Below are 72,089 nucleotides of genomic sequence, written 5' to 3'. Positions count from 1 at the left end.
CAATCCCCGATCCGGATTGTCCGACGATGATGCACTGTGCCGCGATCCACGTTGATCATGCACCTGATATCTTGCATGTGTCGCTGCCCGCACAGGTCCGCCGGAGTTCACATTCTTCTTCCCGGTGTATGTAAGTCTTGTAACACAATTTAAAAGTTAAATCCCGCGCTTAGTCCGAATCAGTCGGATCGTCCAACGGCCCGCCCCCGATTTGTGCCGCATTAAAGCCGATGCCAATGCACCAAAATCTGATGCGACACAAAACCCTTTTAAATGCGGTGCAAATCTGAAATCGTCGGAATACCTGACGAAAGTGCGTTCCGCGGACCCTTAGTAAATGAACCCCATTATGTTTTATTTTTCGATGACATGCTAATTTGTAATTTAAAAGTCATACACTGGGATTTTTTTTATGGGATTTTTTTTGTCTCTCACAGTTGAAGTGCACCTACAATAAAAATTACAGACCTCTCCATTCTTGTTAGCTGTGAAAACTTGCAAAATGTCCCTGGGGTCAAATAAATAATTTCCCCGCACTCTACAGTGGCTTCCCAACCTCGATATAGTCCAACCTCGACTAGCAGTTACCATGCTGAAGGTCTTGATGTTCAAACTCCTCTATTGACCCAAAAGCACAAGAAAGTTTGCCACTAGTATGCACACAACTATATGTATACACCATTGACTTTTGGACTTCTGTTATTTAAAGTTATGAGGAAAAAGTATGACTATTGGGGCTGGCTGATCAGAAAACCTTTTTTGACCAAATATGTAAGTAAAGTCTAGCAGTTTCTTGTAGACAGGCAATACACATCTACGTTTCATAACTGGGTTATGCTTAGAAAGTAGGAAAATGGATCTATGACCCAACCTACTACATAATCATCTTCTCAGCCATCTGTTTAAACATCTATTTTGTATTGTATTCTGTATTTTGCATTGCAGGGTATTATTTGAATTTCTTTAAAATTTTGAACTTCAGTGTATGAGAAGGACGAGTTGAACTACATCACTTACAGAGGAAAGCGACCAAAGGAATAAGGAAGCATACACAGGAATTCTTTACTATAAGATCAATCCTGACACTTTTCTCTGCCACAAAATAAATATGCCTCTCGGCTTCCACAAAATTTATGCACAACCCCCCAGTGCAAGCCTCCTCCTGCCATGGAATTAGAATCCGGTTGTGACGTCAGAGGCGGGGCGTGGAGAAAGCGGGGTGTGCGCTCTCTCCTAGTTCCCTGGCCGACAGCAGGAGGCGGCTTGCAGTGGGGGGAGCTTCTAGTTTGACTATTTTAAAGTCCATGGAAGCCGAGAGGCGCTCGTCCACCGTCAGTTTGAGCGCCTCTGTCACTTATACAAAGATATTATTTTGGCAATATAGAAGCAGAAATTCATGTAAAACAGTCCCCCCCCCCCCATTGCCTAGACACAACGAACAGTAATTTGGTGGTGGATGTCCTTTAAAGATCAGTGGAACAAGATCATCAGCTACAGGTTTAGTAGTAGGATTCTGTGAAAATAATATACAGACATTATAGAAGTCTAGTAAAGTAGTTGAAATCTACCAAATCAACAAAATATTTGTTTCCCTTTTTTGCCTGACTAGATAAAGCTATAAGCTTGTTTAAGCAAATCGAATGAAAATAGTAAAGTTTTCTTTCCTTAATTAAACAATATGCTTGAAATTATTGCCCGTAAAATACTCCACATGATTTTCCATTAAAGGCTTCAGATCCCATAATGATTAAAAATCTGGGTTCCCGTCTTTTATCTGCTCTTTTGCATAAGCATTAGTGTTATTTCCATTTTCATGTACCATGGTGTAAAACATTTTACTTTTGTCGATATCTGCATTTTATACCCTCCAAGATCATGTGTTGTTAAGGTCATTACTCTAAGATTAACCATTTCCAAGTACTTTTCTGCATTCACGTCTGATGTGGCGCGAGGACCAGCGTGCTTTGTAGTTGAAACCTTCGAAATATGTATTATGGCTCTAGATTTTCCGTCGGATAAATGAGCCTTTGAATTCTGTCTTTTTATAACATCATAAAGCTCCATTGTGAAAATAAAAGCACAGTGCTACATGTAAATCACTGCAACGAAAGGTAATTAGTGATGACAGCCAGAGAGTAGATCTCAATCAAGAGGTCTGCTCCATTTGTGAAGTCCGTTTCCTAAGCAATTCCCAATGTCATCCACGTTACTTTACAATGTTCTATGCGGAGCCATATCTGTATTCAGAGACAGTACAATAGGGGAATTAATAATTGCAGTGATTAGTCTATGATTGTTAGCAGAAGGTACAAGTTGCCATTTATATATATACTCAAACCCTGAGCTTGACAGCTGTAGAAAGTGATAGCATTTTAATTCTTTAATGCTTTCATCAGAGTCGTCTCAATGCTCTTTGAAGTGTTGGTTGATACCTGTTGTGATCTTCAAACAAATAAAAATCGGGTCAATTAAGATACTGTAGGGCAGTTATATAGTAATTACTTGTCGAATGAAAACCTGCCATGAACCAAGTATCTCTGTGCAGAGGAAAATTGCCTATTAGGCTGCTAGTGATATAAAAGGATAAGGTAAATATCATCTCATGTGACATTACTTCTACTGTTATAAAATAATACTCTATAAGGCTCTATGGGGGGATTTATTATATTTGATACTGCTTTTTAACATCTGTTTTTGCGACCCAGTTCTTAGAGTATGCATTCATGATGATGTCCAGGATGGATGCGTGAAAGAATCTCCAAGACAGAAGATGAATTACAGAAAGTCCTGTAGATGATATGTCCAAGCCCACAGCTTTATTTGTGTATTGATATTGAGAAGACAACTTTTTTTTGGGTGGATTGGTGGATTTTTGTGACTTTTTCCCCTGGCACGCCATGCTTGAGATTTCTACTTTTGCACTTGATCTTTGGAATTCAGATGTTTATCTAATAAAAGTTGCAATGGCTGCAAAAAAGCAACAACATATTACCTCACTGAATTCATTTTATGTTTTTAACTATAAAGCTATTTGAATCTACTTTACCTCTCCCATCAGTTGGACTTATCTGATGGGTCTGAAACCCTGATTCTCCCCATAATATTGGTACCTGTTCTATTTCTGTTACAGAACATCATGTCTGACGGAGAGAACTAGTATCCTCGAAATCTCACCATCAAATATACTCATTAAGCCTCAAAAAGGTATCGTCTGATTTCTTCAATCTTCTTCTGTTCTCCATGGCTAACACGGTACAAATCTACACTAATAGCTATTTCTGTTACATACTTACAAGACATAAATTTCCAAAGTTGAAACTCCCTTTTTATCTAAAGGGATCTAAAATTAAATAAAAATAATAATTATCTTTAAATAGTTCCATTGTATTCCTTAGCGCTTTACTAATTATGGGGGACATAAATAAAATGAAACAATACAAGTAAAACCTAGTCATTTGGAAACAATATGAGTGAGGGCCCTGTTCGCAAGAGCTTACAGTCTGAGGGTAAAGGAGTGACACAAGAGATTTAATAGGTAATAGAATAAAAATTATTTAATAAATAGACATGCTGCTGCTTGAACTAGTTATTTGCTGCCATCCTGTATATAGAGTTCAAGGTCAATGGAACTGCAGAGCAGCCTGGAGCTTGGTATTTGGTGTCTAGAGATAACAGAGGGAGGAGTGCACAGGTAAGTTAGTAAGGAGAGTTGAAATTTCATGCAGTTATTCAGACACAAGTGAATTGGACTGATAATTTGAGAAGCATGCAACAAGAGCGAACAAGTGATTGAATATATGGTGCAAAGAGGAGGTTGGACCCAGCACAACTCCAAGACTGCGGGCCTGTTGCCTCAGGGTTATGCTGATCCTGATCCCACCAGAGATGGAGAGGTCAGGGTTGGATTGATGGTGGAAAGACAAGAAGTTCCATCTTAGAATGATTAAGATTTAAGAAGATAGAGGACATCACTGGTGTTCTGTAGTAAAGAAGGGGTGCAGAAGAATGTAACTGGGTATCATCAGCATAAAGATGATACTGAAAACCAAATCTGCTCATGGTTTTTCCAATGGAGCAGTATAGAGAGAAAGAGGTAGAGAAGATAAGAGGTCCAGGAAAGGAGACACTAAATGTGCTGTGACAGAGGTAGGAAGAGAACTAAGACTGTACCACATCCTTCAGGCCAATAAAGAAAGAATAATGGATCAGACGAGAATAGAGCAGACATTCCAGGAGTTTGGAGATGAAAAGGAGATTAAAGACTGGTCAGTACTGAACAGCACAGGATGGGTCCAGGGAAGGTTTCTTCAGTTGTGGGGTTACAACAGCATGCTTGAAGGAAGAGGGATAGACACCATGTCACGGCCGTACCCACGTTCCTTGGTACGGATCACGGATACACCCGTGCCCTTCCCTGTGGTGTGGTTACCCCATGGCCCGCACACCGGCTCTTTAAGATTTAAAGTGTCTGCGTCGTCCTGATAGGCGCTGGCTAATCTGGCTCCACCTTATAATCGGGTGACTTTTAGCATTCCTCACCAGATCTTCAAACCATTCTCCCTGAGGTGAAAGCCTCCTGTTTATCCCCAGCGTTCCCATATGCTCCTAGTGTATCCTGTGTGTTACCAGTGTTCCTCCATGTTCCTGGCTTCCCAAGGTTCCTCCGTGTCTCCAGCGTTTCCAGTGTTCCTCTTTGATGTTGAGTTCCCTGTGGCGTTCCTGTATCCCTGTGGCATTCCTGTGGCATCCCTGTGGTCCTGTGGCTTCTGAGATCCTGTGGCTCCTGGGGTCTTGCCATCCTGAGGTCCTGCCATTCTGAGGTCCTGCCATTTTGGTGTCCCATTCCTGTGTCCACCTCCTGTGGTCCGTTCCTGTGTCCTGCTCCTGTGGTCAGTTCCTGTGTCCTGCTCCTGTGGTCCGTCCTTGTGGACCTGCCTCCTGTCATCGTGCCTGTACTCCATCCCGTGCCTGCATTCCTGTTCTGTGTCCCAGCTACGAAGTTCCAAGTTTGCTTCCAGCGCTGTATCCCTGTTGTTTCCCCAGGCTCGGACTGTTCCTACATTGCTACCTTGGCTGCCACCGTGGACCTTGTCGTACCTGTGGAACGACCTGGTGGCACCCCGGTGCAGCTAGACCATCCCGCTTTGCGGCGGGCTCTGGCGAAGACCAGGTGCCGCTTAGACTCTGGTCCTGGGTTGCGGCTAGCTCCCGCGGTGGTCCAGAGGGTCCACAGACTCTTCCCAAAAAGACTTTTCCCATACACTTGTCCCCACACATACCAGAAGAGAGAGGTTGAAGATTTTAGTGAAGTGAGAAGTATCTGCTGGGGAAAGAGACTGTACAAGGTATGAATGAGGTATACGGAATTGTTCATGTTTTTTTTTTTTTAAACCTATGCTTGACATACAAAATATTTGGATCGGGAAGAACAACATTATAGAAACCGGGATATACATGCAAAAAAAAAAAAAATAGACAGAAAAAAAAATCTACATAGTAAGAAATGGTTAAATGCTGTTTATTGAAATCAAAATGAAAAGGAAAATTATGTATAAATTCTCAATATTTAGAAGGCAAACTGTGATCGATCCTCTCCCCTCCGGGAGTGCACAGCACACAGCACTTTCGTCCACTCACTTGAAAAGGAATCAAGATAATGCCAGCATGAATCAAAATCTCATTGTGCCCAATTCATTGAAAAACTTTTACATAAAACAAAATATAAATAGACACCTAATATCCTAACTTCTGAAGCATTTCTTATTAACATGAAATCTTCTGCATTTCTAAAATTCTAATAGAAAAAATGTGAGTATTACTATATTATGAAGAGATACTTTTAATAACCAAAGTGATAAAACTGAGGAATTTACATATTTGAGGAACAGGAATTTGAGGATCTGTGAAATGATAAATATTGTTGCAAAACTTACAGAGCGAAAGAAATTTTTTAAAAATGCAATGCACATACATGTAAAAGATAATTTTTTATGCATATAAAATGAGCAAAGCATTTTCTAATTTATGAATGTTGCCATATAGTAGAAGTGTCCCTCACTGTATGGGGGTAGTATTCCTCACTGTTCCTCGCTGTATGGGCGGTAGTGTTACTCACTGTATGGCTGTATTCTTCACTGTATGGCCGTAGTGTCTCTCACTGTATGGCGGTAGTGTCTCTCACTGTATGGAGGTAGTGTCTCTCACTGTATGGAGGTAGTGTCCCTCACTGTATGGCGGTAGTGTCCCTCACTGTATGGCGGTAGTGTTCCTCACTGTATGGCTGTATTCTTCACTGTATGGAAGTAGTGTTCCTCACTGTATGGATGTATTCTTCACTGTATGGAAGTAGTGTTCCTCACTGTATGGCTGTAGTGTTCCTCACTGTATGGCTGTATTCTTCACTGTATGGAAGTAGTGTTCCTCACTGTATGGCTGTAGTGTTCCTCACTGTATGGCTGTATTCTTCACTGTATGGAAGTAGTGTTCCTCACTGTATGGCTGTAGTGTTCCTCACTGTATGGCTGTATTCTTCACTGTATGGAAGTAGTGTTCCTCACTGTATGGTTGTAGTGTTCCTCACTGTATGGCTGTATTCTTCACTGTATGGCGGTAGTGTCCCTCACTCTATGGCTGTAGTGTTCCTCACTGTATGGCTGTATTCTTCACTGTATAGGGGTAGTGTTCCTCACTGTATGGCTGTATTCTTTACTGTATGGGGGTAGTGTCCCTCATGGTATGGGGGTAGTGTCCCTCACTGTATGGGGGTAGTGTCCCTCACTGTATGGGGGTAGTGTCCCTCACTGTATGGTGGTAGTGTCCCTCACTGTATGGTGGTAGTGTTCCTCACTGTATGGCCATAGTGTTCCTCACTGTGTGGCATTAGTGTCCCTCACTGTATGGCCGTGGTGTTCCTCACTGTATGGTGGTAGTGTTCCTCACTGTATGGGGGTAGTGTCCCACACTGTATGGGAGTAGTATTACTCACTGTATGGGAGTAGTATTACTCACTGTATGGTGGTGGTGTTCCTCACTGTATGGGAGTAGTATTACTCACTGTATGGGAGTAGTATTACTCACTGTATGGTGGTAGTGTTCCTCACTGTATGGCTGTATTCTTTACTGTATGGGGGTAGTGTCCCTCACTGTATGGGGGTAGTGTCCCTCACTGTATGGGGGTAGTGTCCCTCACTGTATGGGGGTAGTGTCCATCACTGTATGGGGGTAGTGTCCCTCACTGTATGGGTGTAGTGTCCCTCACTGTATGGGGGTAGTGTTCCTCACTGTATGGCGGTAGTGTCCCTCACTGTATGGCCGTGGTGTTCCTCACTGTATGGGAGTAGTATTACTCACTGTATGGTGGTAGTGTTCCTCACTGTATGGGGGTAGTGTCCCTCACTGTATGGGAGTAGTATTACTCACTGTATGGGGGTAGTGTCCCTCACTGTATGGGGGTAGTGTTCCTCACTGTATGGGGGCAGTGTTCCTCACTGTATGGGGGCAGTGTTCCTCACTGTATGGCGGTAGTGTTCCTAACTGTATGGCGGTAGTGTTCTTCACTGTATGGGGGTAGTGTTCCTCACTGTATGGAGGTAGTGTTCCTCACTGTATGGGGGTAGTGTTCCTCACTGTATGGGGGTAGTGTTCCTCACTGCATGGCGGTAGTGTTCCTCACTGTATGGGGGTAGTGTCCCTCACTGTATGGGGGTAGTTTTCCTCACTGTATGGGGGTAGTATTCCTCACTGGATGGCTGTATTCCTCACTGTATAGGGGTAGTGTTCCTCACTGTATGGGGATAGTGTTCCCCACTGTATGGTGTTAGTGTTCCTCACTGTATGGCGGTAGTATTCCTCACTGTATGGCGGTAGTGTCCCTCACTGTATGGCGGTAGTGTCCCTCACTGTATGGGGGTAGTGTTCCTAACTGTATGACAGTAGTGTTCCTCACTGTGTGGCTGTAGTGTTCCTTACTGTATGGTGGAACTATTCCTCACTGTATGGCAGGGTTGTGGGTTGTGTTCCTCACTGTATGGCTGTATTCGTCACTGTATGCAGCAAAGACTTACCGGCTATAGAGAGGGCTCAGCTCGGCTCACATGCCGTGATTTGTTATGATTCGATCCGGTTCTAATCAAAAATTTGGCAGACCGGTTAGATCGAATTTACATAAATTTGCCCATCTCTAGTAAAGATGCTTCTCCCATATTTTCACTGTATGGCTGTAGTGTTCCTCACTGTATGGCTGTATTCTTCACTGTATAGGGGTAGTGTTCCTCACTGTATGGCTGTATTCTTTACTGTATGGGGGTAGTGTCCCTCATGGTATGGGGGTAGTGTCCCTCACTGTATGGGAGTAGTGTCCCTCACTGTATGGTGGTAGTGTCCCTCACTGTATGGTGGTAGTGTTCCTCACTGTATGGCCATAGTGTTCCTCACTGTGTGGCATTAGTGTCCCTCACTGTATGGCCGTGGTGTTCCTCACTGTATGGTGGTAGTGTTCCTCACTGTATGGGGGTAGTGTCCCTCACTGTATGGGAGTAGTATTACTCACTGTATGGGAGTAGTATTACTCACTGTATGGGGGTAGTGTCCCTCACTGTATGGGGGTAGTGTCCATCACTGTATGGGGGTAGTGTCCCTCACTGTATGGGTGTAGTGTCCCTCACTGTATGGGGGTAGTGTTCCTCACTGTATGGCGGTAGTGTTCCTCACTGTATGGCCATAGTGTTCCTCACTGTGTGGCATTAGTGTCCCTCACTGTATGGCCGTGGTGTTCCTCACTGTATGGGAGTAGTATTACTCACTGTATGGTGGTAGTGTTCCTCACTGTATGGGGGTAGTGTCCCTCACTGTATGGGAGTAGTATTACTCACTGTATGGTGGTAGTGTTCCTCACTGTATAGGGGTAGTGTTCCTCACTGTATGGGGATAGTGTTCCCCACTCTATGGTGTTAGTGTTCCTCACTGTATGGCGGTAGTATTCCTCACTGTATGGCGGTAGTGTCCCTCACTGTATCGGGGGTAGTGTCCCTCACTGTATGGCGGTAGTGTCCCTCACTGTATGGGGGTAGTGTTCCTAACTGTATGACAGTAGTGTTCCTCACTGTGTGGCTGTAGTGTTCCTTACTGTATTGTGGAACTATTCCTCACTGTATGGCAGGGTTGTGGGTTGTGTTCCTCACTGTATGGCTGTATTCGTCACTGTATGCAGCAAAGACTTACCGGCTATAGAGAGGGCTCAGCTCGGCTCACATGCCGTGATTTGTTATGATTCGATCCGGTTCTAATCAAAAATTTGGCAGACCGGTTAGATCGAATTTACATAAATTTGCCCATCTCTAGTAAAGATGCTTCTCCCATATTTTCACTGTATGGCTGTAGTGTTCCTCACTGTATGGCTGTATTCTTCACTGTATAGGGGTAGTGTTCCTCACTGTATGGCTGTATTCTTTACTGTATGGGGGTAGTGTCCCTCATGGTATGGGGGTAGTGTCCCTCACTGTATGGGAGTAGTGTCCCTCACTGTATGGTGGTAGTGTCCCTCACTGTATGGTGGTAGTGTTCCTCACTGTATGGCCATAGTGTTCCTCACTGTGTGGCATTAGTGTCCCTCACTGTATGGCCGTGGTGTTCCTCACTGTATGGTGGTAGTGTTCCTCACTGTATGGGGGTAGTGTCCCTCACTGTATGGGAGTAGTATTACTCACTGTATGGGAGTAGTATTACTCACTGTATGGGGGTAGTGTCCCTCACTGTATGGGGGTAGTGTCCATCACTGTATGGGGGTAGTGTCCCTCACTGTATGGGTGTAGTGTCCCTCACTGTATGGGGGTAGTGTTCCTCACTGTATGGCGGTAGTGTTCCTCACTGTATGGCCATAGTGTTCCTCACTGTGTGGCATTAGTGTCCCTCACTGTATGGCCGTGGTGTTCCTCACTGTATGGGAGTAGTATTACTCACTGTATGGTGGTAGTGTTCCTCACTGTATGGGGGTAGTGTCCCTCACTGTATGGGAGTAGTATTACTCACTGTATGGTGGTAGTGTTCCTCACTGTATGGGGGTAGTGTCCCTCACTGTATGGGAGTAGTATTACTCACTGTATGGGGGTAGTGTCCCTCACTGTATGGGGGTAGTGTTCCTCACTGTATGGGGGAAGTGTTCCTCACTGTATGGGGGCAGTGTTCCTCAGTGTATGGCGGTAGTGTTCCTAACTGTATGGCGGTAGTGTTCCTCACTGTATGGGGGTAGTGTTCCTCACTGTATGGAGGTAGTGTTCCTCACTGTATGGGGGTAGTGTTCCTCACTGTATGGGGGTAGTGTTCCTCACTGCATGGCGGTAGTGTTCCTCACTGTATGGGGGTAGTGTCCCTCACTGTATGGGGGTAGTTTTCCTCACTGTATGGGGGTAGTATTCCTCACTGGATGGCTGTATTCCTCACTGTATAGGGGTAGTGTTCCTCACTGTATGGGGATAGTGTTCCCCACTGTATGGTGTTAGTGTTCCTCACTGTATGGCGGTAGTGTCCCTCACTGTATCGGGGGTAGTGTCCCTCACTGTATGGCGGTAGTGTCCCTCACTGTATGGGGGTAGTGTTCCTAACTGTATGACAGTAGTGTTCCTCACTGTGTGGCTGTAGTGTTCCTTACTGTATGGTGGAACTATTCCTCACTGTATGGCAGGGTTGTGGGTTGTGTTCCTCACTGTATGGCTGTATTCGTCACTGTATGCAGCAAAGACTTACCGGCTATAGAGAGGGCTCAGCTCGGCTCACATGCCGTGATTTGTTATGATTCGATCCGGTTCTAATCAAAAATTTGGCAGACCGGTTAGATCGAATTTACATAAATTTGCCCATCTCTAGTAAAGATGCTTCTCCCATATTTTCTTTGCAGCCTTTGTAGTGTTAGATAACACTTTAGCTAGCTCCATTAATCTAATTGAGATGAGGCTAGAGGGAAGTGTGGGATTTTAGTAGTATAAGGCCCTCCCACTCCCTCGCCATATTTATCATACATTCATCTGAGATCAAAGAGAAGCAATCTGGAGCACCTCTAGTGGAGTTTATAAACTGGAAGTTCTGCATTAATCAGCGAGATCCATTTGGCCAACGCGGGGAGCTTAGGAGGCTTCCAATTCAGAAAAATATCTTTCCTACCATAGACGTTCTCCTGGATTTTTATATTGAATGGGTTGTCTACACAAAATAGGGTTTAACAATGTTAGTGATGGTGATGTGCCCACTCAAACCCCACTGATCATGATAATAGGGTCACTTTATCTCTAATTCTTGGGGCAGCAGGTCAATCATGCATCCTTTCACTTCATGCACTGTCTATGCAAGTACATTGACTAGCTACCTAAAGCACTCTAAATCATCCTCTGTTATAGAGTCTTAGGTGACCCAACACTGTTCTCACCTATTATTGGCACTCCCATAGACAATGAATGGAACCTCTGCAGGCATTCTCTACCTGCCCTCCATTAATAAGAGGGAACAGAAGTCACAATACAATTCTTTAGAAAGGGGATGACAAACTCTTTAATGGCCTATAGAATAATATGTGGTGATGTTATTCATTGGTTTCCATTCAGTAAAGTGAATTTATATGAGTTTTTGTAGTTACAGTTTAGGAAAATAGGACAAGCTGCATTATCACTTAAAATCACCTGTATGGAAGAGCAGCTACTCCTGTGTGATATAGTGGACACAGTGATGGGTTTATTTGTTTGTCTTCTGATTACCATTAGTTGTTCCTGGTGATGTAAAATAATGGCCAGTTCAGGACACTGATTTTTTACTGTGGTCAGTGACTGTTAATAGTTCCAGTGCAACTGTGATTGTCATTTTACACTTGCAAGTCATAGGTAGCCATACTTGGCCCCTGAATGAGAGACCATGATCACCCCAGAACAAAAATGTACATCCAGGAGATTGCGCTTGTACTGCCAATGTACCCGCACAGCCAATTATTCTGTTTTTTAAATTTCTGTTTCACCTCTTAGACTCCATGGCCAAAGGAACTATAGCATCTTTGCCTTTATTTACTGTTTAAAAAACCCAAATAGAAAATAGTACGTATCAACTCAGATGTCATATGCACAATGTGAATCCCCAGAGGACAGAAACCATAGGTGCAGGAACAAAAGATCACCCCAGAAGAAGACTGGTCAGAGAAATGGTGATTCTCATATCTAAATGGGGGTCATACATTATGTATACATCATTTTTCACTGTTTTAGCTTAAATAAAAGGAACAATAACAACACGACCCCCCTCCGCCCCATGGGAAAAATGTCACAGTTACTGCCATTAGGGCAACAACAAAAAGAAAAAAAGAATCAACACTATCGATACCACATTTTAGTTGATTGTAAAGCTACTTGTGCTTTTTGCAGACAGTTGTATTTCTAGTAGATTAGTCACACACATTAGTTTGTTTTTCCTGCACTTATTGAATAATCATCGCTTCTTACGATAATTTAGAGATGGAAGATCTGAACTTTACAAGAGGTGATGAATAAGTTCTTTGTTCAGAGCATCTGATTACATGAAAATGTGTTCTCCATTTCTGCCTTGAGAGCAGGGTCAGCCTGAAAGCTCACTTACTTGTTCATATCTTGTTTTACAAAAACTCATAAACAAAAGGGCAAATAAACAGAAGTATCCAGATCCCATTAAACCTCATGATATTGTCAACAGATATTCCAAAGTTATTCTGCAAATCAAAACTTGACTTGATCATTTTGTAAAAATAAATGATTGCTGAAAGGTTTTCCCAAAAAATTGTTCCCCCTTTCACTAAATATAACTTATTATTTAGTGGCGATAGAAATAGCAGTACCGAGAAAGATGGAACTTGAAGGCCTAGGTGGCGCTGGGGTCTGAAATTTGAAATAAAAAAATACCTACCCTGGTGCTACATTTTACAGCATTTCTTCTATTCTGGTACCATTTTACCTGGAAGTCCAATACATGGACATCACCACCAATAATGAGCTGTTTTTTTTGCATATGTCCATTGATGCCATTAAACAGTCATGGGAAACTCACCACTTCTGACTTCTGGGGGCAAATTCTGCACCAGTAAGTTATGACTGGGACAGGTACTCTAAAATTCTGTACCATATGGAGAAGAATAAAATATGCCGTTTCTGCCTGTTTCTGATCAGTACTGTAGTTACTGACTAATCTTCTACTTGGTGACTACTTTCAGTAACAGTAGTGTCTATTAACTAACTAACTAACAATGTCTATGAGTTAAAGCTTTCTTCCAAAACTGGTGTTAGAGTGAGGATTGGTGATAGGAGGAACCAAAGCTTAACCCTTACGCCAGAACCCTGAGATGCACCTTTCTACTTTATATATGGAAGCTAAAGAATACAATTAGCTTTATTTGTACAGTATATATGTTCACTGCACATTATCTCTTCTGTCTAGTATGTGAGATGTAATTCTTAGTTTAGTCTTATGCCCTGCATATGGACAGTGCAATATACGCCTTATGTGCCATTTGTTGGCTGTAATTAATTATTTAAACATCCCCATAGATGCCAAAGGCGCCCGGCCATGACACAGTGCCACGCACATGTGCTACTGTACCATACCGTGCATGGGAAAATAATGAGCATGCGCTTTTTCCATGTTTACAAACAAGCGCCATGCCTTGCTCCACCTGTCCACCTTGATGCTGTAATCGTGCCCATGCTATGGCCGGGCAAGCATATGGCAGTGTGAAAGTAGCCTTACAATGTGAATTTTCTGCTTAATACATAACGATACCCATAGGCAACATTTTAGTAAATAATTAGACCTTTCTCAAGCATGAAGTGAGTTGAATGTGTTTAGCTCTATCCCAATAATTGACCGTTCCTGTAGGTGCTAATGACCGTAAGCCTCTACGCAAATTCCCCTGTGTGTTTAGTAAGTCCCTGAGTATCTGTACAAGTGTAAGTGACGACATGGCTATTCTTGGAAGTGATTTCCTGGCCACTGAGTTCTTGACACCATAGCATGTGGGTCTTAAATTCTTTTACTAAAATAGTTGCTTGGTTGTTCTATAATAATTTGTTGTTGTTATATAAATATAAAGTAAGAAGAATGTAAATTATAGTTGTTTTGACTTTAAGATTACAAAAAGATACATCCATTTTATTTATATAAAATCCAGTGGTGTAGGAAGTAATGGTGATGATAAAAGTAACTGTCAAATTTACTATAGTGGATAATGGAAGGAAAAATCGGGAAATGCTGAATAATAACAGAAAAGTATGAAGTGAAAATACATAAACAATCTGGGATGAAAGAGGAAATTTACATTCATATGTAACAGAACTTTTCAGTTTTTCTCTGTGAATTCAGTGTTCAGAAGCTGTCTGGTGTTATCGACCTCTCTACCAATTGCTCAGTCTGAAAGGATCCAGAGCAGAGACAGAAAGCCGAGTGACCCTTTATGACTCTGGACTACGAAATGCCTTTAGAGTGGGAATCTGCTTTCCTCAGATTAACATTTTCCAGGTAAAAGCATTCTGAAGTCAAAGAGTGATTGGGCATTGTGTACAATGTAAACTTCAATTAAACAGTTTAACAAAGAAGCAATATAATGGCACTAGTCTATAATCACGCGGGCAGTTGTTTGAGCCAAATTCTCAAGTAGCTTTAAGGAGAATGAAAAATAAAGGACAGATTTACACTTATCCCTCTAGATAGAGCTACTTCTGCCTTTGGCTAACCTCAAACTGCATATGCTTATTTATATAAATATATGTATGTACACAATGGAGATAAAAATGAGAGAACTTCCTAAATGCCATATATACCTATATACACAATGCAGATCAAAATGAGAATTTCCTAAATGCCAAGGTCTAATCTTATTTCAATATAACCTGAGTAAACTAGCAATATTTTAATCTTATTTCATACATTTGATGTATTCTAAAGCATGGAAATAAGATGTAAATGAAATAATTGTTAAAGAACACTAATTAAAATTACAGAACACTTTCAAATACCTGAAAGTCACTGTTGTTAATCTGGTACCTGCTGCTAATTTCTTTAACCCCTTAATGACCTCCGCATAAGGTTTTTACAGTGGCAATTAAGGGGACATCTTCTGACACGCTGCTTTTCTACGTTGGCGCGTAGATTGTGGGACATCGGGTCCTGTGTCATTACAGCCCAGATCCGGCACTAACACCTGGGATCAGATCCTGGGTGTTTAACCCCTTACACATCACAGGCAAGCATCCCTCTGTCCAATCCTTCCTTTTGCAGCCCTGGGGTCCGGCGTGTGCTGGCTCCTCCTCATGCCGGGTTCTGTCTCCTGGAAGGACCCAGCTGTAACTAACAAAGGATGCTCATCATGCTCAGTTACCTACATTATATTACACAGGTATTTTTCAGTGTATTAGGGCTTGAACAAGTGACTGGACAAATGCTTGTTCATGCCCAAGTCTGGAAAAATTTTAACATTTTTAAAAAGTAAAAATCATTTTATAACAATGATCAAATAAATAAATAAAATAAAAGTCCCCTTTTATCAGCCCAGTTACATAAAAAAAACAAATAAAGTTTATAAAAACACAAAAACACGCAAAAACCTATTTGGCACACCATGTCCCTATTAATCTGTACAATAAATCTAAATCAATATTGAAAAAAAAATTATCATGAAAAACTTCCTGTAATATATGATTTTTCATCAAACACACTAAAAAGCTATCAAAAAAAATTATGCGCCCTAAAATGATACGAGTTGTTCATACCAAAAAAATTGTGATTTCATCCAATATTGCTTTTGCTCAATAAAATAAAACTATATGTAATATAAATGAGGTATCACCGTACTTGTCATGAACCAGAAAATAAAGATAAAATATTATTTTTATGTTATGAGGAGTGGGCAAAAAAAGTGCTGAAATTCCAAATGATTCTGTTTGTGTCCCCCTTGATATAGTTAATAAAATTTTGTGAATTAGCCAAATTATTTAACTATACTGTGTATCTCCCCTCCCAAATAATAAGCACTCATATATTCACATTACCAAAAAAAAATAAACATTTTATAGCCCGTACAATGTTACAGTACAAATCTGCTCTGAATGGTGCTGCTTTCATGCTATGCCTGGCCGTGTGCCCATACAGCAGGTTACCACCACATATGGGGTGTTGGTACACTCGGGAGAAATTGGGCATCAAACTGTGCAGAGCGTTTCATTATTTAATTAATTGCAAAGTGTCATTTTTTTGGCCTAAATGAATGTGTTTTCCCCCCAAAATTAAAAAGTTTCTAAATTATACTTCCATTTTGTCTTAAACAATGTGAAACACTTAAAGGGTTAATATACTTAATAGAAGTTGTTTTACATATGTAGAGGAATGTAGTTTCTATAGTGGGGTAATTTGTGGGGGTTTTACTATTATTTAGGCCTTTCAAAGTCACTTGATAGCTGAGTTGTCCCTCAAAATGTGAGTTTTGGAAATTTTTATGAAAATGAGAAAAATGTCACCTAAAGTTCTAAGCCTCATAACATCCTAGAAAAATGGAAGGACACTAAGTGGCACATTTACTTACCAGGTCCGCGGAGTTCCCGAAAGTGCATTGTCCGACCGGAATGCACTGTGCCGCAATTCACTACGATTATGCACCTGATTTCCTGCATCTTCTTCCCCGCTCAGGTCCGCCTGAGCTCACCTTCTTCTTCCTGGTGCATGTAAGTGCTTGATCTTGTGACACAATTTGAAAGTTAAATCCCACGCTCAGTCTGAATCAGTTTGATTGTCCGACGGCCTGCCCCCCGATCTCTGCCGCATCAAAGCCAGCGCAGCCGCAACACAATCCCCAATTAAATACCTGTCCCAGCGGAGCAAATCCCGAAAACGTTGGAAAAAACGATGGAAGTGTGTCTGTGGCCGGTTAGTAAATAAGCTCCTATGTCATTGTGTCATCATAAAGCAGACATTCCACAAATGTTAGTTATGAATTTTTGGGTAATTTAATCTGCAGAATATCTAAAACTTTAAAAATGAAGAATTTTTCAAGACTTTTGCCAAATTTTTATACATTTTTCAGAACGAATTGCAAAACTTATCACTTATATTTTACAACTTACATGAAGTACAATGTGTCATGAGAAAACAGTTTGAAAACCACCTAGATATGGTAAAGCGTTTCAAAGTTATAACCAATTATGGTGACAGAGGGCAGATTTTAAAAATAAAGTCTGGTCATTAAGCAGATCCACATGATAATTGGAATAGTTTTAGAGGTCCAGACTAATATACTTAACTTAGTTCTACACAATACTCATACAGTAAATAATATATTAAAACAAACAGTAAATAAAATATTACAATGATTCAATGAAAATATGGAGGACCCTTGGATTTACAGGATGTCCCAAAATAGGAATGTTCTTACTGCTTCACTGCCAAAATGCAGAAACAGATCATAATTTTGGGGTTCTTTAAATCGCTTTCTTTATTAAATATACACCAATAGGACAGGTTTATTAATATGTGATTAATGTGAGTGCAGCAACCAAAACCTTTGATGACCAGCTGATAGCAGTTATGTGTATGAGACTACTGCACACAAGAGACGAAAGCAGACCTTCTACAACAGCAGAACAGGGTAAGCCACCATTTAACTGGCACTAAATGGTTTCTACCATGAATATAGCAGTAGTATCTACATGCAGCACCAGTATCAGCTCATTGGTTGGGGGAGCAGGTTTTAGGTCGTCTGGAAAACCCCCCAATAATGTACAAAGAGTCTTAAGATCAAACATTTATGTTGACAAAATGTTTATCCAGTCTCTTTCAACAGATGTAAAATCGTAGGAAAGCTTCTACAATATCTCAAATACACAAACGAACTGGAGAATTTCTTTGTAGATGCTCGATGCTCTGTTTTCACCATCGGATGCCACCTATGTTAAGAGATGTAACACCATATCATTTGTTATACTGTTTGTAGTCTTTATTGACCCCAGTTTTACCTCCGCCTTCTCAATTGGTCTCTTCCTTTATAGAGTGAATGCCGCCCATGGAGAGATTGATTGTACTTCTTCTTCCTTTGTTTTGCTCTGAGCCATCTTCCATTTTTATTTGATATCGCACCTGTTATAGTTAAAGACTTCTCAGCAGCCCTCCTCTCACTAGATAAAACTATCCGCGCTCACCTCATTAAGTTTCTGGGTTCTGTCTTGCCTACTGTAGATATGCCCATAACTTTTAGTTATGTTGATCAAACCCTTGAAGTGCTTGTACAAACATCTTGTTGTTGTCCGATAAATATAGAGACAATCTTCCTTCCCACCAGTCTCTCGCAATTGTCTTGAAGCTATTGGTCTCTTTTATTTTTGTCCTCCATAATGCTAATTTTCTTTGCCTGGATCATTGTTCTCCAGAGTATCGTTTTGTTTACTTTATATGTATGGTTTTTTCCTTCTCACGTATTTGTTGTGTTTTTTTTCTTTATCACCACGTCCCCAGCAATATTATAAGATGTGATTGCCTTTTCTATTGTTCTTCCGTATAACTACTGCACAGCATGTGCCTTTATTGAATAGTGTTCCATTCAATACAAGTTCAATTTTACACTTCATATCCTTTATCTGAATTTGCCCAAACAATTAAGCCTCAACAAGTAAAAACCAAAGACCTTCCTAGACGTGGATATTTAAAGAAGCCATTCTTTCTGCTCTATGCTGATGTGGATGTTTGGCAATATATTTCTTTTATCTTCACTTTTTCTGCAGTTAAACAATAAACTTTATATAATGTGTGTTCTAGTAGATGGAGGTGACTGCTTTTCCACAAAGTAAAATTACTACAAAAAAACTACTGCAATTCACTGAAGTTTGATTCTAACTTTAGTATCAGATTGTAAGAACAAAGGAACAAACAATCGGTAACACAAAATTAAAAATTAAGCCAGTTATTGGTGAATTCACTAGCCGTTTGTCACAGTCTATGGGGAATAGTCCCTTAGGACTAAGAGAGTGGACTCCCTGGACCACCGCGGGAGATAACAACCTTAGCCGCACCCAGGAGCGGAGTCTAAGTGAACTCCCGGTCTTCGCCAGAGCCCGCCGCAAAGCGGGATGGTCTTGCTGCGGCGGGAGTCACCAGGTCGCTCCACGGGTGCGACTAGGCCCACGGTGGCAGCCAAGGTAGGGACACGAGGACCACGGGAAGGCAGGCAGGCAGGACCACGGGAAGGCAGGCAGGCAGGACCACGGGAAGGCAGGCAGGCAGGACCACGGGAAGGCAGGCAGGCAGGACCACGGGAAGGCAGGCAGGCAGGACCACGGGAAGGCAGGCAGGCAGGACCACGGGAAGGCAGGCAGGCAGGACCACGGGAAGGCAGGCAGGCAGGACCACGGGAAGGCAGGCAGGCAGGACCACGGGAAGGCAGGCAGGCAGGACCACGGGAAGGCAGGCAGGCAGGACCACGGGAAGGCAGGCAGGCAGGACCACGGGAAGGCAGGCAGGCAGGACCACGGGAAGGCAGGCAGGCAGGACCACGGGAAGGCAGGCAGGCAGGACCACGGGAAGGCAGGCAGGCAGGACCACGGGAAGGCAGGCAGGCAGGACCACAGGAAGGCAGGCAGGACCACAGGAAGGCAGGCAGGCAGGACCACAGGACAAGGAAACACAGGAAACCAGGAATACAGGAATCGCAAAATACACAGAGGCGTCTGGAAACGCTCGGGAAACACGGGAACTCAGAGGCGTCTGGAAACGCTCAAGAAGGCTTTCACCTCAGTAGAATGAGCTGAAGATCCGGCAGGGGATGCTGGGAGTCGCCAGGCTTTATAGCCGAGCCTGGAATGCCAGAACCAGTAAGGAGGACGCTGGCCCTTTAAGGCTGGGAGAAGTCCGCGCGCTCCCTCTAGTGGCAGGAGCACGCGACTGCATGGAAGCAGCATGCGGCCTACACGCTGGGAGCAACAGTGCAGGCCGGAGCCTGGAGAGGTAAGTGAGAGCTGGGGGAGCGGGGACCGCGGCAGCAGGCACGGGTACACCCTCAATCCGTACCGAGGATCGCGGGTGTAACCGTGACAGTACCCCCCCCCTTAGGGCCCCTCTTCTCTTCTTCTTCAGCCCACTGTTCTTTCTTCGCCTCCTCCAATTCTTCTTGGTGATGAGACACCTTAGGAGGAGAGAAGGCACCGGGAAGACTTGGGAAGCAGGCTGGGTCGGCTCTAGGCACACCGGAGCAGCCTCAGGGGAGGTCAGAGCAGCCGTGGCAAGCTGCGGAGTCTCTGGGGCAGCCGTGGCAAGCTGCTGAGACTGGGGCGCCACTGGAGCAGCCGTGGCAAGCTGCAGAGTCTGGGGCGCCACTGGAGCAGCCGTGGCAAGCTGCAGAGTCTGGGGCGCCACTGGAGCAGCCGTGGCAAGCTGCAGAGTCTGGGGCGCCACTGGAGCAGCCGTGGCAAGCTGCAGAGTCTGGGGCACCACTGGAGCAGCAGTGGCAAGCTGCAGAGACACTGGAGCAGCATTGGCAAGCTGCGGAGGCTGGAGAGTCTCTGGAGCAGCATTGGCAAGCTGCGGAAGCTGGAGAGTCTCTGGAGCAGCATTGGCAAGCTGCGGAAGCTGGAGAGTCTCTGGAGCAGCATTGGCAAGCTGCGGAGGCTGGAGAGCCACTGGAGCAGCTGCGGAGAGCTGCGGAGGCTGGAGAGCCACTGGAGCAGCTGCGGGGAGCTGCGGAGGCTGGAGAGCCACTGGAGCAGCTGCGGGGAGCTGCGGAGGCTGGAGAGCCACTGGAGCAGCTGCGGGGAGCTGCGGAGGCTGGAGAGCCACTGGAGCAGCTGCGGGGAGCTGCGGAGGCTGGAGAGCCACTGGAGCAGCTGCGGGGAGCTGCGGAGGCTGGAGAGCCACTGGAGCAGCTGCGGGGAGCTGCGGAGGCTGGAGAGCCACTGGAGCGCCACTGGAGCAGCTGCGGGGAGCTGCGGAGCCACTGGAGCAGCTGCGGGGAGCTGCGGAGCCACTGGAGCAGCTGCGGGGAGCTGCGGAGCCACTGGAGCAGCTGCGGGGAGCTGCGGAGCCACTGGAGCAGCTGCGGGGAGCTGCGGAGCCACTGGAGCAGCTGCGGGGAGCTGCGGAGCCACTGGAGCAGCTGCGGGGAGCTGCGGAGCCACTGGAGCAGCTGCGGGGAGCTGCGGAGCCACTGGAGCAGCTGCGGGGAGCTGCGGAGCCACTGGAGCAGCTGCGGGGAGCTGCGGAGCCACTGGAGCAGCTGCGGGGAGCTGCGGAGCCACTGGAGCAGCTGCGGGGAGCTGCGGAGCCACGGGAGCAGCTGCGGGGAGCTGCGGAGCCACGGGAGCAGCTCTGCGGAGCTGCGGAGCCACGGGAGCAGCTCTGGGAAGCTGCGGAGCCACGGGAGCAGCTCTGGGAAGCTGCGGAGCCACGGGTGCAGCTCTGGGAAGCTGCGGAGCCACGGGAGCAGCTCTGGGAAGCTGCGGAGCCACGGGTGCAGCTCTGGGAAGCTGCGGAGCCACGGGAGAAGCTCTGGGAAGCTGCGGAGCCACGGGAGAAGCTCTGGGAAGCTGCGGAGCCACGGGAGCAGCTCTGGGAAGCTGCGGAGCCACTGGAGACCCTGGAACCATGCAGGACAGATGAGGTGATCGAACTTGAGGTGGTTCAAATCTGGACTGGATTTTTGCCAGGAACTTGGTATAAGTAACCATGTCCAGGTCACCACTATCCCATAGAGGAGTAGCCCAGTCTAGCGCCTCTCCAGTGAGCAAAGAAAAAACACATGCCAACTTAGTGCGTTCGGGGGTGGACTGGGAGGACGTCAGCTTGATTTATAACGAGCACTGGACGACAAAACTCCTGCAAAAATTGGGGTTGCCATCAAATTTGTTTGGCATCAAAAAATCTGATCCAGAGTTCGCTGCCGAAAAACATGGCTGGGGGACAGAAACAACAGAAGGAGTCACAGGAGCCTGCTGCTGGGAGGCAATAATCCGCAGGGTGGCTGCGAGTTTATCCAAGAGTTCTTTTTGCGCAGCAATCTCTTGGGCCTGCTGGGCAATAGTGCTGGGAAAGTCACCCAGAAGCTGGTACGGATCCTTGACATTGTTCATGGCTTTGGCAGAGATCATGACCTTGGCGGAGTCCATGGCCGGATCTTACTGTCACAGTCTATGGGGAATAGTCCCTTAGGACTAAGAGAGTGGACTCCCTGGACCACCGCGGGAGATAACAACCTTAGCCGCACCCAGGAGCGGAGTCTAAGTGAACTCCCGGTCTTCGCCAGAGCCCGCCGCAAAGCGGGATGGTCTTGCTGCGGCGGGAGTCACCAGGTCGCTCCACGGGTGCGACTAGGCCCACGGTGGCAGCCAAGGTAGGGACACGAGGACCACGGGAAGGCAGGCAGGCAGGACCACGGGAAGGCAGGCAGGCAGGACCACGGGAAGGCAGGCAGGCAGGACCACGGGAAGGCAGGCAGGCAGGACCACGGGAAGGCAGGCAGGCAGGACCACGGGAAGGCAGGCAGGCAGGACCACGGGAAGGCAGGCAGGCAGGACCACGGGAAGGCAGGCAGGCAGGACCACGGGAAGGCAGGCAGGCAGGACCACGGGAAGGCAGGCAGGCAGGACCACGGGAAGGCAGGCAGGCAGGACCACGGGAAGGCAGGCAGGCAGGACCACGGGAAGGCAGGCAGGCAGGACCACGGGAAGGCAGGCAGGCAGGACCACGGGAAGGCAGGCAGGCAGGACCACGGGAAGGCAGGCAGGCAGGACCACGGGAAGGCAGGCAGGCAGGACCACAGGAAGGCAGGCAGGACCACAGGAAGGCAGGCAGGACCACAGGAAGGCAGGCAGGACCACAGGACAAGGAAACACAGGAAACCAGGAATACAGGAATCGCAAAATACACAGAGGCGTCTGGAAACGCTCGGGAAACACGGGAACTCAGAGGCGTCTGGAAACGCTCAAGAAGGCTTTCACCTCAGTAGAATGAGCTGAAGATCCGGCAGGGGATGCTGGGAGTCGCCAGGCTTTATAGCCAAGCCTGGAATGCCAGAACCAGTAAGGAGGACGCTGGCCCTTTAAGGCTGGGAGAAGTCCGCGCGCTCCCTCTAGTGGCAGGAGCACGCGACTGCATGGAAGCAGCATGCGGCCTACACGCTGGGAGCAACAGTGCAGGCCGGAGCCTGGAGAGGTAAGTGAGAGCTGGGGGAGCGGGGACCGCGGCAGCAGGCACGGGTACACCCTCAATCCGTACCGAGGATCGCGGGTGTAACCGTGACACCGTTCATGGTGACTATGCATTCTGGGGTACTTCAGTGACATTTGGGAGGTCATACAGTATCTGTTGGACGTAAATATAAAAATTTGCAAGCATCAATAGTATTTCAAGTAAATAACTAAAAAAAATATTGATTTCAGTACTCACAGATTTTAAAACAAAAATCAAGATAATGTCTAATGGATTTTATTGCTCCCAAGTGACCCCACCAGTAAAAACACTACTGCATATTTTTTTGTTTTCTACTGAGCTTTAATTTTAGAGCAAACTCTTTGCAAATGAAATCTCAGTTCAGGAGGGACAGGGAAACGCCTGCTTTAGCACCAGTTTTCTTACCACAGAACACTCTGGCACCAGGAAATCTTGGGCTTTCCTACTCAAGTTATGCCAGGCTGCTTCTGCTACTTTATTGTATCTGGATGATTATAGAAACTTGGAGGGGTCTCACATTGTTTGACGCATTTGACTATTTATTTTAAAATAAAGTGTTGTGGGGTCCCCCATTCTCTACAATAAGTGATAATTAACATAATTTTAAGAAACAATCAAGGATCGGTAATCTGGAAATATTTTAACCCCTTCCCAACATGGACGTAATAGTACTGCACGGACTGATGTAATTTCCCAACCTGTACCATACTATTACGTCCTGCTGTATATTACAACAGACACCCCACTGTTACAACCACAATCTGAGATTCATCCGATTGTGGGTATTAACTCTAAGTAAATTCACATATGGAATATCGCATATGGAAGAAGAAAAAGAAATGGTACTCACCACCTTGAGATCTTCTTAGGCATTTATTAGTACTAATTAACAACACAACATGGCTACATGCCATTCAGTCGAGGGGGAGAGGAGGACAGAAAGTGCAGGATATCACAAAAAACAATAATGATGGCTGTTTCACGCTGGGACGCACTTCATCCGAAGGTTTTTTTTTAGCTTTTTAAACATTTTTTTCCTTGTCCCTTTATGGGACATGAACCAGCAGAACCACAGGCTGACTCACTGCCTATAAGATCCCATCTGTGACAGGACCTTACAGGTATTGACAATGAACATCTTGAAAGCAGGGGGTGGGGGGCACCAAACCTGCAGCCATTTAAATGCCAAGTTATGCTGACCGCATTTCAAAGTTTAAAACCTGTGAGCGGAGCTCAAAACGCCGGTTCACCTCCGCTGCAGAGTGCAACCAGCTTCGACTCTGTGTGTACCATCACGACGTGGAGTACTATTAGTCGAAGTGGTTAAAGTCGCAACGTGTCTGTCTAGCACCTTATATTTATGAAATTAATTTGTGTGGCAGCTTTACCGAAGGGATTAAACCCCATGGTTTTTATTGTGATGGGGTTTTGATGACCTTTTCTTTAATTGGCTTATCTTTTTTAGACGTTGTATTAAATATCTGTCAACATTAAATAATGATATATGTCAATCATGTTAAGATATTTTCAACATAGAGCAGACATTTGAAAATGCTAGTTATCAAGTTATTTTGGTGTTTTTCTGTGGGTCAGAAAAGTAGAAATTTCAGGACACATCTGATTGACATAGTTATTTAATTAGTACCTGAAAATAGTTTTACAGTTTTCAGACGCTTTTACTGTGCGCTCAACCGTCCTTCTCTCCAGTGTGCCGCCGTATGTTCTCCCAGCCATACGTGTCTGTGAATGTACCCTTATACCGAGCCAGATTTATCATCCAGCATAAGATAAATTGATAAATCTTGTCCAGCATACGATTGTCTAGTCTAGCTCTGCACTTTCCTGCGACCACATGAAGTCCACAAGTTTAACAACTTTATTTTCAAAGCAATTTTTTTTATAAATAGCACACAACCAATAGGAATTCAGCTTTATAGGCAATTTCTATGCTCTACCTGAGAACACTGACAATATCCTCCATTCATTCCTTCACTTTAGTGTATAAGAACATTGCATAGATCGTTCTATACCCTGTTGAAATGCATGTATCAAATCCACATAATCCTGCTAGAATTTGTAAGTTTTGAAAAATAAAGTAAAGGAATCTTCCTAAACATATGGTGACAATGTGAGCTGGAGAGAGGGCATGGAATAAATCTGAATGACTAATTAACAATATCTGGCAGCTGCAGAAACAAATATAAGAAACCAGAAGTCATTACTTTCTACACTAGAATGCATAATATCTTAGGAGAAGTGTTCATAAATATCATGAAGGTGATTAATATCATCTGTCTATAGAATGCAGAATCCCATAGAAACAGAAGCCAGCTGTTTACACCAGGAATTTATAAGTAGCTTCAATGTGTCATACCACCTACTGTAAATCTAAAAGTCATGTAATATGGTGGAAACCTCAAGGTGGTTGAGATTGTGCGTTATTCAAGGCACTGGTTTTGTCACTGTGTCCTTACAAGGTTGTCACCACCATTACTCATGTGGTGTTATAGCAGCATGGTGCAAAATGTTATAGTCCAATGTTGAGAGCCTTGTGCCATTTATCAATCTCCATAACCTTGCGATATGCACAACATGCACAATGTTTTATGGTTAAACATAAGCAATTTGGATTATATACTGGATGTAAGATTTTTACTGTAAATATTATTTGGCCATTACAAGCAAACTGATCACACAAGATGATGACAATTATGTTCTCCGGTCTTATATGCGAGTATGGACAAGGTTTTTCTACTTAAAGGGGTATTTCCATCTTAATCATTCATGACATAGGATATGGCATGAAAAGTTAATAGATGCTGGCTCCACTCTTGGAAACAGAGGTCCACAGAGTTCCTTCTTGCAGTCGGGATGAACATAGAGAGTGCCTCGCATGCTTAGCCAATAACCATTCAGCTCCTTGGGAGCAATGGGGGGACATCCCTTAGAGCAGAACTGTTCTAGTTTTCCATGGTAACCAATCAGAGCTCTACTTTCATTTTTCCTAAGCTGTTTATAAAATTGGAGTTAAGCTCTGATTGGTTTCCATGGGCAACTAAAACAGTTTTACTTAAACTTATAATAATTCCCCTAAAATGAGTGTATATTCTCGGCTCTTCTTGGCGCTCTTATAGAGTTGAATAGAGAATGACCGCATTCCACTCTCTCCATTCAGCTTGGCTGTGGGAAGGAGTTCAGCGGACCTCCATTTCCTAGACAGTTCCGCAGGGCCGGTTTCAGACAAAGTGGGACCCTGGGCAAAACTTAAAGTGCGGCCCCAAAATAAAACTATTTTATGACCAGTCACAGTCTGTAAGAGGCTTCCTTTAGTATGGTAAAATAATCTGTAATATGGAATAATTTTGTAGGAGATAGATGATGGGGAGATTGATGGGCAGCTCCGGGTTCTCCAGTTTCCTCCCACACTCCAAAACATACTGGTAGGTTGATTAGATTGTGAGCACCATTTGGGACATTAACAGATTTTGGCAAGTTCTGTGCAGCGCTGCGTAATCTGTAGGCGCTATATAAATAAAGAAATTATTAATTATTATTATAGATAAATAAATGAAATAAAGATAAATATGAAAGATAATAGAAATTTATTGATGCAGAATTATAAAGTACGTTATATATACAGTAAAAATAAAAAAAGAACAATCCAGAGAAGCACAGCAATTGATTCAGTGAAGAGGCAGCACTCCAAGATGTGTGAAAGAAGGTGAGTCTTTATTCCATCAAAGCAACGTTTCGGCGTGATACTACACCTTTTTCAAGCAGTAGATATACATGAGAGATAAATACAGTCGAAGATAGAAGATTGATAAATAGATAAAAAGTGAGATATATAAATGGTCAGATTATAGGAGATGGATAGATATATAGACAGGAGAAAGATGATAAGCATCTTCACCCAGGAATTCAACCAAGGGGTATTAACCCTTTCACTGCCAGGCATTTCTGGATATGTTGTGGCGTTATTGGGCAGAGCAATTTTTACAATTTTGATGTTTACAAATGAAACCGAACAAAGCACATATTATCTGAAAACAGAAAAATTACATTATTTTTCAAAATTGCATTAAAGAGTTTATTTACTCTTTAGTAAACATTTCATTGCACTTTGTTTAATAATTTGTTTGTCTTGATAACGTATGTTTTTACATAAAACTCACATCGAAGTGGAGGTTTAGGCACAAATAGGGATTTGACACAAAGTGAGCAGATCTATAGTTCCCACAATACACAACATCAAGAATTTACACTCACAAAAATGCTGAAACAAAAACCATAACATATTTGGTAACTGTAAAATAAAAATTTCAAAGAAAAATTTTGTAATAAGAATAAATAAAGTCCCCCAAACACCATTATACACATCTAATGAAATATAACACCCCCTCCATATTTGCTTTCTTTGCCTCTGTAACAATCTATACAATAAATCAGAAACATTATTGAACCTTCTTGATGAATGCCATAAAAAAATAAAAACTGTTAATTTCTCATCAAATCCATTCACTAAAAAGTGATAAAAAAAAGTTATGTGTGTCAAAATGGTACCACTAAAAATAAAAAGTCATCATACAAAAAATAAGGCCTTAACCAGATCATGGGGTCTGGGGCTCATTGATAACTTAAAAACTTGGACAAAACTCATTAACTTGATGTTAATCTCGAAACTATATTACTGAAAATGTCAATTAACATTGGGAAAAGTTATTGGCATTCTCATGAGGCCTCAAGTTAATGAATTTCTTCTACCTCTATTATTTCTCCAAAGAGAGCCAACATTTTCCATCAGATCCCTCGTCCTCAGTCTCTACCTTCTCTTGAAGGTGTCAACATTTCTTAACAACATCTACATGTTTACTCTCTCATACAGGATGTGTGCCAATATGCAGACTGACATTTCACTAACAACTCCATTAACAACATCACCACTGCAGCTGGTGAATCTGATAAAAAACAAAAAAAAGAGAAAAAAACAACAGACCGCCAGTTTATAGACAGGTCAATTCTGAATCAACACAAACAAAACGGATGGCGGAAAGACCCTTTGGACAGACACAGTAAACTCTCTGAAGCGGAGCGCAAAATAAACATTTATCACAATTGAAAGCATCCCTAAAGCATCACGATAACAAAGACATGGCAAAACAACAGTTTGTCAGAGTAGATAGATCATAAACCAAATCTACACTAGTCGAGTACTTTGGGGAAAATAACAGGGCACATTCTGAAGGGAATCTATCATGAAATAAATGTTTTTGCTCTCTGCGTCTTTTTAATTGTATGGTGGTATCATCTATCTGCTGTAGTGTTCCGACTAATAAATGTCAACTGGTTATTAGTTTTATCAGCAGGTAGCAACAATTAAATTGCTATTTCTGCCATTCCAGCATTTTATAGTTAACCCACTATCTGTCCTTCCATTTTTCCTCCAGATTTTCTCATTATGGGGTTGTGTGACATTTATTAACATTCATTATTGGCTTTTTTTAACAGTTTGCCAAGAATTATGGCATATACCCCATAACACTATGATGAAAGCGGACGGAATTGATGACGGTGACCATGTGATTGATGGTCAGCCAGTGTGGTCAGTGTTGTAGTTTAGTACCTAGATGTGGGATAATACATGTACATATTATTGTAACATCAATCACATATTGAGCAATTTGTCACCAGATGGTTGGTTTCCAACATATTTTGGAGGAACCTTTTTCATTGTTTGCTACTGAAAAGAGATCCATCTTTTCCAGTACAATATTAGTGACGCCAGAACCAGAAGGTAAAAATGCTTTTGGTCCTTCAATACCACATAGGTGCCTTCCTACAAATGCTCCCATTCCACCTTACACAGTGGGGATGATATACTAACTAAACTGTGTAACTAAACTAATTATCATGTAATTTGCTACAAAAACTATATAACATGGTTTCTGAATTTTACCTTACATTAGTAAGGTATATATATATATGGTGGACCTGCCCACTGTTTGCGCCATTGTGGTTGCACATTGGCTTCTGGTTATCTAGAATGACACACCTTCAGGTCCATCTCCAACCTGTGGTTTTGCTTCCAGCTGACAGGTTACTGGGTAGCCGTAACCAAGCCCATAAATTAATATATATATATATATTTGTATGCATATTGCAGCAAATCCTAATTTATCAGTCAATAAGGTTGGGGCCAAATTCGCTTAAATAATCATATTTGAGATAATCTCTGCTACTAAGGACGACAAAATGAGCCTGTTTCTGTAGACATGGCCATCAGGGATAGACTTTTAAAAAACAAACAAACCCGTAGCTCTTCAATCCCCATGAGGCCATAAGCCCCTTCTCATTTGGGTGAGTTGGATCAAGCAATTTGCTTTACTCTTTATGTCCTGGGGAGTTGTTACCAATTTCTCTTCCTTCCCCTGTAGTTTGTTTGTTTATTTTATGATCTGAGGTTTTACCGGCTTTTACTTCTGTTCCTAGATATTTTTCTCGGACCACTTTTTGCAACGGTTCTAGTGCACGTACCTCATTTTCTACCAATTTATGATAAAGGTGCATAGGGAGGTGTAATGTGCCAAACTGTGTGCAAAGCCAGAGTCATGAGTTGAGATTTTTTTTTTAAAGTAGCAAGAAAGTTTCATAGTCACCCCAGGTTCCTGCTGGTGTTTGTGCTGAGATTTTTAGGCATTTTGCAACTTTTTGGTGCTTTTTTTGAAAGAAAAAATCCCAGACACAAGTAGAGCATAAGAACATGTTTTAAAGGGCCAAACCCACTTTAATAAATGAGATGGGTAGTGAAGCTCCAAAGATAAACATAGGACTGTCCCAAGGAGCTGGTCTTATGATAAATAATCCCCTTTATGTAATTTTTCTTCCTGACTTTGCACTAGAAAGAACGTGCCAACTGCTTGCACATGTATTTTTTGTGCCTGTTTTGTGTCTAGGGTGCTCTGCTTCCTACAAAACAGAAAAAGTGTGCAACAAAAAGGGTGTTCATGTGCACAGTTGGACCATGCGCCACAATTCTGCATAATAAAGAAAGTGCACAGAAAAAATGGTGCATTCTGCTTAAGTAGTGCAGGGGGCGCCAGATTCATGAAGACCGTGTGATATATTTCATGAATCTGTTGCACACTGCAACCTCTACAGGGAAACTGCACATAGTGCAGTTTTCTCTATTTTAGAGAAATGTGGACAACAGTGTACAAAATGATAAAATAATCATACATGTGCTAAATGCCATGATGTAAAATACCTTCCTTGCTTTATATAACATAAAAAAACTGGTTGTCTGGGGATAGACACTGTACAGTAACTATATATTAGAACTTGTAATTACCTTGATTGAAACTAAATGTATTATCAGATTAAAGGGGTTGTCCAGATGTTGATAACCATGGCTGCTTTATTCCTAAAACAGCGCCACATCCGACAATGGTTTATGCTTCTCAGGCTCCAGGGGTACTGGACCACCGTGGACAATGACGCAAGCCGACACATGGGACGGGTATCTAAGTTTCCACCAGAGCCCGCTGCCGCGTGGTACCACCAGGTCGCTCCACAGGTGCAACTTTGTCCGCAGTGGCAGCCAAAGTGAGGTATAGTGATGTTCATCAGAATTGTAGTCAGGGACAGGCCAGAGGTCAGGTTGGGAAGCACGGGATCAGAGTTGGGGACGTAACAATATGTCAAGGCAGGCAGCAGAGTAGCGTAGTCAGCAACGGGATCAAGGTTACAACGGGAAATTACAATAACATCGCAGGGAATGAGACAAAGATTTCTCTAAGGCACAAAGATCCGGCAGGGTGAGCATGGAGAGGCAGGTTTATATAGAACTCTGGGAAATGGCGCCCAGCCTAGGAGACGGGGATGTGCGCGCACAGCTGGAGAACGGGGAACAGGCAAGAAGCACAAGAGCTGTGCTAGTGAACATGGAGGGTCATGAGTGAGCCCGCAACCCGAGACCCAAGATATGGGTTGCAGTCACAGTGCTGGTATCTCAACTCATCTCCTTTAATCTCAGTTACAATATCAACACAAACCATGATCAGGTGTAGTGCTGTTCTTGGAAGCAACAACTGTTACTAAGGCTACATTCACACTGACGTATGGGGGACGTATATGCGGCCTATGGGGGACGTATATGCGGACAACGTATTTACGGCCTATATACGTCCCCCATACAAGGCAATGGGCGCATGGCGCCCTACGGGAGCGGTACGGTGCAGCACACGTGCGGCACCGTACCGCTCCATACCCCAGAAAAAGATAGGACATGTCCTATCTTTCTCCGTAGTACGGCGCCGTGCGCCATAACTTCCTATGGAGAGGGGCGGGGTGAGCTGCGCTCACCTCCTCCTCCTCTCCCCATGCACTGCCGTTGCTCGCTGTGGTATGGTACGGGCGGGCAATGGCAGTGTGAATGTAGCCTTACATATATAAACCTTTACACTTTAAAGTCCTATAAAACATGGTAAAAATAAATAAAGATACTTGTAACCTACTTGAGCATTGCTATAACTTGCAGCTATTGTGAAGATCTACTGGAGTGTTGCTACATTATTTTTTACTCAAATGGAGACATATACAAAGCAAAAATCTCACTTGATTTAAACCTTATATTTTTCCATTACCATTATTCAACATAAGCATATGAAATTCTATGAGAAGTATGCATGGGAGATGTAAACCTTTGTGAATGTTGAATTCCAGGGTTGGAGTTCATTGTGCGCTTTCAAGCAAATTACAGCACTGTAAAAGTACATCATATTGTTTAAACTAAACAAGGATGGCTTTTTTTTAATGTTGGGGTATGAGACTGATTTCAGTCATATCATCTGCTGCAGATGTGGCATTGGTATTGTTACCATTGTATGACTAGTATTGTAAGCAGGAATACTCAGACGTACATGCCATTAGCTAGCGTTCTTCATAAAGGTGCCCCCAAGTGTCAGTTTACGTGGCTCATAAAATATATTTCTTGTACCAATATTTCGAATAGAAATGGAGTCGCAAGAAATTCAACATGAAGTTTGGAGAGTTATAAGGATGTCAGAGAAGTTTTTGACATAAATACAAAAAGTTAGCTTTTTGTTCATAAATTTTGTGATGGTTAAATTTACCATAGATTATTGTACATGGAAATAGAGATCCAAGACTTTCTTGATGGGATTTAGATGTTTATGCTGATGTATGTGAATGCATGACAACAGGATATTAATAAATGTTGTTTCTATGTAAATTCTAGTTCAAGGAAAAACGAGACATGCCCTCAAAAACAAGGCCTAGTGACTCTTTAGGAGCAAAAGTTAATATTAGCAACAATGGAAACCCAGGGGAAAAATGGAGGATTATGCCCGCTCTCAGGAACATCCTTGACAATAGGAGTGGTCATCCAGTACAAGATCTTTATTAAAACAATGATTAAAATAATACAACAACGCGTTTCGGCTCAGTACTAGAGCCATGATGATGCCTTGAGCACGATGCCTGACGAAGGCTCAAGTACTTTGCATTGCTGTATCATTTTAATCATTTTTTTAAATAAACATCTTGTACTGGACGACTCTAGCATTGGCATAATCCTCCATTTTTCCCACTGGGTATCCATTGCTCCATCCCGAATATCTTGAACAGGACCGTTCTGTTTGGAGGATGCCTGCTGCCTTCTTTTGCTACATGCATACAAATTATGCAATAAGGTGAGAAGCCACTCTACTTTGTTGCTGCTCTCATTTTACTAACCAACTTACTACACCAGGTTAGCGCTTTAGTTTCTCTCTTCTGTCTTTCTTTCTAACATCGGGAGGCTCCATCCACCAGATTGGATATCTAAAAGTTAATATTAGACGCTGTCTTATTATTTTAAAAACATGGTAGAAGCTTCATAAAAAAATAATTCTGTTCAGGATAGAATAGGTACAAACGAATTTTGCTTTAATTGTTCTGGAAATTCGTATATACATATATCCCCCTGTAGTCTTCTTAAACACAGATTTTTTCATAAAAATTTTTTATCTTCTTGTAAAAGATTAAAATTCAGTCCAGTGCCTCAAAAATGACAGATTTGTAAAGGATTTTATGGACCAACAAATAGATTAGCTCATCTCCAGTCTGGAGAGATATTGGTTCTCAGTCACTGAGATTTTCGGAGAAGTCTCTTTCCCACGACAGATCTACTTAAATGCAATGGATGTGTTCCTAAACTTATCTAACATGGGTTTAATTAGTGCAAGTTTTGTAACATGGAAAGTAGCTTCAACAGTCCAAAGGTATGAATGAAGAAAATCTATGGATCTACCCATATCCCAATTATTTGAGATCACCTATGTAATACCGTGTTGCATTAATTGAGAACAAATATTTTGTAAATATCCTTCCCCTTTCACATGAGAGCTGATATTTCTTCAGCAAATGTGAGTAAAGAACAGTTTATCTTCTCTTCAAAACTACATAGAATATAACTATGATGTCTTTCATTCTTCAGCTATAAAAATCCAGCATGACAAAGCTTGTTATTTTTATCTTCTCTTTTGTGTGTCCTCTCAACTGGAACTTTCTCTACTTAATGATGTTAACCCTCGTGACACATCTATTTCAGTACAATATTGTCCCTTCTATTCAGGCGAGGCTTTGTGTCACGAATGTCAGATCCCACGTAATCTGGCCTTCAATACAGGTGTGGACTTAAAAATAACATGCAAGATGATAATATAAGTGTCAAGTACTTAAGACTTTAAGTTACTGGAAAACCACTGTATCAATTACTCCATTTTTTAATTAATACAATGTTACTGTAAAAAATCCATGTACATATTGAAAGTGTACAGATGCTATTTAGTGGAGAGGTCTTTTCACTTACCATTGTTTTGCTCCACTTACTTTAATAGAAGTCCTAACCAATTTTGATACGTCTTTTTATTTGTATGAAACTCTGCTTCTGCCTTAGTGTGTAGCTCAATCCTATTTGTAGTGGCACTGCTTGTACCACTACAATAAATCCATTTAGGGGGGTACCAAATGTCGCACCCTCATCGATGATCTTTTAGTGACCTAGAAAATTAAGCTGATAATGATTACAAAGACATTATTATTCCAATGTTTTTGTTGGTTTTCTTTTTATAGCAATAAAGTGATGATTGATTTTCATCAAAGGTGCTGTTCCACATCTCCAGATTAGATAGATGAGTCTACCAACCCAGGATTTGAGCATCAACTCCCCAAAAAGCCAAATCATTTCCTCTCTGACTTTTATTTATAGAATATACTGGGGCACATTTACTTACAGGGTCACTAAAAGTGCATTATCTGTTTATAATGCTGAGTGCGGCGATTCACTAAGATTGTGCGCCAGAAATCTTAAATCTGGTGCTTTCCTGCAATGGTCCCACAGAGTTCACCATCTCTTTTGTGGTGCACTTTTAACATAGGGCGTGCGGCACAATTTGAAAGTTAAATACCACATTCAGTCCAAATCAGTCAGACTGTCCCACGACCACCCCCTACTTTGTGTTGCATGAAAGTTGCGCCACAAAAGGGTCATGTGCACCAAAATTCCGGCACAGACACTTCTTAAATACCTGTGCAAGCCATGAAGAGCGTCCATAGTCCAACAAAAGTGCATCACGCAACCCTTAGTAAATGTGAAGTAAACATCAGTAATTGCAGTTATTTTGACCTTCATGCCATATCCATGGCAAGGGGGCATGAAGTGACGCAGCTTGTGGCAGAATGGGTGAAACTGGGTTTTTGCACAAAACTGCGTGAGCTAGCAATTAGCATAGTTTGTCCACTAGCACAGACACTGGCTGGTTACATCGGAAGGCCTAAGCCTTTTGAAGTAACTGACTACACGAGAGGGGCGGGGTTTCTATCATACTTCACCAGTGTATGACAGATCTACACCTGTCAATGATTACAAAATATAATATATTTAAGGTTAAATATTCCAGAGTTTTAAAAACGTTCATTATTGGACTTTGTAAGGTTATTCTACTACCAATTTTGAAAAATCATACCTTTTCATATAAACTCAAAACCTTGTATACTGTAGATCACCATATTCAAAGTTATTGATTATATTCCCATGACCTTGTGTAAATTGTCTATTCCTAAATCTATCACATTTTTTTCCCAAGATTTACTGACCTTCCCATCTGTTTCATGATAAATAACAACATGTGTAAGCTTTGTTACAATATATTGGTTAACAAAACACAACTTTTTAAAGGTGACTGCACATATGATGTTTATTAGAACAATCCTGTTCATAACCAAATGCTGAAATGTCTAATATGATTATTATTTCGTTTTTTTGTCTCTGTGCCAAAATATGGTTCACATACATTTCCTTGACCATTTGGTTCACATTATTATAATGCAAGACTTTTTAAATTAGCTGTATCGTAACAATAACAGTATCCAAGGTCTGGTTAAAAATAAACTAGCAAAGACAGATACATGTATGTTACTGTGTAAAAATATGATTGAAGAATTTCTTCCAACTTACGCATCAGATGTTTTCAATTATCTTTGTCTTTAGACTGTATAGTTGTGGAAGTCTTAAAGACAAGAATTGTAAATGAATAAACAGACAAACACAGGGGGTTAACTTAGGATACGATGAGTTCAGTGAGTGAAATTGAGATGCTTTTCTATGTATGTCACTCTGTTCACAGGAAATTAGTGTATAACTGTCAATTGAGATCATTTTTAATATTGTGTGTGGGGGATATGGTGAACATTTTACTAATATACTTCATTAACAAATTCTGCTTAGTGATTAAAAAAAAATATATGGTGTCTATGGAGGTTGCATGAGCTCACAACTTATCTCCATGTAGTGGTTAAACAGCTCTGGCAGTGAGGATAAACCCATTAACTATCATCTTGATGTATGAATATAGTGCTCATAGAATACTACAGCCTGGGAGAAAGCAGGAAGGGTTAACACTCACAGCTGTGTAAACAACAGGAGAAGAGAGGAGAGGGACTCAGCTTCAACCCTGTAGACAGATTTGCCATAGCAACTCAGGAGTAAACTTGTAACTAAGAAGAAATTAGCAATCTGTTTCTTTACAAACTAAGGAGAATTTCTTAATGAAGTATATTACAAAAATGTTCACATTTATCACAATATCAAAAATCATTTGAATTGACTGTTACTCTTTAAAGATGGCTATTACTTTGAACAGTATTAGGAAGAGGGCAGGAAAGGAGGGACACATTGTAGGTTAAGTAATACAGGCATAGACAATAGTCAAACATGGCTAAATATCAACATACTAGGGCAAACACCTTTGCAAGACTCTAGTACCTTATTGTGCATGCACTTACCTGCAGGAGAATGGACCTTAAAGGGTTGGCCACTAATCTCAAACTTTAACCTGGTAAGTATAAGACCCTCATAGGGTCACTAATATAGTGCTTATACTGTTAAAGTTCAGGGTTCACCAACAGGAACCACGGGTAGCACCACTGAGAAATTCCTTTGATGTCCCATTTCCCGCTGGCTCGGTGGGGGCCATATAGTCATAATTGTATGTTCGCCCCCTCCATAACTACTCCCATGTCATTGGTTGGAGGCAAATCAGTTACGGGCACATCAAGTTAAAGGGCACTTCACATAGAAACCACTTAGAGTAATTGGTATAATTATTTTTAATTCTCAAAATGTTTACTTCACATTAACCATTTTGGACCTTCCAGTGATTGTGTGCCAGTCACATAAATTTCACAATTCAGTAAGTAAGTTATGACCACTGTTGCATATATATATACAGTATCAATCAATTCAATATAGTAAAAATCCAAGTTATTAGAAAGTAATAGGACTGAGAGATTTAGGAACAAAATAAAAATATAGTCTGAAACAGTAACCGCAAAAGAAGATGATCACTACTATGGGTGATGGAAGACACCAACCTTTATATGTAATAAAAAAAATATTCTCACCTGGTCAGATATTGATCTAATGATTTGTTTAGCTAATGTAATATATTTGTGTCTATGATGTTTAAAAAAAATGTCCAGTTACGGTAGATGGGTCTTACACAGTTGGTGGTACCTGATCAGTACTCAACTTTTTCATTGTGTTACAATTTAGACACAACTCTTGAACAGCGACCAGGAACTGGTCGCAGTTCCTGCTTCTGGGTTAGAGCTAATTTGCATATTTTGACCCATGGATTATTGCCTATTAAACATATCATCTATTCACTGAAAACCACTAATCCCATACAACCGTATTTTACGATGTTACATAATTTTGCTTCCATGGTGATATATAATCATTGGATTAAATATGGCCAGATTAAGACTACTATAAAGTAGTGTTCCTTGTCTTAGTAATGGATATTCTGCGCACACAAAATTTTATCATGGTCATATACTTAATGTGTCAGATTTACGGCACTAATAAAAACAGAAAAATTCCATATAATCCATTGTCATTATTAACATGCATATCACAGAAGACCCTTTGAAGCAGCTGTAAATAATAAATTGCCAGAGTAATACCTTAATCCATCTTGTATGTGGCAGATATGCGTAAACAAATGATAAAAAAATAATGTTAAAATTATTCATGTTTCTAGATTATGAGATCTCATGAACAACCTTCAAATAGAAGTGTTCTTTCAAGATTAAAGGAAAGTTTGAATGAAATATCACAGTTTTTACTACCTCTAACAATATAGTAACAGTGATTTTCTTCATGCTGCTTGTTTCTATACATTGTAGCCATAGTGGTTTATTGTATATTCCTGCATTTGCTTTATGTATTTCTATAATACTGAGAAATGAATGTTGTAATCGTTCCATTCATCATGGGGGATCCCATAATAGGTGACAGCATGATATCTACCTGGACATGGTAGATGGCAAAATATTGGAAATCAATATATACAATCCATATTTTCCTGCTGGGACAGTCTAACTTAGTAGGGGGTAATTTAATGACTTTAATAACTTCGGTTATTTTTACAGTAAATATAAATATTTATGAATTAATGTAAAGAATTGGACAAACAATCGAAATCAACTATGAAATATCGGTTTGGGTAAGAATATTTTTATTTGGCGGAAATTATTGATGGGCGGCATTTATTTAATTTTCTTTTTTCTTATTTTTTGGGACCTCTTCTTGTGCATCAGTCGATGTGCAGTTTTTTTTTTTTTTTTTTAAGCCTAAGACCTGCGCCTGATTGGCTTAAAAAAAAAAGATGCTATGTTTTGTGAAAAAAATAAAAACTTTTTGTAAAATATGGCTGAATTTGCACCTTTTAAGATAAATCGTGCAAGTCCAAAGCCTAAAAAAAATGTTGTGAAATCATTATCATTATCCATTGATGAAGTAACTTCTCCATCAGCATTTGGATATACTTCTGGTATAGATAATTGGAAGGGACACCGTGTCTGCTGGTCCTTCCACAGTCCGTGCTGACAATGGTAGCGATCTTCACCAAGTTTCTGCACGTCTCTGCTCTAGCCCCCTGCTCTGGGCAGCGGGAATTCAGAATGCCTGTGCTTTAGGGAATTTAATGCTGTCTGCCTTCTGAATCAGCCTAGATTCCTGCTCCAATGGGATTCTGGGGGCGGATCTCAGGCTGCATAAAATGGATCATGTCCTTCCTGTGCCAGTGTTTGTCCTTCTTGGAACTCACAGCCTTGCTGGATTCCTGGTCTCCTGTGCTCCCTTAGCGTTGTTTGCTTCTTCCCAGCATTGTATTTTGCTAGTTAGTTTACTATTCCTTGACTAGTGTTTTTGACTTTGACGTACTCTCTGGTGTGACCTGGCGGTTCTGTGTTCTGTGTCTGTACATCTTTAGTTCTCTTTTCTTGCATCTATCATAGTATCATAGTTTATATGGTTGAAAAAAGACACTTGTCCATCTGCTTTAGTTTTCTTTGCAGTCTTGAATCCCGTTTGTTTCATTGTTGTTTGTCCTGTTTTTTCCCTCTGTCTGTCTACTGTCCTAACCCTCACACTTCAGTTTTCTGTCCGTACCACCTCACAGTGACTGACAGACCTATTTGGGTTCCTCTCACCTCCCAGAGCCTTGCAGGGTAGATAGAAGGTTCCTGTTCTGAGGCTCCCTCCCTGTCTGTAGATTAGCACAGGGTAAGTTCGCCCATTCTCTCCGTTCTGTCATCCTGCACTAAGACTTGCATTGTAGTTCTTTTTGTGTACAGTATAACAGTCGTGGGTTTTCCTAACAGATAATATTATGGGGAGATTTATCTTCAGGCAGAATAGTGTGCATTCATGTGTTTTTATGATCTTTTCTGCTTCTTAGGTTTATCTCAAAGGGTTTGCCCATGAAAGAAAGTTCTCAAATGTAAACCCCCTAATGATGTTTACACAATAAACATAATTTTTACCCCTTTAGTTTACTCAGTTTTACTGCTGTTTTAGATTCTATAACTCTCTAAGCAGACTCATAATGATCCCTCTGTGCTGGCAATCTGGTTACATTATCAGGGTATAGGTTTATCTACACTTTTATTTAGCTTCTGAACATTTACTAGTATCTGCTACACAGAAAAAGAGAGATGAGACATATCAGAGATGAGATCCATGAGATGCATACAACACACAATGACACTATCCAGCACTGCTAATTCAGCTATATCACGCACACAATCAGCTCTGCTACATGCCTCCTTCCCCCGATATAAAGATCTTATCTTGCCTGTACCTTGTAGATTTAGTTTCCTTATGCTGCTGTTTTCCGCTAGGAAATGTGAGGGTCTGTGTATGTATGTAAGCTCATCTTGGAAATCCGATGGTAGGAGCCGATGCCAAGACAATACAGCATGAGACAAGAGGAGATATTCATGAGAAGAATCTGTCCTGCCTGACCCTAAAGCCAGAAGATTTTCGATCAGATCCTGGGGCAACCAAAATTGTGTACAGCAGGACTGATAGAGACAGGTTGGACTTATATCTGTGAAATGCTGTATTTTTTGTCAATAACAGTAAATTAGAGAATGTGTTATTTTGTTAACCTGTATATATTTAAGAATCTTGTCTTCGTGGGAATAACCCTTTAAGAAACATAGTAGTGAACACTTACTTCAGTATTCAAATTGTCAGTTGTGTATAAAATTAGGAATGCACGAATCTACTGATTTACTGATTGGTATGGCACTTGGAAAATAAAAATCCAGCATTAAAACATATTTTCATGTATCCTTCATTGTATTTGTATTAAAATCTGCAAGTGAGCCAATACACAACATATAAAATCACATCACAAAAGGAAGAAAAATGCAACATGTTAAATCCCAAATGAACAGTAGTGTCCATTCCTGCAAATAACTCCCTCACGTGGCTTGTGTTCACTCCTGTATATAATCCCCTCACGTGGCTTGTGTCCTCTCCTGTATATAACCCCCTCACATGGCTGTGTCCTGTCCTGTATATAATGCCGTCACATGGCTTGTGTCCTCTCCTGTATATAACCCCTCACATGGTTTGTGTCCACTCCTGTATATAACCCCTCACATGGCTTGTGTCCTGTCCTGTATATAACCCCCTCACATGGCTTGTGTCCACTCCTGTATATAACCCCCTCACATGGCTTGTGTCCTCTCCTGTATATAACCCCCTCACATGGCTTGTGTCCTGTCCTGTATATAACCCCCTCACATGGCTTGTGTCCACTCCTGTATATAATACCCTCACATGGCTTTTGTCCACTCCTGTATATAACCCCCTCACATGGCTTGTGTCCACTCCTGCATATGACCCCTCACATGGCTTGTGTCCATTCCTGTATATAACCCCCTCACATGGCTTGTGTCCTCTCCTGTATATAACCCCTCACATGGTTTGTGTCCTCTCCTGTATATAACACCCTCACATGGCTTGTGTCCTCTCCTGCATATAACCCCCTCACATGGCTTGTGTCCACTCCTGTATATAACCCCCTCACATGGCTTGTGTCCTCCCCTGTATATAACCCCCTCACATGGCTTGTGTCCACTCCTGTATATAACACCCTCACATGGCTTGTGTCCACTCCTGTATATAACCCCTCACATGGCTTGTGTCCACTCCTGTATATAACCCACTCACATGGCTTGTGTCCACTCCTGTATATAACCCCCTCACATGGCTTGTGTCCACTCCTGTATATAACCCCCTCACATGGCTTGTGTCCTCTCCTGTATATAACCCCCTCACATGGCTTGTGTCCTGTCCTGTATATAACCCCCTCACATGGCTTGTGTCCACTCCTGTATATAACACCCTCATATGGCTTGTGTCCAGGGGCGTTGCTAAAGTGGAAAAAGATCCGGGGCACGGGCATGTGTATCGCACTTTCAGTAATTCCCACTCCTGTACATAACCCCCTCACATTTGGTTGTGCCAATAACAACGTTACTGAGGGTGTATACAGCTACAGAGAACACAGGAGAAATCCCTACTTGTTACATCCAGTGACTGCTGGTGACGTGTTCACTTCACTATTAGGGTGGTGGCACACATGCCGTTTTGAACCCGCTGTTAGTCAGGTTTTAGTCATGCGTTTTCAGTCCATTACTTAAAAACAGGCCAAAAACGTGTTTAAAACGCCACGTGTAACATCACCCTAAGGTTGCGCTCACACGATTGCATTTAAACAAATACAAGACACCAGGTGCTCGTTATCCATCCCACGCATTTCACTGGAGACTCATGTGAGATCAAACCTAGGCCCTTCCTACTGCCACGTGTGAACACACCCCAAGGAATGTCCCCACAGCCCCCCGTAATGTCCTCGCACAGCCCCAAGTAACGTCTCCCACACAGTCTCTCTGTAATGTGCCCCAAATATATCCCCCTGTAATGTGCCCCATACAGATCCCCCTGTAATGTGCCCCATACAGATCCCCCTGTAATGTGCCCCATACAGATCCCCCTGTAATGTGCCCCATACAGATCCCCCTGTAATGTGCCCCATACAGATCCCCCTGTAATGTGCCCCATACAGATCCCCCTGTAATGTGCCCCATACAGATCCCCCTGTAATGTACCCCACACAGATCCCCCTGTAATGTACCCCATACAGATCCCCCTGTAATGTGCCCCATACAGATCCCCCTGTAATGTGCCCCATACAGATCCCCCTGTAATGTGCACCATACAGATCCCCCTGTAATGTGCACCATACAGATCCCCCTGTAATGTGCACCATACAGATCCCCCTGTAATGTGCCCCATACAGATCCCCCTGTAATGTGCCCCATATAGATCTCCCTGTAATGTGCCCATATATATCCCCCTGCTATGTGGCCCATACAGATCCCCCTGTAATGTGCCCCATATATATCCCCCTGTAATGTGCCCCATATAGATCTCCCTGTAATGTGCCCCATATAGATCTCCCTGTAATGTGCCCCATATAGATCTCCCTGTAATGTGCCCCATATATATCCCCCTGCTATGTTCCCCATATACACTCACCGGCCACTTTATTAGGTACACCATGCTAGTAATGGGTTGGACCCCCTTTTGCCTTCAGAACTGCCTCAATTCTTCGTGGCATAGATTCAACAAGGTGCTGGAAGCATTCCTCAGATATTTTGGTCCATATTGACATGATGGCATCACACAGTTGCCGCAGATTTGTCGGCTGCACATCCATGATGCGAATCTCCCGTTCCACCACATCCCAAAGATGCTCTATTGGATTGAGATCTGGTGACTGTGGAGGCCATTTGAGTACAGTGAACTCATTGTCATGTTCAAGAAACCAGTCTGAGATGATTCCAGCTTTATGACATGGCGCATTATCCTGCTGAAAGTAGCCATCAGATGTTGGGTACATTGTGGTCATAAAGGGATGGACATGATCAGCAACAATACTCAGGTAGGCTGTGGCATTGCAACGTTGCTCAATTGGTACCAAGGGGCCCAAAGAGTGCCAAGAAAATATTCCCCACACCATGACACCACCACCACCAGCCTGAACCGTTGATACAAGGCAGGATGGATCCATGCTTTCATGTTGTTGACGCCAAATTCTGACCCTACCTTCCGAATGTCGCAGCAGAAATCGAGACTCATCAGACCAGGCAACGTTTTTCCAATCTTCTACTGTCCAATTTCGATGAGCTTGTGCAAATTGTAGCCTCAGTTTCCTGTTCTTAGCTGAAAGGAGTGGCACCCGGTGTGGTCTTCTGCTGCTGTAGCCCATCTGCCTCAAAGTTCAACGTACTATGCGTTCAGAGATGCTCTCCTGCCTACCTTGGTTGTAACAGGTGGTGATTTGAGTCACTGTTGCCTTTCTATCAGCTCGAACCAGTCTGCCTATTCTCCTCTGACCTCTGGCATCAACAAGGCATTTCCGCCCACAGAACTGCCGCTCACTGGACCATTTTTTTCGGACCATTCTCGGTAAACCCTAGAGATGGTTGTGCGTGAAAATCCCAGTAGATCAGCAGTTTCTGAAATACTCAGACCAGCCCTTCTGGCACCAACAACCATGCCACTTTCAAAGGCACTCAAATCACCTTTCTTCCCCATACTGATGCTCGGTTTGAACTGCAGGAGATTGTCTTGACCATGTCTACATGCCTAAATGCACTGAGTTGCCGCCATGTGATTGGCTGATTAGAAATTAAGTGTTAACGAGCAGTTGGACAGGTGTACCTAATAAAGTGGCCGGTGAGTGTATATCCCCCTGCTATGTGCCCCACACAGATCCCCCTGTAATGTGCCCCATATATATCCCTATGCTATGTGTCCCATATAGATCTCCCTGTAATGTGCCCCATATATATCCCGCTATGTGCCCCATATATATCCCCCTGCTATGTGCCCCACACAGATCCCCCTGTAATGTGCCCCATATATATCCCCCTGCTATGTGCCCCACACAGATCCCCCTGCTATGTGCCCATATAGATCTTCCTAAGTTCTCCCTCTCACCTCACTCCTGCAGATCCGTGCACTGCCGCCCCCTGCTATATCCCCCTGCTATGTGCCCCATATATATCCGCCTGCTATGTGCCCCACACAGATCCCCCTGTAATGTGCCCCAAATATATCCCCCTGCTATGTGCCCTACACAGATCCCCCTGCTATGTGCCCATATAGATCTTCCTATGTTCTCCCTCTCACCTCACTCCTGCAGATCCGTGCACTGCTGCCCCCTGTAGGTCATGTGATTGTGACATCATCACAGGTCCTGCAGGGAAAGCAGTGAACACTGTGCCTGTCTCATCACGATCTATGTCCGGAGGACTTGGATCATGAAGAGAGAGTGAGGAGATCCGGGGCACCGGCCAAAAGATCCGGGGCACGGGCCCCGGATCTTTTGACCTAGCAACGCCCCTGCTTGTGTCCACTCCTGTATATAACTCCCTCACATGGCTTGTGTCCACTCCTACATATAAACCCCTCACATGGCTTGTGTTCACTCCTGTATATGACCCCTCACGTGGCTTGTGTCCTTGTGGATTTGAGACATTTGCAACAAAAAGTCTCAAAAAGAAGCCACAATTTGCGCCTGCCAGGATAGGAAAAACTGAACATGTATCACAAGTAAAAAGACAGGATCATACAGGTTCAAAAACTAGCCGCCAAATGTCTCTAAAATTCACCTCAGAGAGACAAAACTATGATACATGTGCCCCAATTTCTTTTATGCGTGCACATTTTTGGAGCATTTTTGTGCATATTTTGCAACTTTTTAGGTGCAAATCAGTGGAACATCAAGTGCCCACATCTGGAAGTCATTGAAATACAAAGATGAATAAGGCACAGACCAGGATAACTTGTACACAGCGAACTTCAGCATCTGCAGGAAACGGTAGCAAAAAAACCCACCTTTGTATAAAAAAAACAAAAAAACAAGACGAGAACCCTTTATGTAGAGTTTGCAAACAACCCTACAACTCAGTGGCTATTTTCAAGTGCCCCATCAAGCTCTAGGGGTTGTAGCAATTGCTCTTTAATTTTGTGGACTGAAGGAGTCCAAAGACCTCTCATCTAGAAAGGCAAACAATAGTTTTGTAAATGACACTGCTTGAAAGCCTGTTAAACATGCAGCATTGAGGCCATTGAGGAGTATTACCTCCGAGAGTTTTGAGACAAAGGATGTAAGTGTGAGAAATATTCTTCGTGCTGATTTTAATCATCTATTTCAGAGCCCCATCTCCTAGACTTCTAAGTAATGGAATAAGACTTCCCTCAATATCCTCATCAACAGGGTTACAGTATGTATCTGTAATGGAAGAGAACATGTAACAGAAGCTATTCAACAATGTTGTAGCTTTTTCCTTTTATTAACAATTTGGTTAATGTAATATTGAGCTTAGATAAAACTCTGTTGTCTGTCAGATGTAAATGTGAATATGTAAAAAATCTTCATTTCATATTGTACTGAATATAACAATGTTACTTTGAAAATAAAGATAATGTCTCCTAATAGTCTATTAGTGATGTTTTCATTTTAATTTCTATTATATAAAACTATGAAAGTGTTTCCAACAATATTTAACTTTTAATTATTTCTTTGTTCACACACAGTATATGATGTTATTCACTAGTGTAATCTCATGTTCCATGGATCTCTCTATCTATACAGAATAAGCATCATTTATATCTTCACGTATAGGAAATATCATTATAGAAATATGACATCAGAAAATCACCAATCATTTACATAAAGTCTTACATTTAACATATAAGACTTTTATGGTAATATTTATTTGAATTTTCCATTTAATAATGTAAAATATAAAAAACTCCAATCCTGCAGCTTTCAAAGTTACCTTCAAGGCTGAATATATTGTCTTCAGTTGTGTACATGGGGAGGGGGGCATTTATCATGCCTTGTATGCCACAAACTGGCAACTTTTCCCCGCTCCTCCACCATCATAACGCTTAAAAAAAAAAGTTGAAAGTGTGGGAAACAGGTTGGTACAGGTTATAGCTAAAATTAATGTCAAATTTATGTCAATTTTGTGCCGGAATTCCTGCAAAGCCAGAACCTTCTTCTAATTCTTGCATGTCGTGCACCACCACGGGGAGTATCAAGACTGCACCAATCTTAATTCATTCTTCCCCAGTGTACTGCTGTTTTTAACTTTTCCTTTTCTAAACTATGTTGTAAATCTTCTGGTGAATTTAATACACTAGGCCAAATGCAGGAAGGCAAAAGGTCCTGTCTTAATAAACCATCATAGTTCCCATTAAATCCTTGCTTCTTCACTTCTGGTTTGTCTGGCAACTTCAAAAGAAATACAGCTCTTTATTTAGAGCATTTTGCAAAACATACCTTGGACAATATAGCGAGACATTTAGTGGAATCTTGGTGGTGCATGACATAATAATAGTAATATTTATTTATATAGCAACATCATATTCTGTAGCGCGTTACAAATCATAGGGAACATATACACATATACAAAAAAAAATACATTACAGAGTACAAACATTCATATGGTACTATATATAGGAGTAAGGGCCATACGTGCAAGAGCTTACAGTCTATGAGGATGAGGGGGTGTAAAAGATGCATTAGAGCTTGTATAATGGTCCAGCCATTCTTTATAAGGGACTGAAATATAGATAAATGCTACTTGAACCAGTTATCAGTCACCATCTTATATACAAAATAAGGGCGATTATATTAAACTGTATTCGCAAGGAGATGGGCAACCAGTGCAGTGACTGGCACAGACTGAAGGCATCCATGTAGCGTTTAATCTGATAGATAAAACATGAAATAGATACATGGATATATAGCTGATAGATAGATAGATAAAGATGTGATACATAGATGAAAGGGAGATTGGAGATAGATAGATCATAAGATAGATAAATAGAGAGACAGCAGTTAACACAGGGGGCTCTAGATCTAGCATTCTGGGAAGGGGTGGTAGATTCTTTGCATGTAATTTATTGGTTGAGTTGACAATGGAGAAGTGTTCATACCAAAATAGAGTATTTCTCAGCAAGAAAATATTATTATCTGCCTGTGTATATATATATATATATATATATGAAAATATAACCTAATTTTAATTAGTACAACAAAATATAGACCATACATAAGTCTAAGAGTGGTTTCTAAATAAAATAATAAATAATAGACTCTAAGTGCAAAGGATTGTCTCAAAATTTGCTTTGAATGGGGTTATGAAGGACATTTAGGCTCCTGTAGTATAAGTCATCCATAGTTATATTTCTGATAATGTGGCAGGTCAGTTTAACCCTACTGAGGGCAGTGGGTACCAACTAATGTAAACTTAATGAAATCTATGAAATATTGGAATAGTTCTAGAAGTACAAACAAGGCAGACATTGTGTATTCAGCCTAATCCTGATTTAGTAATGTAATTCTCCAATTCTATGCACCAAATGAAACTGTTTATTAGAAGTTTTCATTACATTTATAACGTTTACATTGATATGAAATGGCATCATCTAATTCTGCAGTGATGACAATTTATACTTTTAATCTGAATTCTTGGCTTACAATTTTCTGAAAATCCCACATTCATTCCATCTGGAATTTGGCAGATCATATTCTTTTTGTACGATTGTAACCAAGACAAAGGGATACTCTTGCCTGGGAAATCTTAAATTTTATTTTATTTTACCTTCCCTCACTTAAGTACATTTGATATTGTGAAGAAATTGAGTCTAATTTACGAATGTCTCCAAACAGAATGGAATACATTAATAGGAACAAAAATACAGGATCCCTACATAATATTATAGATGTTATATTATACAGGCTGTTCCAGGATTCTTGAACTGATCATGTGACAAATGGAAAATGATACCATACTAAGTAAAGAGCTTTACTTTTAGCTGCCTGTGACAAGTCTTTCCAATTTTGTAATGGCGTTGTCACTTTGTGAAAGTTGCAGAACATAGTTTGTCATTCCTTAGTCTTTTCATGGAATCTAATGTTAATATCAATGGATAAAATCAATTTAAAAGCTTTAATATGCTGTATAATGTAACAAAATTCTGGGGCAGTATAATTGTTTACATGACAATTTACCGCTAAGAATCATTTAATGTTAAAAGTAAATATCCTGCAGTGTGACAATGCTGTTAGCCATCAAATAATTAATTTTTCCTTCAATTTTGATAATCATAGTAGCCAACAAGACAAGCAACCATACATGTGAGTAAAAATAGGAGTCACCGTATCCAAACAACATATATGCCACTACATAGAAAAAAAGGTACATTTGGGAAAGGGATATATGCTATCTATAGTTTTTATTTTTATCTTTTATCAGATTTATGCATTTTTTAAATGTAAAATGAAAACAAAGCTACTGTGCTGATATTTTTTGTGCTGTGTAACATATAAAAGCCAGGAAAGGCAGACGTCTGGTTTTCTGGCTAATGTCTAATGGGATACTACAGCGAATACAGTAGAATAAACAGAAAATGTTGTTCAAAACAACGTTCTGATGTTTTTAAGATAAGAAAAACTGACACATGTATAAGGTTGTAGCACAAAGCAATTCAACAAGTAAAATCAAATTAGAAAACATGGGTACTCGTGGGGACTCTGATAGCATCTACTAACACAAGAAAATTGGATGAGTATGAAAGCAAATGGACAGGTAAAAAAACATCAGTTTCTTTTTATAAATGAAGATTGTTTTACATGTTATTAATGGAATGATTCTCTCATGGATAGCAGCAGAACCAAACAAAAATAAATTCTAAGATCCTAAGAGAAACAGTCCTGTTCAACTATATAGGATTTGATTTTGTGAAGACTCTAGGTATAGGGATACGTTAAAACTTTTATTGCCCCCAGCAGTCTTGGCTGACATTGTTGCTCCTAATGACAATCTGTTTCCATGACAGCCCCAGGTGTTTATAAGACCTGAGGCTGTATGGTTTCTGTAGCTCTTTTACAATGTGCCAGTGGCACATTGTAATAGATCATGTGTAAAGTCCCCATATTCTGCCATATTGTACTATGGCAGTTAATGGTAGGATCAATAAGACAACCTAGGGATAAAGTACCCTAGGGGGTCTGAAAAATAGTAAAAACAAATTGTAAAAAAAAATCATAAACATGTTAGGTATCCACATATCCCAAAATGCCTGATCTATCAAATTATAATAACCGTTAAATGGAAAATATCGGTCAAATGTTCAGAACGCCACTTTGTTACCATTTTGCAACATATAAAACATTTTATAAAAAGTGTTGTACAGTCCCCAAGAATTGACACCTCACACAGCTCCATACACCAAAATATGAAAACGTTTTTAGCATCTGAAGATGGCAAATCACGAAGACATTTTTTTTACAGAAGGTTTTATATTTTTAAATCAAGATAACCTACTGTATATACCGAAGTATAAGCCAAGGTACCTAATTTAACCACAGAAACCTGAAGACGTCCTCTGGGCAGAAGAGGCACCAGGGACAGAGCAAAAATTGTGCTGAAAAACTTGGCTTATACTCGAGTATATAAATTTAGTATCCCAGTAAATGCCATAGATTATTATTACCTTTATCACCGGTTCTGTATCTGAAAGATTTCTATATTCAATATGCCATTAAGAGCACAGTTCTAACTACTATGAAACAATGGTAGATACTTCATATACGCAGTACGGGAATATATTAAGATTCGCCATCAGACAAATCTATACTGACCTCCGGCTTCTTCTCCACCATTTCCCTGCAGCTCCGTCTTCTCCTTTCGGCCCCTCATACACTATGACGTGGCGTTGTCGTGGCAGCAAGACCTCATAGTGTATGCACCACGCAGGCAGGAGGAGGAGAAGACGGAGCTGGGGGAAAAGAAGCCGAAGGTGAGTATAAAGGGTTTTTTTTAGAGCCCTGCTGTGGACCTTTCATCATTAGTAGTGGAATGGCGGTGGGGGAAGCTCTACTGTGGACATTTATGTAAAGGGGGCATCTCCTGTGGATATTTTATTAAAGGGGGGAATCAGTGGTGGACATTTCATTAAAGGGGGGCTCTGATGTGGACATTTCTTTAAAGTAGGTCTCTGCATTGGACATTGCTTTACAGGGGTGGTGTGTTGTGGACATTTCTGTAAAGGGGGGCTCTGCTATCTATTGACATTTATGTAAAGGGAGACTTTGCTGTGGACATTTCATTTAACAGGGCCATCTGCTGAGGACATTTATTTAAAGGGGGGCTCTGCAGTGTACACTTCTTTAAAGGGGGGCTCGGCTGTGGACATTTCTGTAAAGGGGGACTCTTCTGTGGACATTTCATTAATGAGGTGTGGCTGCTGTACATTTTATTAGAGTACTGGCTGCATTTTCTACTCTAGGGCTTAAACTCAAGTCAATAACTTTTCCCAGTTTTTTGTGGTAAAATTAGGAGCCTTGGTTTATACACAAGTATTTACAGTATGAGGGGGGTTCAGCTACAGAGTGCACAGAGGCTGGGCCAGCCAGGGGTAACATCCACATGTCCTACACTGTTTGGGAGATATGCTCTGGACGGTAGTCGGGGTGAATGGTTTCATGCAGTTAGAGAATGTAATTTACTTTCCTAAATAGGTTAGAAGGGCACACTTGAAGTTAATGATTAAATTAATTGTATGAATACAACAAGAATAAGACTATAAAGTTGCACTTAAGTTCTAACATCCGCGCACATGTTGGTTTGGATGCTGGAGGGCCCATGTCGTATGAACAGCCCAAGGCCCACGGTACGCTTAATCCACTACTGTTTAGAACCAAAGATAGTCGAGTATAAATTTATGCCCCCTTCAGCCTCTTAAAGCTACTTATCTCAGGTAAAATGATTCTGAACCTTTATTCTAGTCTAGTGGTCAAAAAAGGTCCACCATTATTAGACAGTGTTATCATCAAAGCACAGGTCATAAGGATCATAAGCTCAGAGTGACTGATAAAAAGTAATAAAATTGATTTGGTGTCAGTGTGTGGAATAAACCGTTAGGGCTATTGGTTCCGGTAATGGGCCCGATTCTAACACTAATATGAAATCATAGATCTAACATGAGACAATCCAATTAGGTGGCTTCAAGGGTCTATTTTTTAGAGGAAGACATAGAGTGGACCACCCAATTCATTTTATCTAATTGGCTCAAAAGAGCCTCAACAAAATTTTATATAGTAGATAGAGGTGCTACAGGTCCATTAAATCAAAGGGGCACATACATCATATTAGAGCATGGCAGGAGTAGCAATAGTTTGAGCAGCTGAAAGTGGTAAACTGAGCTTTGGGAGTCCTTTTTTATCAACTCTTCACCAGTAGAAATTACTTTATTATGTATTATGATATCTGCTGGAAAAATGTGCCCACAAACCTCTTTCTTTGTTTGATAAACAATGGGTAGGGTTAAACACATAGTCTTCTCCTGATTAAATTAATATCCTACATAGATGAAGGAATCTTGGAAGGAGCACAATGGTTATGTTACATTTTTGTTAAATTCCTCCTCCTCGCACAGATTGCCGCATGTATCTTGTGATATGAAATCATCCAGAGAATAGTTCTACGGGATGAAAAATCACTTGTATGTCCAGCCTTGGTTTTCTAATGATTACTGTCATGCTGGTTTCAGTAGAGCCAGACAAGGCTGTCTTTAATTTATCTATTTCAAAAATATGCTGTTTCTTTTAATAGAGAACACTGGGAAATATCTTGAACTTGCTGTTTTTCATGTTAAAATGTCCTGTACTAAATTATCCTTCAATGTCTAAATATTTTTAAACAAAATATGTAGTAAATATCAGCAATTTAGTTATTCTCAAAATTAGGTTATCCCCAGAGTTAGGAACCAGTCATTATTACAATTATCACTATTATAATTAGGATAATTATTGTACAGGGGCTCTTCCTTAAGGTACTCCAGTGCGGTGATACCAGTGCTGTAATAGTACTTGAGCAGCAAGAACAGGCCATTCACATGCGAGTGTACTATTGCCAAAATAGATTCAGCACTCTTGACTCCTTTAACATCTTCCTTGCTCCTTATTGTTTTTTGCTGGAGCAAGTTTCAGCAGATCAGCACCACATATGGGCATTATGTTCTTTAGTCTGTTTGATTAACAGATTAACAGGCTCTGTGAGCTAGTGATGTGTCTCAGGTGCCAACTTAGGTGATGGATAGCTAGCTCCAGGGGCAGTGTCTGATCCTACCATTTATATCTGCTAGTTGAATAGATCTTTGTATGTTAATGTGTTTGTCTTTATGGCTCCTTGTTGAATTTTTACAATGATTCTGACTAACCTTGACTATTCTTCTTCCTTAAAATTTTGTACCTCACTGCCTTATTGGTATTCATAGTATAATGGTATCATAGTACATAAGTTTAGAAAAAGACATCACCTATTAAATCCAACCTATTAAATTATACCATGTTGATCCAGAAGGCAAAACCTCTGCCAATTAGCCCAAATTAGGGAGAAATTCCTTTTAGACTCCTAACATAGTAGCCAGAATAATGGGATCCCTGCATCAACCAATATTATTGCTCCAGGCCTCTCTTGAACTTGCTCAAATTATCAGCCATTACAACTTCTTGTGGCAGAGAGTTCCATAGTCTCACTGTAAAAAATCTCTGTCTATGACGATGGGCGTAGAGGATGCCCCCTTGTCCTGGTCACAGGCTTAGGTATAAAAAATGGTTATCCTGACCATTCAGATATTTATACAGTGTAATGAGGTCTCCTTTTAGATCCCTGCCCCGGACCTTTTGACCTGTGCGCCAAATGTCCCATCGCTATCTATGTCCTCAGGATATAGATAGTGATGAGCACTGTAGTGGTGCAGGAGCTGCCGGTTCCGTTCTCCACTACAGAAAACAGGAGACGCGATCACACAGCGTCTCCTGCTTCAAGCAGCTCACTATAGTTGCCGGGAGCAGGAGACACCAGGTGATGATGTCCCCGCGCCTCAGTGCTGGAGTGAACGGGGAGAAGGTGGGGAATACACAAAGGTGAGTATCAGTGTTTTTTCTTTTTTTAATTATGCAAGGTGGAGGGGGCACATTGAGGGGACCTGTCATTACTTGTGTATGGGGAACATTATATTACAGGGGACTTTGTATGACATTACAGGGGGCTTTGGGCACAGTAAAGACATTAAAGACAGTAAAGACATTGTCCAGGGGTGCTGTAGAAGACAATACAAGAGGCTTTGGAAACATTACTAGGGACTGTGAAGACTTTGGGGGCACTGTGGGGAACGTAACACGGGGCTTTGGAGACATTACTGGGGGCTGAGAAGACATTGGGGGGAGCTGTGGTGGACATTACTGGGGCTGCGGGTGACATTACTGGGGGCTGCGAAGACATGGGGGGCTCTAGGGAAATAACATGGGCTTTGGAGAAATTACTGGGAGCTGTGAAAACTTTGGGGGTGGGGGCTGTTAGGGGCATTACTGGGAGGCATATGGGGCTGTGGGGAACATAACAAGGGGCTTTGGAGACATTACAGGGGGCCGGAAGACATTAGGGGGTGTGGGGGACATTACTGGGGACTGTGAAGACATTGGGAGGTCTATGGGCAACATTACAGAGGGTTTTGGGAACATTATTGGGGGCTGTGAAGACATTGGGGGAGACTATTGGAGAGATTACTGGGGGACTTTTTAGAGGGCTGTGGGGGACTTCTTAGTGGCACTGTGGTGGACATTGGGGGCTGTGGTGGACATTGGGGTCTGTGTTGGGAACATTACTGGGGTTGTGAAGACACTGGGGGGCCTTACAGAGGACTTTGGGAACATTACTAGGGGGCTGTTGAAGACATTACTAGGTGCTTTGGGGGACTTCTCAGTGGCACTGTGGGGGTCAGAATAGAGGGCTGTGACGACATTGGGAGGCTGTGGGGGACATTACAGGGGGCTTTTGGAATATTACTTGTGGGCTTTGGGAACATTACTAGGAGGATTTAGAAAGAGTCCAAAGCACATCCTATTGTTGCTATATAAAATATCTATAAAGAAACCAAAATTATATATCTTTAATATATTTAAAATATAAAATGCAATGTGTAGCTACATATAATACAATTGATTACTTCTAGAATTAATGCATGCTTGTGACCCATAAATTAATTGTTTGTTGATTCTGAAACTACAATTCACGTTCTAAAACTTCATAAAACAATACACAATCTAAAAATGTTTCTCATTATAGCGTTTTTCACTTGGTATTGTTTCCCAGATATTTGCACTTTTGGTTATAAATTCACACTTAAGGTTAAAAAATTGTGGCGTTTCTGTAAACAACGTTGTAAAGATATTGCAAAACACGTGCTGCGTTTTGAAAAACCTTGTATTGGTAAGCTGCATATAAATCCCAAATACAATTTAGCGTTATAGCAAAAGTGGTGGATATTAACAATAATCTACGGTTTGTTTCAATGAGGCTGATCGCTGTGTATGATTTGTAACTAAGACACAACGATGTTTGTGGCAATGGTTAGTAATATGTCCTTCTGTCTTGTGCCAGCAGAGTATCTCTTTTGGTTGCAACAATATAATACAGTCATGTGTCACCGTGCCATTGCCGGAAAAAAAGATCTTTTTTTGTAAGAATGGCCCAACTGCAGGGCTTCTAATGGAGTGGGGAGGGGTGAAGAGGAGTACCCCCTCCACCTCCCCAGTCAAGTAGTCCTGGCTTGGGTGTAGCATGCATGTATGGGAAAGTGGCCTTACAGTAAAGGAGAGAAAGTGTTTTGGGTAGCAGCTGGACAACACTGTTAGGGGACCGAGATGATGGGGCAATAAAGAACATAAAATGTATGTGTGGTGAACTCCACAGGGAGGACTGGTGGCTGAAGAGGAGAGGTGATGATGCTGGGCGTAATGGAGATGATGGAGGACAACCTGGCACCTCCTGGCACTGGATGTAACAGGCAGGGATTTCTCCTGTGTTTTCTGTAGCTGTATGTGTTGTGTATAGGCTGTGTACAGGAGTAGGCATTACTGAAAATGTTATACATATGCATTGGGGCCCATGCCACGGTTGTTTTACCACCCTAGCAATGCCCCTGCCCTCCACCAATAGCCCCAAGTCTTTTTTCCATCCGTTTTACCAAGAAATTTATTATTAAAAACATAATTATAATTTTCATGTATTCGACCCAAGTGCATCACTTTACATTTATCCACATTAAACCTCATCTGCCATGAATCCACATATTTCCACAAATGCCTCTATAATATAATACTATTTTCCCCTGTATTCATTATTTTACAGAATTTAGAATTATCTCCAAATATTAAAACTCAATTGTGTAAACCCCTACGAAGTCATTAATAAAAAGGAGCCCAATCCTGACCCCTGTGGCACCCGGCTGGTAACTTCAACCCAATTTTCCATCAATGTAGACCTTCTATTTTCTACCAAGCACAACATCCACAGCCTCCCCTGAACCAGTCTAGAACTTACCCTCTAATAGAAGCTGATTAGATTAGTCTAAAAAACTGATGTTAGACTCACTTGTGTGTAGTTTTCCGCATTTTGTATGCACCAGTCCTGTGGAACAGAACCTTTCCTTAAGCTTTACACTTTCAGTTTTCAGTTTATTACTATTTATATATTTGTAAAATAATTAGGATTTTTTTCTTTTCCTGGCAATTTTTCTTTCAGTCTCTATTTTTGCTGGCTTTAAATGTTTTTTTTACAGGATTTATTTTTCTCTCTATAATCCTGTAATGCCTCATCGCTACCTTCTTGTTTTAGTAACTTAAATTCCTTATTCTTCTTGATAATTACTCACAGCACCACACAGCACTAGTCAGCCACATAGCTTTTTTCTCTTTCTATTGTGCTGAAACGCATATGGTATTTTTCTTTCACAGGACCTTTATAGCATATTTTTAAAAACATGCCATTTGTTTTTTGAATGCTTTTATTTTTGAAAACAATGTCCCACTTTACGCCCTAAAGGTCCTCACTTAGCTATTGGAAATTTGTCCTTTTAAAGTTCAGAGTTCCTGTTACCCCTCTTCTTAAAGTCACATTTAAGAATAATTCAAAGTGAATGATGTTGTATTCAGTGTTATTTAGGTGACCCCTCAACCTGTAATTTTGTTACTTTGTCAGGTCTATTGGTCAATATAAGGTCCAGGAGTGCCCCCCTTGGGTCTTGTACCAGTTGTGACAAATAATTGTCCTTTGTTATTGCCAAATACCTTCTGCCTTTGTAGTAGCTACTGGTTTGTGCCCACAGTCTAGGGTAGTTGAAGTCCCCCATGATAACTACTTCACTGTGACCGTATCTATTTGACTTTTTAGCAGTTCTTCTGCTACCTCAATAACACTTGGAGCCTTATAACAACCCCCTAATATTTTATTCTTTTTTCCTCCCCTTTTCTACAGTCATAGGGACTCCACATTCTCATTTTTCTCACCAAGATCATCCCGCAGGACAAGCATGAGGTATGTTTTCACATATACACAAAACCTTCCCCTTATTTATCATTACAGTTATTATAGTTCATAATTATCATAGTTACTGTCCAGCCATGTTTTACTGATACCCATAATATATTTTTACTCCAACATTAAGACTTCCCGTTCCTCCATCTGGTTTGTGAGGCTTCTGGCCATACACTTTCTGGTGTTACATTCAATTTTATTCCTTTTGCTGCTTTGATAAGAACTTACTCCACTATTTGTCAGGTGTTTTTGTTATCTATATGTTTGACTTCACCGTGCTTTCTTTCGTTTTTCTGTTTGATTGTCTTTATGTAAAATGAACTAATCCAGTGCAGGAATCTCACCTCAGTTGTCACCTGTGAGTGAGTGCAGAGCTGGCAAGTGGGGAGGGACAGAGGTTGTGGGAAGCTCAAGGCTCACTCTTCTTCCCTGTTTTAATCCATTACCCAATTGAAACAATGGCAAATTTGGAGAGAAGAGTGAGGGTGCTGGAGTGTCATCAGGTAAATATTTTTATAAATTTTTTTTGAGCCAATGTATACCGTTTAATATATTCTGTGAGAAGGCGGATGAAACAACTTGATGTTGTCACTTCAACCTCTTATATAAATACACATGGAGAAAGATAAATATGGAATCTTTAGTTAAATTAATGTAATCCTGCTGGTGCAATTTTTTTTCTCCTATACAACCTCTTCATTATAGCCAACCTTTTACAGATGCCTTATTCACAAGGAAGTTAATAGCTGAAAGGTGTATATGAAACACTGGAAGTACCCTGCCTTTTTTGGAGCACATGTGTGGGATCCATGACCCTGGTCTGAGATTCCACAGTGCACATTATCCATTAAAATGTACAATGGAGAATATGGACATCATAATCTCACTAAAACCTATAGCATAAATGCACATATTAATCCCTGGACTAAAAGCTGGTGTAGTCAGGGCTCAGACAAATGACAATAGCATTCTTTCTCTGCTATAATTGAGTCTCACATCATTGCTGAGTGACCTTCAGTGATGTTATTATTTGACATGTCTTTTGACAGAGATATATTTGCTATTGGTGGCTTCATTTCTGAAGAAGTCCAGGTCTGCACCATGTGGAGGTTTATGATATGCTGGTACCCAAGCTCTGGAGTATGATAAAGCCACGGCCTCGCCATCATGGCAGATCCATGAAGAGGCTTAGAACTCATGACATATCCGCCGGCCTTTCTGGCTGGTGGGCAAAACTACGGCAGGTACAACCTGATGTAGTGTATAGTAAAAATCAGCGAACATTCACCTGTGAATGTTTGTTGATTTTTAAAAGTTGAGCAGGAACATGGTGTGGAGGTGCAGTAGGTGCCAGAATAATTGCAATTTCTTGCAATGCACAAGAAATTGTGATTATATCAGTGCTTCAGTGGCGTAGAAGCACTGATAAATCTCCCCCATGTTCCAATGTTGCTCAAAAGAAGTGCAAAAGTCTTAGGCATAACAAATGTACCCAAAAAACAAAGGGCATTATCAGCTCACCTGGGATGCAGTAAATGGTAGCATGGGTTGATCAAGCACGGGTTTCACCAGCTTCAATGGAGTATAGCATACAAACACGAGAATCCACTCCAAATTCGTTAAAATGAAATGTTCTTTTTTACGAATTTGGAGTGGAATTTGCTCTAGAGCCGGATTCTCGTGTTTGTATAACAAATTAACGTTAGTATTTGGAAATACAAGGATAAGTTGCATAGGGAATTTGGTCAAGAAAATTTCAGATGTGAGAAAGTGATTGTGTGAATTTTTCATTTCAGACCAAAAAAAAGGGAGTACTGGGATTTGGTTTAAACAAAAAAGTTCCCTTTCTTCTTTTGCTTTTTTTTCATCAATTATGTTTGCATATTTTTCCTCATTTCTTAAAAAAAGCACTCTGAATAATTCTTTATTTTGTAAAATGAGCTAGCTTTGTTCTTTAACTGTTCAATTTTGTCTAAAACGTTAGTTTGAGAACCCAGTTTACATCGTCTTACTTTATTTAATTTCTTTCAAATTCCTTATTAGTTCTGATCAGATTCTTTGAAGATCTTGAGAAGAGAATTGCATCACTTTCATCAAAGAAAAGAACCAGATGGTATGTATTTCTCTCAGATATAGCGTTTATTGAATTACTTTATTCATTCTCAAATAAAACACTTCAGAATCAGAAGAAAATATGTGTTGAATAGTAAAAAGTCAGTGGGCTTTTACATCTGGTGGTTAGTGAATGAGAGGTTTTATCTAGTGTTTTATTCTGGCTTTCAGCAACTAAAATATTCCCCAATGTCTATATTTCTTTAAACATGTATAATTATCCTACATTACCAAACATGTAAGATTTCTCCGGTTGTCAGTAAATCAGTAAATAATTAATATTGTTTGTGTTCTATAGGAAACTTCTATGTCTACTTACAGAAATCTCTTCATGTTCATGTGACGGACACGCAGGTGCACAAGCCGTTATCACAGAGTGTAATCAGAGCATGTGTTATAATAACGGCTAGTGCACCTGCTTGTCCATCACATCACATGGACAGACTTCTATCCATTGGAAGTAAACATAAAAGTTTCCTATAGAAGGACAGCAAAAATCTAGAGAACCATGAGGAATTAGTACAAAAAGTAAATTGGAAAATGTTATAACTTTACCTTATACAAACCATATCAATATTTTGCTGAAAGTGAATGACCCCTTTAACCCCTTCCTGACATTTGACGTAATAATACTGCATGGCGGGAGGTGCGTTCCCGCAAAATGCAGTATTATTACGTCATGCTTCTGGCGCCGGCTCCTGAACGGAGCCGGCGCCAGAAGCTGCGGGTGTCGGCTATATATTATAGCCGACACCTGCCTCTAACACCCGCGATCGGAGATTTCTCCGATCGCGGGTGTTAACCCCTAACACGCCGCGGTCGCGCTGACCGCGGCGTGTCAGAGGCATTTAAATGCAAGCTGAAGGGAATCGGACCCCCCCGCAGCGCTTACCGGGGGGGTCCGCTGCTCCGATCGCAGCCCCGGGACTGCCGGTGCCCGGGGCTGCGAGATCTTCATCCGGAAGCCGGGTCCTGCCTTCTGGCAGGACCCGGCTGTAAGACACTGGGCATGCGCAGCATGCTCAGTGTCTTACATTACACAGTGCAATACTTCTGTATTGCACTGTGTAACCTGTAAAATAGCTTGAACAAGTGATCAGAAGATCACTTGTTCAAGCTTAGATGTCATTACCTGTAAAAAAAAAGTTAAAACAATAAATAAAGGTTTTTAAAAATAAAAATAAATAATAAAAGAAAGTGAAAGTCCCCCCAAACACCACATTTCCCTTTACACAAGTAATAAAGTATAAAATACACTAAATCACAAAAAAACCCCACTTATTTGGTATCGCCGCGTCCGTAACAATCTGTACAATAAATCCTAATCATAATTGGACCCGCTCGGTGAATGTGGTAAAAAAAAAACCCCAAAAACTTGCCAAAAATTAAAACTTTTTATCAAATTGCTTTACAAAAAATGTTCTAAAAAGTGATCCGAAAAAGTTACAAGTGCCAAAATGATACCACTGAAAAGAACAACTTGTCATGCAAAAAATAAGCTCACAACCAGCTCCGTCAACCAAAAAATACTATAGTTATGCCGCTATAAAGATGGCAATACTAAAACAAATTCAATTTTTTCTATTCTAGTTTTCCTTCAATAAAATTGGACAAATATAAATAAAACTATATAAATGAGGTATCACCGTAATCGTAGTGATCCGTAGAATAAAGATAATATATTATTGTTATGCTACAGCGAACCCCCCCCTCAAAAATGCTAAAAATCCAAAACAAGAATTGATGATTTTATTTTCCTTCACACGAAAAAAGTTAATAAAATTGCTTCAATAAGCTAAACACCCTCTAAAATAAAGTTTTTTTTACAGTGCATCGCGTCTCGCAAAAAATAAGCCCTTATTTGTCTAAATTGCTTAAAAAATAAAGATTGTATAGCCTATTCCCAACGCGCGTTGTAATAGAACGGTGCGGCGGGTAGTGACTTGCCAACACGGTTCAGACACAGTGATCGGGGCAAGATGGCAGCTGATCCTAACAGCCATCCATCCTGCCCCATGGACCAGAAGGGTTATGTCCCCCCCACACACCCCCAGTTTATTATCGCTGCTATTGGCTCATCAATTCAGACGAGCCAATAGCAGCGAATTTACTTATGACGTCAGTAATACCGGTCACCATGTCTGTAGACACGGTGATCGGGGCAGAGTGGCGGCTGTTCCTGACAGCCACCAATTGTGCCTTGTGGTTCAGAGGGGTTTTGTTTCCCCCCTCTGTCCATGTTTGCCGCTATTTGCTGGTCGATTTGGTCCAGCCAAAAGCAGCAATATTCGTCACAATGGGCATCGCTAGGGTGAATAAGAGCAACACTTGGCGATAATTTCCCTACTAAAACGAAGATATGGTACAAAAGCGCTGGCCGTGTACAGATTACGCTGTACAACTCTTACGAGCTGTTCCAATGTGCAGGTCCTGCCGTATCATTTCTCCGTTTTCAAGAGGAAGATATTAGGAAACTAATATTGGGACAAGAAGGACGGGCCCCAGTACCTCTGGTTTAGATGTTCCTGTATTTTGCCAGGACAGCATTTTCCCGGTGAATTCTGCTGCTTCTAATGGTAAGACTCAATGAAGAGTCTGTTCCAAAAGAGGAGTTAGGATGGACACTATATACTAAGGATGGACACTATATACTAAGGATGGACACTATATACTACTAAGAGACCTGCGACAACTCCAAGTGTGACAAAAGTTTAGATGGTCCCCTGGTCTATTCTACCTCCTTATACGCAACACATTCAAAATTCACGCCCAACCTGTTGTGAATTCAGTAAAATGAATAATTGTAACAACTGGTAAGTCACGTTGCTCCCTATACCCCTCCACATTATTTCATAAGGGGCGCCACATAACGGGCACTGAACGTTCCAGAAATAATTGCAATTTCCATCTTGGACTCCATTGCACATCATATTTGGAAACCACCTATATGTTCAAATGCTCATTTCACCACGTGTATTACACTACACCACATATTACACCTTGCTAAATTCCCCAAGGGGTGTACATTCAACAATTAGGGTCACTTTTCGGGTTTTCCTCTGTTTTGGTACCACTACGGCTCTCCAAATGTATCCTGACACATGTGAAGGATTTCTTGCAAATTTGGCCTCTAAAAGACAAACACCCCTCTTTTCCTCTACTGTGCGCCCATAAAGCATTTTATATGCACACGTGGGGTACTTCTACACTCGGGAGAAATAGTTTTACACCTTTTTCGGGGTTATTTAATATATTATCCCTTGTGGCTTACATAAATTAGGGGTAAAGTGACATTTATAGGAAAATTTTCACCTTTTTAATGTTTAGGGCCTAATTGGATCATTCACCTGTAGGGGCAAATACATATATTGCACATTGCAAAATTCTCTAAGGGGTGTGTGTTCAAAAATTAGGATCACTTTTTGGATTCTTATCTGTTTTATACCACTAGGGCTCTCCAAATGAATGTCAAACATTTCTGTCAAATTTGGCTTCTAAAAGGCAAACCTCCCCCTTTCCTTTTACTGTGCGCCCATACAACATTTTATATACACATGTGGGGTACTTCTACACTCAAGAGAAATAGGTTTACACATTTTGGGGGGTTATTACATTTTTTTTATCCCTTGTGGCTACAAAAAATTAGGGGTACAATGACCTTTATAAGAAAATGTTCACCTTTGTCCTATTTAAGCCCTAATTAAATCAAACACCTATATGGACAAATACTCATATTACACCTTACTAAATTCTCTAAGGGGTGTGCTTTCCAAAATGGTGTCACTTGTTGGGGTTCCGCTCTGTTTTGGTACCACTACGGCTCTCTAAATGCATCCTGACACAAGTAAAGGATGTTTGTCAAATTTGGCTTCTGAAAGGCCAACGCCCCTCTTTCCCTTCTGAGCTTCACTGCGTACCCATACAATATTTTATTTGCATGTGTGGGGCAATTTTATACTCGGGAGAAATGCTAGTACACATTTTTTGGGGTTGTTTCATCTTTAATGCCTTATGGGATACAAAAATTAGCCGTAAAAGTGACTTTTTTGGGAAAATGTCCATCTTTTTCCTTTTGGGGCCTAATTGAATCAAACACCTGTTTGGGCAAATACACAAATTACACCTTGCTAAACTTTCCAAGGGGTGTACTTTCCAGAATGGTGTCTCTTGTTGGGGCTTTCCTCTGTTTTGGTACCATTATGGCTCTCCAAATGCATCCTGACACATGAAAACTTTTTCAGCCATATTTGCCCTGCAAAAACGAAACAACGCTCTTTCCATTCCAAGTGCCCCCCTGTGCCCGTACAGAAGGGTACAGTGACAAAATGGGTATTGGCATGCTCAGGAGGAATTTCCTTAAACATGGTAAAATGCATTTTCCTTTTTAACCCATTGTGAAGGTGCAAATTTTAGTGTTCAATGAATCTATTGTAAGATAAAATTACATTTCTGTAATTTCACTTTCATTTATCTTTCACCCTCATGAAACGCTCAAAGGGTTAACAAAATTCCCAAAGGTTGTTTTGAATATTTTGAGGGGTGTAGTTTCTAAAATGGTGTCATTTGTGGGGGTTTTCTATCATGTAGGCCTTATAAAGTCACTTCTAACTAAACTGACCCTCCAAAAGTAGGTTTTGATGATTTTCGTGAAAATCAGAAAAATTGCACCTAAAGTTATAAGCCTCCTAACATCCTAAAAAAAGGAAAAGATGTTTGAAAAATGATGCCAAGTTAAAGCAGACATATGGAAAATGTTAGTTATCAAGTTATTTTAGTGATATGACTAACTTTCCAAAAAGTAGAAAATTTTGAATTTTGAAAGCATAGTTTTTTTCAAAATTTTTGGTAAATTTCCATTTATTTCATAAATAAATACCAAACATATTGATAAAATTTCTTGACCAACATGAAGTACAATGTGTCACGAAAAAACAATCTCAAAATCAACTGGATATGTTAAAGTGTTCCAAAGTTATAACCACTTAAATAGACACATGTCAGATTTTAAAAAATGGGCCGTGTCAGGAAGGTGAAAAGTGGCTTCAGCGTTAAGGGGTTAAGACACAAGCTTACATATTGTTAGAGGAAGATTTTCTTAGCCCAAAAACTTCAATAGTATTGTTCGTCTTTGCCAAGTACTGGTATATATAAAATATCTGTATAAACCAATATTTTAATATGTAAAAGAAAGGGAAAATAACAGCCATGTATTATTTTCACTTTCTTTTAAGGCACTGACACACATAGATACATCAACATATAACTGTACTGTAAAGTAGAACATTACTATTGAAGTGCTTAGGCTAAAATAACTTTTTCCCCAATAACATGTGAACTTATATTTTTTTCTTAATATTCTATTGCCTTCCATGTCAAGAGTGTTGAGTTCAAATCTCAACCTCTAGCATACTATAAAATTTCCCTGCAAACTACCCCCACCATCTGCCTCGCTTTTTTTAATTTAAGTCAGAAATTGGATATTCAAAGGGACTGTCAGGAACCAGGGCTAGTAGACCCACTGAACCCCCGTGGATGATGACGTTTTCACCAGAGCCTGCTGCAAAGCAGGTTGGAATTGCTGCAGCGTTGTACCATCAGGTCACTTAACAGACACAACTTTGTCTGTGGAGGTGGCCAAGGCATAGTAGGTTGATACATGCAGCAAAGGTTCAGAGTCATAAATGGAATTGAGGTCACAATGGGAAATCAGAATAAACGCACAGGGCAAGGAACACAGCTTTGTCTCAGACATAGAAGCACAAAGATCGTGCAGGGGACACAGGAAGGCACTGGTAATTTATCAGGGAAGGCGGACAGCCAGTGCCAATTATCAGCAAGCATGTCTTTTAAATCTTAGTGAGCCGAGGCCCCCACGCCCTAGGAGGTGGGGACACTTGCGCCAGAGCGTGGGGAATGCGGAGACCGCCGCTGGAGCCAGGTAAGGTAAGTTAGAGTGCAGGCTGGCTCCAGGGGCACAGGGAGGCACATGGATGTACCTGCGACCCAGGATATGGTCACAGGAGCACTCGTACCCATGACAGTACCACCACCTTTCAGCCTTCCCCTCTTGGACTGGAGGAACCTGTGCAGAAGAGCACGATCCAGGTTGTTGTCCTCAGGCTCCCAAGACCTCTCCTCCAGACCGAACCCCTTCCAGTCAACAAGATAGAATCTCTTCGCTCTGACCATCTTCATATCAAGGACTTCTTTTGCCTTGAAGATGTCAGTAGCATCAGCTTAAGGAGCAGGAGGAGATACTTGCTGGGAGAAGCGATTCAGGATGACAGGTTTCAGCAGGGAGATGTGGAAGGAACTCGGGATGTGCATGGTGGGCGGAAGACAAAGCTTGTAAGCCACAGGATTATTTTACTTCAATACCTCGATTGGACCCAGGACCCAGGAAGCAAGGACCGAGCGTGTAGCTGGGAAACTTCATCCGGACATACCTGGATGAAAGCCAAACCTTATCCCCTGGAGAGAAGATTGGAGGGAACCTGTGCTTTTTGTCAGCCTGGGTTTTGGTTCAGGCTGACGCCTGAAGTAAGGAGAGACGAGTCTGCTCCCAGATGGACTTAAGATCTCTGACCAACTCCTCCACGGCAGTAACGTTGAAAGGCACAGACAGAAGGAGATGTGGACAAGGATACAGTCCATAGACAATGAAGAAGGGGTGGAGATGACAGGTTCAGAATCCAAAGGATAATAAGAAAACGCTTCCCATGTCAACAGGGTGGACCAGTCGTCCTGTTGGGTAGAGACAAAGTGGCTAAGAAAGCAAGGTCTCATTTACCCTCTGAACTTGCCCGTTCGACTGTGGATGGTACACAGAAGAGAAGTCCAGTTTCACTTAAAGTTGGTTTCACATTTCCCCCTCATTGCCTCTTCTGAAGGGCCAGCACAGGGAGAAATGTAAATCCTATTGACGCTATCTGCACACATTGCAGAATGGCTGTGGGATTTACCCCAGTGGTAATCCTGGAGCTATTTTGCAAGCATCAGAAAGCTGACAAAATCATCTAGTTTCTGATGCGGATCCTGGTGCAATTCTGTCACAGCCAATGGGTAGAGCTGAATCTTTTCATTTAAATTGTTTATCTCTGCTCAACAATCTGTAGGAATTAGTGATATGTCTGATGCCATGTGATGCTGCACCCATTAGCGTAGGGACCCACCAAAACAAGGTCATCGATAAGATTTTAATGAGGAGATAAAAGGAAAAAAGATGCTCTCCCATAGGCTAGTAAGTTTATAACAAACACAAAAGCCCACAGGTGTCCTGGGCCCTAAAGGTTGGGTGGTTACCTGATAAAGGCTAGAGATAACCTTGTAGTTTGTACTGGCAGCGCACAGTCATGTGACCTAGATGAGGTATTCAGTGGAAAAATTAGACCAATAGGCGCCACAAATATATAGGAAATGGTTTATTATTTTGTTAGTAGCTTACAAAATGGGAAGACGCATTTTGAGGGAGGACCTCCCTCTTCATTGGATCTTTCTATCAGAAGGCTGGACCATTAAGATTTTAGCAGGTTTATGCAATTTCATCAAATTTCATCAAATTATTTCAGGAACCTCCAGTTTGTAAGCATGAATTTAGCCCAGGGGAATATCTTTATTTCCACAAATGTTGGCATTACTTATCTTCTCCCCCCCTCTGGTCTCAAGTGGGAGAATCTGGAAAATCTCCAGGTTACTAATGCTCAAAGCAAAGGTTTTAGAATGTGCCTCCAATTCGTGCCCCCAAACCAAACATTTACCGAACAGTTACCCAATTCCTGCATAAATTTAAAGGCAAAACTTCTCTTCTGTATTTTGTATCAATAAATAGCACTCAGTGGCATGAACCCCTCATGGTTCTTTTATAGATGTCAGTTGGAAAATAAATCAGAAAAAGTCTGTATCTTCATATATGGAATTTGTAAGTCAACCACAGAGTCTGGTAAGGTGTTAATCTAGTGGATTTTCTGAATTATTGGACATTTTTAGCAGCTAATAAAATTGGAGGATTTATGACTTCCGTGGTTGTAACTAGAGGAACCACAAAGACTCAACTGCAAATAAATTAAAGCAATAATCCTCTAGGAGGATATCTAATATCTTTACTTCATATGAAAGCCATATGCTCTGCTGATCTACAACTAGGAGGCTTAAGCAGCCATGTACACATTTAAGCTCACTTCCTCCTCTGGGTATTTTGAAGCAAATAATAATTTTCTAATATAATTTTACTAAATGATTTGCTTTCAGCAGCCTTTGATTCCTATTAGGTACCAATCTTATAAGGCAAATGACAGCTTATTTATAGAACTATAAGAATCCTAGGCAAAAATTAGCCAATAAGGGTATAACATTTTGAAGACTAGATTTATTTTATTTTAAAATTACATTAGATAATCAGACCAGTATAGACAGTTTTGTTTAGAGTTCAAATTCTAAGGTTCCATCTACCTATTAGATAAAAATGAGCTTACAAAAACCTCCTCTTCTATTTGATAATGAGGTGTTTCTCATTATCAAATGATCAATGATAATGGGTTTCTGATGGGCATATTCCTCATCCACAAACTGGCAACTGTAGTAGAGAATTGCTGAATTTACAGGGTCTTGTAATGCTCAGAAAAAAAATACTTACATATTCATTAAAGTCTCAGTAGGCTAAGTCTGTATGTTGGCCCTTAAGCCAAAATGTTAAGTAACTGTAAATGGTGGTTGGTTACATGTGCATGCAGTTATTATTGCATCCCGCAAAGGGGGATGTGGGATGGTAAGTAGCCCGTCAGGGAACATAGCATATTCCCACCAGTAAATAATATTAACATACATTAAGGTTGTGTGTTTGACATTTCCATGCATGTGAGTGAGGTTGTATTTGCAGGGACTCCAGATTAATGTGCCCTTAAATGTTCGCATTACCAAAAAGAATAAAAATGTTATAGCCTGTACAATGTGACTATGCAAATCTGAGCTGATTGGCTACTTTCATTCAATTTTTTACATTTTTGGCAGTGTGCCCATACTGCAATTCACCACCACATATGGGGGATTTTTACACTTGTGAGCCATTGGCAAAATAAATATAAAGTAGAAAATGCAAGTTTTTGAATAAACCAATAAATATTAGCAATATGTAAACATACATAATAAAGAAAAAGGATAAAAATAATCACGTCTGCATAATGTGCAATACAATGCAATATACCTGACCAAATAATGCAATTATCAAGATGGAGAATATTCAGAAACGGCATTTTACCAATGAGAATCCGTAATATAATGTAATTTAGAATCACACTTAGTAAAAAGAGAAAATACTGCATATGCACGTGCAGCGCTCCAGGCCAGTTACTATATTTAATCTTTATAAATGAAGGCTATTTCCTTATGATTGTTTTCAGTGAATATTCCCAGCAGATACATTTTGTTTTGTCAGTTAATACACAATTTGCTTTGTTGTTTAAAGGGAATGTATCTTTCTAAAATTATTAATACCAGATAGAAAAAATATTTAGATTACTTTAATAATCTGTTATTCATGGTTTCAAAGGAGATAAGGCTAGGTGAAGACAGAGATCCATCAGGTCCAAACTATAACTTTACAATGTGGATCTATACTGAGGCAAATCCTGGGATCTGATTGCAGATATTTTTTCTTATGTTCAGCTCAGTTACCAGGATTTAGGAATATTCCTTACTACAGCCTAATAGTTAGAGACAGTAACTGGTCTATGGGAGACAGGCTCTTTATGGGAGCAGTAAATTTGCTTTGACATCAACAATTGTCATTAAGGGTAGGGAATGTTTCATATTCAGATGTTACCCTCTATCGTAGTGTAGTCTAGAGAACCAAAGCAAGAGGGGATACAGAAGGACAATACAACAAATAATGCCAAAAAAGACAAACATGCTTCATTTACTAAACCGGACCTAGAATCGCTAAACAGAATGGATTTTCTGCGTTCAGTTCAGTGATTTCAGGTTCAGTCTAGTAAATGGAGGAAGGATGTCAGTCCAACTCGCTCTTGGGCAACAGATTTATATGAAGCACTGATATGCTAGATATCAGTGTTACAATGGTAAGAATGTTTTGCTTCTTTGGAACTGTGGTTGGCATTTATAAGCAGTCTGTGCACATTAGGGATTATCATGACTGTGAGGGGCACATTGCTTCCAATATGTATGTAAATTCTGTAGCTGGTAATGTATACGGCACAAGGTATTGGCCATTTTATAGTTGTTTCTATATTGGAGAAATGCATGGGGGGGGGGGAGGCAGATACAGATACACTGTAACTGACAATGACCATTGTTTCAAGTTGTATCTTTTTTAACCTACTTGAAATGTAACTAATTTTTTAACCATGATAATTGTAACTTTATAATATAATTTTTAAAAGAAATCTGTTCCCGTGTCCTTTTTTCCACTGCCTTTCTTCTTTGTGTAAATCAGCTTTTTGTCCTGCATCCACTGACAGCTGATCAGATAAGGATCTGATAACATTCCTAATGAGTAAACTCTCTACATCTCCCGGATAGTCTAATCTCACTACAGAGCTGAATCATCAAGGTAAATATTCTCTAGGTATAGCAAGAGTTAATCATTAGCCTGTACTGTCCACAAACTTGAGAATATGATCAGATACACTGATAACTACAGAGTTTACTATTATCACGTGCAATATCTTCTGAAAACAATTAATCTGCTTTAATATTAACTCTGGTGGCAATGAGCGTGTTTTATATTATATGACCAACTTGATACTTATTGTATATATTATAATAATGTTTTTATAATTGACAATCGCCTATTTATAACTTTCTTATTAAGTAATCAAGTAAATATTTTTTTATCAATACTGTGTCTAACCTACATTAAAAGATTTATATAGTTAAATATGTAAAAGTTATGCTATGGATGTGATAAACATTCATAGCATAACTTTTACATACATTAAAATATTTATATAGTTAAATATGTAAAAGTTATGCTATGGATGTGATAAACATTCATAGCATAACTTTTACATATTTAACTATATAAATATTTTAATGTAAGTTAGACACAGTATTGATAAAAAAAAAACCTATATACTGATGTATGACTGTGTGTCATTTGCGAAGGAGAATAATGCCGTAGTGCACCCTACAATGCCGTGACTTGTTGAATCCTATATGTCATTGTGTCACTTTACGTTTATGCCATCTCAATGCACATGTACATTGAAGCAAATGACTTCCTAGTGTTTCTTGTAAAGTAATTTGATATTGCCTTGCGGTAATGCAATTATTATAGATGGATAGTTCTGCCTTTCTTTTATGTTGTCCCTAATATGGAGGTGCAGCAGGTGTCTGTTGTTTTAGCAGAAAATCGAAAGTCACATAGGTCTGTGAATGCCTGCTGTGAGAATACAGACCACCCACTGTCAGCAAGGGACCAGTCATGTGTGATAACACGATTACATTCCATCATTAGGAGGAAGAAGAAGTCAAAGGTCACAGAGCCCAGACTGATACAAGGAGGTTTAGCACTTCATATACTTCTGCTTATGTAGCATGTTCATGTCTTATAATGTATTCTTGCTATTGGCATAAAATGTTCCAAAAAGTTTCCCATGCTAAACCATTCACTGGAAGGGTGTATTAGAAGGGAGCACAATGGACATCTGGGAGAGGGAGATTCCGGGAAAGCAGTGATGCATTGTCTGTCCACATAGCGTTCCACCACAGTGATTTCTAGAATGTTCTGCCAGTAATTGTATGCAGAGCAACTATATGAAATATTTCTCAGCGAACAAGGATGATAAAGTTACATAAATCACATGAACTGTTCTCCATAGTACTGCAGCTTTCAAGCAGAAATATGTTACTTGCTGGCTTAGTAATATCATGCATGTTCAGGAAGTCTGGTGAATGTACTTATTGCATTATGAGGATCCATCCTCATATCAGGTGGTACTGCCTGAGTACATAGTTACACACCCCTTAGACAAGAAGAATGGTGCTGCCAACTTTCTGCAGAACTTTATGGAACATTAACAGAGGGACGGCCCAGCTTACAGTTATAGAAACAGAGTTGTCAGGTTTGTTAATTTATGGGGTACACAACATATAATGCAGCATGTCAGAAGTGGTGACAAGTCCGTTTTAAGAATGTGACTGCATTTGAAAATCTGATTAAGCTCCGTTATATGACGTTCTTTCCTACAAATACATGTCCGCACAGCCACAATATCGATTTCATGTGACATGAGTAGAAGATGTGACGTCTGCTGTCATTCCAAGACACTTTCTAGTATCTGCTTTTAATGTCTTCTAAGATCTAAGAAGTCCTCTCTTGTCGCTACAGACTACACAGTATGTCAGATCATAGACTACGGTGGCTATGACATATTTTGCCTTTCTTTGGGTTATGTTATACATGTCATATATTCTCTTCTAGTCCCTTGATTTAAATGGTAGCTTAAAAACTATTCAGATTCACCCCTTAGGCAAAGGCTACATTGACAGCTTTTGTAATGCTGCGTTTTGATTTTTAACTACTAAATGACAAGTAATCCAAAAGAGTTAATATATTAGGTGCAGCTCTGACACCAGAAAGTCACACCAGCCACTATAGGACAGTTTGTATGGGATTTCTGTTAGAATTATAGTGGAAAATGTAGGATGTTAAGATTTTGTTCAAAAATGGTTTTGCAAAATGTTTTGATTAAACAATGTTAGAATGGCAAATTGTTCTGTGTATTACCTCTAATTTAATTTTTTAAGACTGGAGCATTAACTTGTTAGTTAACCCCTTGTCATCACAACCTATTTTCTGATTTTGTATTTCCATATTTTACTCCACTCCTCCTACTCCCTTGCGTATACCATCACTGATCACAGCTGGTAGCAGTGGGTGTCTGTTGTATAAAACTGCAGTCACCTGCTGAATACGGAGATGATTCTGGCCAAAAGTTTCAGTATATCCTAAGGACACAAACACAAGGGGGCAGGTCTATATACTCTCACACTATGACAGCCATGTTAGCTTCAAATTAAGTGTTAAAATTGTTTTACATAGATAATATCTTCATATTTTCGCAGTTTCACCTGTAAAGCAGCACATTCAATAATGATAAACAATCAATGAAAAATCTGATTAAACTACAGCAACTTGCATGGCCCATGGTCTTCAGTGACATTATGAGTACCATTAAAGGGTCAGACCAAGACAGAATGGAAGAATTTATAAAGAGCTGGTGCATTGTGTGCCGACTCCTGATGCTCCACCCACCCTGCACATTGCATTGCATATACTAACAAGCTCTGGCCGTGTGCCCGGATTAATTCTAATCTAGCTGTCACTATAACCTGGCCATAACTCCACAGCCTCACACAGCCCACTCTATGTACCTCCC

This window comes from Engystomops pustulosus, chromosome 1 (genome assembly GCF_040894005.1).
Source record: "Engystomops pustulosus chromosome 1, aEngPut4.maternal, whole genome shotgun sequence".
NCBI classification, from domain to species: Eukaryota; Metazoa; Chordata; class Amphibia; order Anura; family Leptodactylidae; genus Engystomops; species Engystomops pustulosus.
Note: the sequence above shows the minus strand (reverse complement) of the source record.